General features: G+C 44.6%; 1 protein-coding gene across 1 annotated transcript; it reads left to right on the forward strand.

Moving 5' to 3' along the window:
• Positions 1–11974: 11974 nt before the first annotated feature.
• Sh3bgrl2 (SH3 domain binding glutamate rich protein like 2) lies at positions 11975–52373 on the forward strand. The gene is made up of 4 exons (XM_051139967.1): positions 11975–12058; positions 34062–34247; positions 48418–48498; positions 52208–52373. The coding sequence occupies exons 1-4, from the start codon at positions 11975–11977 to the stop codon at positions 52217–52219; spliced, it is 363 nt and encodes a 120-aa protein (XP_050995924.1). The 3' UTR covers positions 52220–52373.
• The last annotated feature ends 19395 nt before the right edge of the window (positions 52374–71768 follow it).

Consider the following 71768-nt stretch of genomic DNA (forward strand, 5'->3'; position numbering starts at 1 on the left):
GAGCATTAGCCAAGCAAAAAACAACCTGCTAAAGAACTATTCGTAACCTCTTAGCCACGACATGAAAGCTTTCTCTTTAATGGTATCCTCCAGGGATACCACACTGGAATGCACAGTGATTTAAAAAAAAAAAAAAAAAGGCACAGATTTGGCTCAACTGTAAATATCAGTAGGTGCACAGAGGCAAAGCCATTGTGCAGAGTAGGGGGTGAGGTGGGTGGGTTCTGATTTCAGTGTTGATAAGAGGATTTTCATTTCTCTCAGCACTTATTTTGTTTTTTCACTCCTAAAATTACCGTCTTGCAAAGAAAAATAAAATATCGGTCTTGTTCTCATCTGGGTTTCCAATTTTCAATGTCTTTAGAATAAAGGTGAAAGCCCTTTTTCATTTACCTAAGAGATTCCCTTTACAAACTGGGGTGGTGATGCATGTTTGAAGGAGGAAAGTGAGTTCGAGGCCAGCCTGGGCTACACAATAAAACCACTTCCAGGGGGAAAAAAGAAAAGAAAAAAGGGAAAGAAAAAGAAAAACTCTTTCTACAGTTTTCAGGGCTGCAGAAAACAAAACAAAACAAAGCAAGCAAACAAAAAACCCAGATCAACCTACTGTCACATGTCTGAACCCCTGAGCTGCCCAGACTCTGGGGCGTGCCTGCGCAGGGCAGCTCTGATGCAGTACAGTAGGTCTCAGCAGCCCAATAGCTGCTTCTAGTGGAGGATGCTCCACCCGTCTCCACCACATACAAAGCCCAAGCTTGGACTCTGCACCCAGCCCTTTGTCTAGTTTGTTTTTGCTTTTGCAAGCTGGATCCCCAGCACGTAGCTTATCCCACTTAAGGGTCCTTCCTGAGTCACCTGGGTGTACGATTAATTCATTAATTCACGGGAAGCAGGAGGCAGGTTGCAGGGAGCCCAGTAGCTAGTCATGCTGGGCGCAACGGAAACTACAACTCCCGTCAGGCCCCGCGGCCGTCTGGCCCCACCCTCGCCTCCCGCTCAGCCCGCGGCGGAGGCGCTGGGCTTTCATCCGCGGAGCGGCGGGAGCAAGACGCGTCTCGGCAGTCCTCTCCGACGGTCGCGCGTGAGTCGGCAGCAGCCTCAGCCGCATTTAGTCTCCGCGTCCGTGTCAGCGGCTGTCCCCGGCGCAGCGAGAGGATGGTGGTCCGCGTGTTCGTCGCCTCGTCCTCGGGCTTCGTGGCGGTGAGTGGGGCGGGCGGGATCGCGGGAGACGCGCGGCGCGTGCGCTCGTGGGAGACGCGCGGGCAGGTAACCGTCAGGCTCGGACCCGGTGGACGCGCCGGGCTCGCACGCCCCGCGCTGGCAGCTAGCGAGGGGAGCCAGGGGAGCAAGTCCCCTGCCGCAGCTGTAAGCTCCGCGGCGTCCCTTTGCTGACTTTAGAGATTCCCGACTTGGGACAGTCGTCGGCTTATGTTTTCTATGGGAGTTGAGACTACTTTGATTTGCTGATCTGGCGTCTGAAGGAAACACGTTTAAAAAAAAAAAATTGCTCTTGACTTTCTCGTCCACAGCAAGTCCACTTTTTTTTTTTTTTTTTTTTTTTAAGTTTTACACCTGAGCAAACCACCCTTGTTCTGTTGGACTGGAGTTATTTGTTTTAATTATCGCTTTTTAGCCTAGGCTGTTACAAGTACTTTTACATTTGTAAGTAAACCACTGTGCATTTATTTGTCCGTTCCCCCGGTGCTGTGGTACATTCATTTTAAGAATGTATAAATTGTGTTTTCTGTTTTTAGCTGTTCTGTTAGTAGAGTGTTAAAATCTTTTAGGAATATTCTTTAAAAGAAGTTAAATAGCCAGAGACATCATACTTTAAGGAATAATGCATAGGTATGCGAGATACCCCACTGACAAGACACATGTAGTGCGTATGTTTTATGTGATTATTAAGACTTGATTTCCTTGGTTAAAAGTTAAACTACATCTCCAAACGTCTGATTATGAGATACAGAAGAAAGGACAAGAATGATTGTTTCAAAGTTTAGTCTGCCGGGTTGCCTGCCCAGTAGGCAGATTGTGCTAGCATTTAAGTGGATGGTGAAATAAAATACTGCTTGAAAAATCCCTGCAAACCACTGAAACTTTTAACCCAAATTTTTACTACAAGGACCCCCACTTTTCACTAGGGACAAGAGTCGGAGAAATGCTAGCGTGTCTGCATGTGCAGGGGTGCTGTGGTTCTCAGACTCTTAACGTTTCCAATTTTTCCCATTGCTTAGTCATAGGTGACTTATACAGGCTTTTCTTGGTTAGAGCTGAGCTTCATGGAACGTGATATTTCCCAGATAGATTTAAATGTATTCCGTACAGTAGAGCTTTTGGTCTTACCATGAACTTAGCGGCTTCAGCAATTATTTCAGGAGCAGTTTATTGACTGTGGAAGGGACGTGCTATGGTGTTGATCAGCAGTTGTGTTTGGAGAGTCAAAGGTAATTTCCCTGTTGTATCTACCGCGCCCTGTATCTCATTTTCATCAATTCCACTAACACATAGACATTAATTGCCTGCCTACTGTGTGGTTTGGGTTTAATGCTAGGCACATGGAACTAAACTGTGGAAACAAGTGACCAGTGTAGTGGGGGCAGTAGTGCCTCAGCTCCGCCCTAGTTTCTCTTCTATACCATGAAGGATTTTTGAGGCACCCACAATTGTGCTGCCTTTTAAAAATGCTTTGCCTGTCAGTTGAGTAAATGTGGGTGAATGCTCATAACAGCTTATTTCGTTTGAACAGTATAGTGGTTAACTTCAAAGTGGCGTTTTTCCACTTTGGGTTTTTTTTTTTTACTGAGACTCAGATCCTCATGGTCTGATGTGGTTTCGTTTGATTGGGAGGTTACACTCAGTCACCACATAGACACAGCTGGTAAACACTAATTATTCATTTCTCTCTGCTGTTTGAAAACTTACTCTTTTCAGGTCCTACAAGTAGTCACTGAGTCTCCCCATTTTGTAACATTATCTCCTGTTTCATGTACGGTTTGTCTTTAATATTGATATCTTAGGTTGTATACGGTTTATGCTTATCTGCAAGAATATTGATTCCTTATCCATAGGAAGGTGTGCAGGTGAACTCATGGCTGGGGAGGGAATGGTACTTACAACTTCAGGCGATATTAAGGTTTTATGGGAATGCTGTGTGTTCCTTCTAGCAGTGTTGACTGGTGGCACAGGTTATTTTCTTCCCACCTGTGACCGGCAAGAACAGTGTTATTCCCAAGGCAAATTGGTTTTAGCTAAAGTGTGTTAAACCACAAGGTGAGAATATGACGGGAATTAAACCTAGTTAAGTCCAGTCGGCAGGACATTTAAGCACACTGTTTAGAGCAAATCCTCCTTTTTGTGGTTCCCTGAGCTCTGCGGCGTTAGCAGTAGGAGTGTCTAAGATGAAGGGGTGAGGGCCTATTCATCCTCCTCAGCTCCAGGAAAAGCCTGCTGTTACTAGGAAATAAAAAAATATACCGCATTATACCATGGACATGTAACTGCCACAGTGAGGATATTTTATTCAGTTCTAAGAAAATAGAGCCATGAAAGGTCATTTAAGATATTAATTTATTCTGTATGTGTACCCAACAGGGAGGCATTGGCAACTTTGTCCAGGAACTATGTTAATGTGACTTTAATTTTAAAAGGTTGTTTTCATGGATTTGCTTTGGTCTGCTGTTGACTTTGTTGTTGTTGCTGTTATAGTTTTTGTCTATTTTATTTGGGTTCTTATGTCTACCACCTTTCTCCAACTCAGTCCCTTCCAACACCCCATCACCAGGTAGGAGAAACAGAAAGTTAGATTATTTCCTGCTGAGCAGGGGCATTGGGTTCCTTGAGGTAAGTCCACTTTTCATCTTGTCAGGATAGCTGCGATTTTTCCTTGTCTCCTCTGTTGACCACTTGACAAGCCAGCAACCGTAAAGGAGCAGGAGCAGTAACCAGCAGGAGGAACAACCACACCCCTCTTTTGGGGCTCTGGTCTTTTTGTAACCTCTTTAGACTCCCCAGAATTAAACTACCTTCAGCTGGCAGAAGCTCAGGCACTAGGCAAATAGTCTGTTGCTGTGGACAGTCTGAAGCAGCCTCATATCCCACACCTGGATTAAAACAAGCATGTTGACATAACATAATTATGTATGTATGTATGTATGTATGTATGTATGTATGTATTGTTTTTCAAGACAGGGTTTCTGTGTAACCACCCTGGCTGTCCTGGACTTGCTTTGTAGATCAGACAGGCCTTAAACTCACAGAGGCCTCTGCCTCTTGACTGTTGGCATTAAAGGCCTGCGTCATCACTTCTGGCCCATAATTAGGTTTGGTTTGGTTTTGTTTTGGAGACAGCATTTCTCTGTGTACCCTGGGTGAACTGGACTCACTTTTGTAGATCACGTTGGCCTCGAACTTACAGTGATTTGCCTGCCTCTGCCTTCCAAGTGCTGGGTTAAATGTGTGCTCCACCATGCCCAGCTCCATAACTAGGTTTTTAAAGAAACCAAAACTCACTACAATCCTGCCCCTACCTGCCCAGCTCTGTCCTTGGTCTTGCATCGAAGCTTAGGAGAGTAAAAGGTATGGTCTCTGTTCTTGAGGAATCCGCAGACCATGTGAGCACATCAGCCCGGAAAGGTGAAACCTTCAGGAGTAGCCTGCAGATCAAGGACACACCTCTTGGGAACATTCTTGCTAGGCAGAATGTCACAGTCAGCGGAGGGATGCATTGCTGGATGTAAGATACGGCGGGAATATGCTAGAATCATAAAATATGCATGTGGAGGCAGCCAGCCAGGGAGAGGAGTGTGAGAGAGGGCTCCCGAGCCCGTTTTCTTAGGCTGGATATGGAGGTGGTTGGGGAGGAGGGGTGAGCAGCTGATGACCCTGTGGACATCTTTCGATGACAAGTTGGACTCTCTCAAGTCCCCAGAGGAAGCCTGTCAAGTCATACCCCACAATGTTCAGCATCTTGGAGATGGTTTTAGTATCTGCAGCCTGTCTGCTGCTTGGAGCCTTTCATCCTTCAGCTAGCAGATTACTGCCCTTCAAGGGTGGACTTCAGGGATGAGATTTCTAGAAGACTCCCTTCCTACTTGTCATAGGCTGAACTTCACCAAAAACCAAATAGAGTCGTGGTTGAGGCGAGAGCTGTGCTTTTGCATCCGCTAAAGTACCGTGGCTCAGCTGCGTTTTGGAAGGGACCCCAGATGCACACAAATGAAATCCAACCACACAGGTTTACACAGAAGGAGACCTGGGCAGGGTGGTGAAGTGATTTGCACTCATGTTATTAATTCAGTTAGTGCACAGTCAGATGTAACTGGAAGCCAGATTCCTGCATTTGATTGATTGATGCACTTGCTTATTTTAAACACTGAAAACTAAGTCTTGCTCTGTGTATGTGCGCACATGTGTGCCGCTGTATGTGCTGGCCTGCAGAGGCCAGAGGAGGAGGACATAGGCATCCTGCTTTATTATTCTCCTCCCTATTTCTTTGGGACAGGGACTTCCGTTGAACCTGGAGCTAGGCTGGTGGCCAGCAACCCTCCTATCTCCGCTGCCCATAGCACTGGGGTCACAGGTGTGTGCAAGGGCTCCCCTGGCTCTTTAGGAAGGTGTTGAAATCCAAACCCAGGTCCTCATGCTTTGCAGCAAACACTCTTACCCACTGAGCCCTAGCCTGGTACCAAGTCTGGTGGCCCTATAGACGAGGATGGTCAGGAGACTAGACGTGGCCCAGATCATCAAACTCAGACTTGGCATGCAAGCTGTGCAGTCAGGGAGGAATGCCAGTGGCTCGAGGGGATGCTTTGGTGAGACAGGAAAGGGGCTACGTGGCAGTACATCCTGCATCTATGAATGATGGAGAGTCAGCACTTGGGGACAGAAGAGGTGAAGACACTGGAAGGAAAGCTTGGAGACGGAGAGCTTTCTGTGACCAGCACATTGTTTTAAAGTGAGGGTGGGTGTGAAGGGGGAGGACAGACAAAGTTGCCTCGCTCTTTGCAGCTGTGCAACGTGTCCTCGCTGCTATGAATGATTATTATCTTAAGCGTGCAATTACGAGTTCAAGCTGTTGCTTCCCGACAGAGTGTGTTCAGTGAAGCTCTTCTCTGAGAAAGCCTCCGGAAAGAGGTCAAAAGTGGTAAAGTCAGGACATGATTGTGTGCAGTAACTGGACTCTGCTAAGATGCTTGATTCTCACAGGAGCTGGCTCTTGAGGACCTTTACTTTCTTGGATCGTCACTGTCCTATAGCAAGATAGTTATTGTCACGTCACAGAGGAAGAGGCTGAAGAGCACTGACTGAAACCAGATTGTGTTCAGTGGGTTCCCTGACCTGGAGACAAGCCCTGGTTGGACAGCTTTCAGAGCAAAAATTCTCTCTGTAGTCTCTTTTGCCCTGAGGGCGGTGTGTGTGTGTGTGTGTGTGTGTGTGTGTGTGTGTGTGTGTGTGTGTGTGTGTGTTGGGGAGGCTGACATCCTGTGGTTTGTAGGTATATCTGTACAAAGAGCTATCCTATGAGTCGGTGGCTCCCTGACCAAAAATAGTGCTGCAGGACACTGGAGGAGGAGTGATGAGCAGGCTTCAGAATGAGATTGTGCAAGAAGCGATGAAAAGCAGCAGGAATAACCTGAGGGCCCAAGGGCGTGGTGGAGACCAGGAGAGGCTGCATTTGTTTCCCAGGGCTGTGGGGCTTGATTTGATCAATATAGTTCTCAGTCTTCTTGCTGATGGAGGCTGGAGTTCCCACGGTTGGCTGCCTCCCCCACCCCCGACCCCCAGACAGGGTTTCTCTGTGTAGCCTTGGCTGTCCTGGACTCACTTTGTACACCAGGCTGGCCTCGAACTCACAGAGATCCACCTGCCTCTGCTTCCCGAGTGCTGGGATTAAAGGTGAGGGCCACCACGCCCCCATGCCCGGCATCCATGTTTGGCCTTCTGAGACTCCTGGGGTCTGCTGGCAGCTGTTGGCTTGTAGATAAGCCGCTGTGACAGCCTGCGTGTTTGTACATGCCTGTGTCTGTCTTGGTGTTCAAAGTGCCCATTTTTTTGAGTTAGGCATCTTGCAGTAGGGCCTAATTTAATGACCTCATCCTAAGGAGCATCTGATGCAAAGGTCCTGCTTCCAAATAAAGTCACGTTCGCTGGTACTAGGAGTCGGCACTTCAGTATCTTTGAGGTTCACTTAATGCAGTCTAGAGCCTGTCCAGTCTGAGGGCTGACCTATAGACTGATAGAATGTTTTCATTAATCGGAGAGATCTAGGCAGGTTTCTTACACTTTAAAGTTAGCAGCTAGATAGCAAGTTGTATGGACATGTCTGTGTGTGAGGCTTGCTGTTCTGAATGGGGAGTTATTGTCGTCGAAAGGGACGTCCTGGCCTTAGGTGTCCTAGTACATTTTAGTGTATCCCAATTTTGACATTTCTTTCCATTCTACCAGGACGTTTAATTTTGTCCGTCTGAGTGTAATCAAGGCATGGATTCTTTTGTGAAATTAGGGACTTTTTTAATCCATTTGTGCTTAGAGACTTAGAGTCAGTATTTCAAACTGTCTGGTTAGGCTACATCTTGACAAGTATTTGTGATAGGAAGTTCAGGGTGGTTTCTACACTCCAGGTGGAATGTAAGACTACATGAATCTTGTTTTGTTTTTCAGTAAAAAAAAAAAAGACAAAAAAAAAAAAAAAAAAAAAAAGAGAGAGAGAGAGCTACTATTGTGAAAAAGACTCCCAAGTTCAGTGGGAAGCAGAGTGAGCTAAGTAGATGGGATTTCTTCTTGTGTATGGTGTGTGTGTGCGTGTGTGTGTGTGCACGCGCGAGCGCCGTGTGTGCATGCGTAGCAGTTCACATATGGGAATGTGGAGGCCCCGGGTCAATCTTGGGTAACTGCCTTTATCACGCTCCACCATACTTTTTGTGAGAGAATCGCTAGCCTGGCCAGGGAAGGTCAGAGATCCTCCTGGCTCCTCTTGTCTCTCCCTATGCTAGGATTACAGGAGTAGTCAACATGCCTGGCTTTTTTGGTTTTGTTTTTAAACACAAGTGCTGGAGATGCAAACACTAGGTCCTTAGATGTTTGCAAGGAGTACTTTGTCACTAAGTAATCTCTCCAGCACATTTAAGTTTTTTAATACGTAGTTTTACAAAAAGTTTTTAAATGAATTACACTTTTCTCAGATTAGAATAGCATGACAGAATAGAAAGTCTGTATTTATCAAGAGATTTTGCTGCTTAAAATAAAAGTTATCCTGATTTACTGATCATTACATATATAGAAATGTTAAATATTATATTTTAAAATCCAGATTTTAAAAATGAGATCAAGAAATCATTCTCTTGCCAAAAGTCAGTTTATAAAAACTCAGCAGACTGTTAGAGGAGAGGGAGGCATTTTCTTCAGGGGTGTAGCAGCTGGCTGGAGGCCCGTGCTTCAGTGAACAGTCTCCCATTTGCACCTTCATTAAACCCATTGGGACGGACACACACACACACACACAGACACACAGACACACACAGACACACAGACACACACAGCAATACACCATGAGACAACGCATGCGCGCACACGTGCATGCACACATGAACATATGACTTGAAAGCAGGAGGAGAACTCATTGGAAAGAAGAAAGGGTTCAGCGAGAGAGAGAGGGAGGGAGATGAGTGAGGGTAATAGAGAGTGCATGTGACCAAAATATATTCTATACGTGTATCAAACAATACACTAAAATATTTCAAAACAAATGACTATCTGACCACACTCGGAGCACGTAGGTTCATTACAGCTCTGTAGGCTTAGGAACAAGAACTGTGTCCCGTCTCACACTCACTCTCCTGCAGCCATACCCTGTCCCGTGTGTGTATTTGGCCTTTCTGTTCAATTTATCAAATTCTGTCAGCTTCTCTGCCCCCAAATCCTCCTTCATCTCTTACTTGTCTTTCAATTAGTGACCCCATCTTTCAAATCCAAATTTTAAAATGATCTTTAGAACACATAGGGGGTTAAAAAAAAAAAGAACTGAAAATGGTCAGTTTGCAATTCTGAGCTGGAAGGTGACCCTCCTAGGCCTTGGCAGTCCTTTGGTGAGAACTGATTTCCTGGGGTTAGGGCTATGCAGCTGCAGAGTGAGACACTGACATTCTGACTTAAGTCACATTGTGTGGTCATTACTTTTCTAAGGTTATCTTATATTGCTTATCCATTATACAAAAAGAGAATTTCAACTTCCCAAATTACAGATTTAGTGAAAATCTGCTTTTTGTGTGTTGCTATGGCTTGGAAGGCGATTTGTCCCCTAATGGCTGCCAGAGGGCATGGGGCTTAGTGGGAAGGGGTCAAACAGTCATTTGGAGCCCGCCCTAGGAACAGATGAACGTGGTTTCCATGTGACCCTAGTTTGTTTATGAGCTGTGGTTTCCTATCTTTGCCATATGTATGTTCTCCCTCTTCTGCTGTGATGTGTCAAAGTAAAGCACCTTGTTAAATGCTGAACTGTTGGGACAGCCTGAAGTGGACTTCAAACCTCTAAGCAAATAAATAAAATAAAATATATACACACATATATAATTATATATAATAAAATATATAAATGTTATAGATATATACACACATATCTGTTTGTTTTGTTTTTTGAGACAAGGTCTCTCTGTGTAGCCTTGGCTGTCCTGGACTCACTTTGTAGACCAGGCTGTCCTGAACTCACAGTGATCCGCCTGCCCCTGCTTCCTGAGTGCTAGGATTAAAGGCGTGCGCCACCATGCCTGGCTAAAAGTTACACACACACACACACACACACACACACACACACACACACACACGCATGCGCGCGCACACACGCATGCGCGCGCACACACACACACACACACACATCAGTGGTAAATGGACTGATACATTTAAGGGAAATTTCCTGCTTCTGACCCTGCGTTGGGGGAGGGGGTCTTCTTCCTAGTTGTAGCTTAAGCATGTGCCATTGAGCTGTATGGTCAGTGGGTTTTGGACTGATCAGCAGGTGACATGGCCTAGGTTTTGGGGATGACTGGCATTTGGAAGGTGGGAGAGGAGACTGGAAGGCTGAGTCAGCTGTCTACTGAATAATCTGTGTTCCAGCAGCCTCCCTCTGTCTCCTCCCTTAATAGGCTTATCTGTGTCCCCCTGCCTGCCCCCTCCAGCTGCTGCTGACTCAGGAGCTGCTTGTCAAAACTTAGAGTTAGAAGTGTTATATCTCTTGTAGAGTAGTTTGCTTTTCTCCCTCTCTCCCCCTCTAATCTTTAAAAAAAGAAATCAAACTCAGAAAAGTTTTTAATTGAATGTTTCCTTTGTGGACCCTGACAACTTTGCCGTGGAATTGAAAGCTGAATCACAGGCCTGTCTACCTACAGAGGCACTTTGGGGTCTGTGATATAGTCACATGTTCACGTGCTGCCTGTTCCCCCAAACCTGACAGTTTCGTTGGTCCTTCTGTCACCATGACAGCTTATTCCTGAGGGACTCTGACTGTTCAGGACTGGCTCAGTGCCTGGCAGAACTTAAGGAGGGGTTTCCTGTTGGTCAGGCACAGGGTGAGGTGTGCATCAGGGTGTGTCTGCATTGTTGTGGACCCTGGTGGCCCCTGGCCAGCACCACTCTGGACCTCCCATAGCAGCAGCACAGTGCTGGCTGTGACTGAAGTAGCTGATTCTGATTAAGGGCAGTTCCTACTTCCCAGTGGGTGGTGGCCCAATGCCTGGAAGTGGCATTTTGCCATCTTAGATCTGGTGTGCTGAGTGAAGGGTTGAGAATAAAAGACCCAGTTAAGTAACTTGCTTGACAGGTAAGATCAGTGGCGTTTGGTAAATGTCATATGTAAGGCAGCAGCCACTGCTGCATTCCACTCTGAAATAAAAAACCAAAGAAAACAGTAGCAGCCAGCATAGCTACATAGCCCAACACAGGGATGGGATGGGGCTGCTTAGTTCATGGCATTCTCAGGACCATCAATCTCCATTTTATTTTTTGTTGTGTTTTGTTTTGTTTGTTTTCTGTGGCTGGTCTCTCACTGAGCAGACTTGGCAGATTGATTGGCCAGCCCCAGGGATCTGCCTTTCTCTGCCATACTAGGGCCAAGGTTCACAAGTACAAACCACCACTTAGACTTCTCAGATGGGTTCTAGAGATTGAACCCCAACACTGCGCAGACTTGAGAGTTTGGACAATGAGCATTTTGCCAACTGCGCTAACTTTGCAGCACTACATTTTACTGGTACTTTACTGTATATAAAAAAATAAAGAATAAGCACTGTGTTGAGTATGTGTCAACATACTTAAATTTAGATTGGTTTTGTGTTCAGCCCCTACACTCGTGTATTTACCTGTGGGATAGGCTGTGCACAGCATGGGTAAGGCAGTGGCTCTTAGCATCAGAGGTGCCACTGGTGAAGGGTGAATGTGCTGCCTCATCTTGTCAACTGGATGCAAACTAGAGTCACCTGGGAAGAGGGAACCTCAATGGAGGAAGGGCTCTGGAGTGTTTTCTCAACTGCTAATTGAAGTAGGACCCAGCCCACTCAGGCAGGTGGTCCTGAGCTGTGTAAAAGAAGCTGAGCCAGTCCAAGGAAGCAAGCTGGTAAGCAGCATCCCTGAGGGTTTCTGCTTCAGCTCCTGTCTTGAGTGATGGGTTGTGGTTTTCTATTTAATCCTTGTAAGCATCCTCTAAACTGATTTGTTCTGCCCATTCTGTAGGTGAGCATATGAAGGCACAGGGTGGTCACATATGCTGAGAGCAGTCAGCTCATTGTCCTTTAGTTTTGTGTCCTATGCTTTCTTCATTGCCATGCTGCCCCCAGAAGAGCCCCTGACTGGATACTGGGAGAACGTGTGTTGTGCTGAACCATCAAGCTGACCAGAATAATTGCAGTGTGCAGGCTTGATCTTTACAATGGGATGGGGCAGCCGGAGTCCCCACTTGGCTGCTCAGCAGGTAGTTATAGGCACCATGTCCGTAGGGCAGGAGAAAGCAGTGGCTCTTCTTCGGGTGAAACTGGCAAATGCTGAAAGGGATGTGGTTGGAAACGGGAAGGTAAGGCTTCATAACAGTAATAGTGACTGCCACGTGGAGGAAGTACCACAGGGCCTTGTGCTTATTATTTGTAGTCCCTGAAGTGCAGAGATGCAATAGTCATTCCCGTTTCCTGTCTCTGTCCCAGTGGAGGAAGGGAGAATAGCTGAGCGGACAATTTAGTGTTTGTTGAGTGACAAGAAACTTAAATGTGTGATTTGCCTAAAATATGATTGTATTGCTGTGTGTGACAAAGCCAGGTAGAACTGACTTCGTGTGTCAAATTGGGAAGGGTGGGATGGGATGGAGGGGAGTGAGGTAAAGAGGGAGAAGAGAGATTGATAGGATCTCTGGAGCCCAGAGATGAGGTGAAGGGCAGAGATAATTTGATATACTGGGGCCTTTGAGCACTAGGTGATCTTCTGGGCTGGGTGGTGGTGGAGAGGGGCGCCCTCCTCTTTTCTACCTGGACCTTCAGTTCTGAGAGAATGAGTTTCCATGGCCTGATCACTACAACATCTGATGCCCTCTTCTGGCCTGCAGGTGTACATGCAGGCAGAGCACTGTGTACATAATAATAAATAAATCTAAAACAAACAACCAAACAAGAAACAGTAGTCAAGGGGCAGCCTGCAGTGGGAGTTCAATGCACGAGAGGAGGTAGAAAGTGGAGGCAGTCCAGGCTGTTGGTGAAGAAGGCCTGCAGGCATATGGGCAGCCTTGTAGTACAACAGGAAAGATGTGACCAACGTACCCGAGAAGGCAGGAGGAGGAGGGCAGGAATGATTACCGAAGAGCCTCCTCTGCTCCATTAACCGTTCAAGACTCTATTTATTTATTATATTTTATTAATTTATTCATATTACATCTCAATTGTTATCCCATCCCATGTATCCTCCCTTTCCTCCCTCCCTTCTGCTTTCCCCCTACTCCCCTCCCCTATGACTGTAACTGAGGGGGACCTCCTCCCCCTGTATATGATCATAGGGTATCAAGTCTCTTCTTGGTAGCCTGCTATCCTTGCTGAGTGCCACCAGGCCTCTCCATCCAGGGGATGTGGTCAAATACAGGGCACCAGAGTTTGTGTGAAAGTCAGACCCCACTCTCTACTCAACTGTGGAGAATGTCCTGTCCATTGGCTAGATCTGGGTAGGGGTTTGAAGTTTACTGCACATAATGTCCTTGGCTAGTGTCATAGTTTGAGCCGGACCCCTGGGCCCAGATCTGCCCATCACAATGTTCTTGTAGGTTTCTAGGACCCTCTGGATCCTTCTATTTCCCCATTCTCCCATGCTTCTCTCACCTAGTGTCCCAATAGGATGTCTTCCCCTCTGTCCCACTTTCCTGATAAGTGAAGACTTTGATGGGACATGCCCCTTCAGCTAGTGTGCAGATGTAAGTGAGTAACCGTTCAAGACTCTTGCGCTCTTATGTTCACCCATCTCTCTCTGTGGTCAAGTTTTTTACATGTAGTTTACTCTCAGAACTCGTTAAGCTTGAGAGAAGAAATTCATGTGATGCAAGTAAGCTGATGTCTGGAAATGGAACAGAAAGACCTGGCTTTGCGTCTTGGCTCTTGTGTCCCAACAGGCAAGGAGGCTGAGGGGGTCTTTCTCTCCCTGTATCTCACAGCTCCCAGTTCTAAAGCTGGTGGAGCTTGTTGAGGTCACAGCCACTGTTACTAGTAGGGATGCCATTTAAGTTCTGTGCAGTCATCGTTCTCTTGTCTTTGTGATTCCTCAACTTTAAATGAGCTGTTAGGGGTTAGCTGAGGGAAGAATCACTGTCACAGTCAGATAGCAGATACTGAATTAGGTTGGCCCCAGCCGTAGGAAGACCTGCCACTGACAGTGCTCATTAAAGCTAATTTGGACTGGATTCCATGATTGGATTATGGTCTGAAACCCTCTTTGTTGAGTTAACAGAGGTTTGGAGATTTTGAGCAAGTGTATTTTACATGCTGTGAGATGTCTGTGTCACAAAAACATAATATGATGGCCTCTCTTCCTGAGGCAAGGGAAGAAGTCCTGGTGTCCTGGCACCTCCTCTCATCACAGCAGCATTGTCGAGCAAGTCTCCTGGAGCTATGTGGGTGCTTCCTTCATCAGCGATTTTACCCTTGAAGTGTCCACAGCCCCCTGCTAGTCCCAGGTTTTCCCAGCTGTGAACTATTTGCCATCGACCTCGTGTTTGTTTGTTTGTTTTTCTCTCAAAGTAGATGTCAGCATGCATGTCTGTCAAAGACGACAGTGACAGCTGCGCATGCTTTCTGACGATGGGAGCCAGTTTCGTGAAGGAAGGAAATGATATAGTCTCAAATGCTGGATCGTTGCTGGCCTTGATGGCTCTGTGTTAGCTGCCTCACACCCGTGGGCACTTAAACAGAAGCAGTGTGTTCAGTCTGTGGGGGTTGTTGTGGCAACAAGTGAGTGCCCTCGGCATGGTGCTAGTTGGGTGCTGATCTTGAAGTCACACCAGCCACTGAACTGCTGCTCTGACATGGTTGTACTCAAGGACTGATGCTTTGATCAGACTTTCCATCTTGGTACTCACCGCGGCAGTACTGATATTTTGGGCTGGGTGGCTTTCCTGTGTGACAAGTATCCTGTGCATTCTAGACATAGAGCTATGTGTGTGTATTCTATCTGCTGGGTTTCCCAGTGCCAGAAAGCTAGCATATTTCCAGACTTACTGAAATGACCTCTGTAAGGTAAACCACCCCCTTCCTGTTGAGAAGTGCCCCTCCACCTGTAGGAACAGAGGACAAATAATAGTGCAATGGAAGAGGACTCAGGTTGTCTTAGAGTGAGCAAGCTGGGCTCAGTGATGCACCCATTACCATATTCCCAGTACCCCAGAGGCAGAGGCAGGAGGATCTTGAAGTTGAAAACATCTCGCTCAGCTTTCCAGCTCATAACATTGTCCTGGCTCTTGTAGAGGCTGCTGCTGTGGGCTGCAGGGGTGTAGATCCAGTGATTTCTTTTAGTTAGCTCTAATCTTGATTGAATGTGATCCTGAGCTTAGATTTACGTATGTTTTATTTTGTTTTGTTTTTAGTTGAGGTGTAATACACATACTGCAAAATTCACCTTTTAAAATTGGATATTTACATGGTTGGTAATGTGTTCACTGTGTTGTGCAACTATTTAATTCCAGAACATTTTCTCACCTCAGAGCGACAGACAGCTAGTGTTTTTACCAGTCACTCTCCTTTCCCTCCCTCCTCTTGCTCCTGGCAAATGCTGTCCTGCTTTCTGGCTCCCTGGCTGTCTTTTTCTGATATTTGGTTTGGGTACAGTCAGGCAGTGTGGGCCCTCTGTGTCTGGCTTCGTTCACTTAGCAGTGTGTTCAGGGTTCACCATGTTATAGAATATGCCAGCGTTCTTTCTGTGGCCAAATATATTAACATTATGTATGTCCATCCACCAGTTGATGAATATTTTGGGCTGTTTTCACTTGTGTGTGAGTCCTTGTGTGCACTTGTTTGTGGTATACTGACAAGTAGAGCTGTGGTTCCTAGGATGAGTCTGTGTTTTATGTTTTTCAGGCACTGCCAAATTGTTTTCAAAATCACTGTACTTTATAGTTGCATTGGCAGGGTGGGGGTCCCCCTTCTCTGTGCTTCTGTGTCTTTGCCAATTCCAGTTCTCAGTTGTATGTTTGTCCTTTCTTTTTCATGAGACAAGGTCCCATGTAGCTTAAGCTGGCCTTCAACTACCAGTCATGTCCTCCCTTTTAATACTTTGTGAGGTGAGTGTGATAACCACTACACTGCAAAAACACCTAGTCTTTTGATATTGTAACATATAGTTGTCCTCCACAGAGTGCACGATCAAGAATCACAAAATCAAGTTTTAAAAAATGCTCATGTTCTAAGTAAACTTAGGATTATGTGTTGGGCATCTTCATGGCTGTTCTTGGGGCATGTGACCTGGGAGTCACAGGTTCAACATGTGTGTAGACCTTATAGATGAAGATAGTCTTGATCTCCTGATGCTCCTGCTTCTGCCTCCCAAATGCTGAGATCACAGGCCTGAGCAACCACACCTGGCCTCGTCTTCCGGATTTTAGCCTGATTTGGGGAGAGGGATGCCAGTGTGACTTTTGAGTTGAATTGGTCTTCCTAATGAGCAATAAAGTTTTTCGTTTTTTAAAGAAGTGCTTTTGCTTGTTATTCTGCATTTATTTATTTATTTATTTATTTATTTATGAAAAGCTCTCTTGTAGTCCCAAGTTTTCAGTTTCTTTCTTTCTTTCTTTCTTTCTTTCTTTCTTTCTTTCTTTCTTTCTTTCTTTTATATAACAAACACAGGGTTCTGCATTATGGGCTCAGAATTTCAGATCACAATCCTTCCTGATGGAACAGGATAGGAGGGTGATCCTGAGCTTCAGGGGCAATGGGCTTATAAAGGGAAGCGGGGGTGTGGGGTGGGGGGTGTGGTTCTTCCATTCACACAAGCCATTGTGAATAGTGGGCCAAACCTGTAAGAGAGCCATGGTTTGAAGTTATTCAAGTTAGTGAGTTCCTATGTGGTTATGGATACTCTTATTTCCTAGTGTTTGTATTTAGTATGCAGAGTGAGTGTGCGGCCATGATCCTTCCTCCTGAACAACTCATGATCTGATTGTGGAAAAAAGAAGGCAAAAATCAAGGGCAGAGTGGGGTCATGTGGAAGCTAAGCATAAACTGAGCTGTCCTCTAGTTAAGTCACTTGAGCCACAGAAAATGTGTCTTTTGAGTTAATATCCCAGCTGTTTTTAAGATCTTAGAAATGTTTAAGCATGTCTGTAATCCCAGCACTCGGGAGGCAGAGGCAGGTGAATCTCTGAGTTTGAGGCCAGCCTGGTTTACAAAGCAAGTCCAGTCCAACCGAGGCTACACAGAGAACCCTGCTTCAAACAACAAAACAAAACAAAAACAAAGAAAAAAAAATGTTTAAACAAAAGGTTCCAGTGGAAAACTTGAAGACGCTCTCCCCACCAAATATTTTATATTAGCTTGTGGATTGGAATGGATGCTGTCTGCTCAGTTCTTCCTGCCACAGAAATGGGTGTGACTTGCCTGCCTTACCATGGCCGTTTCCCTTTTCTGCTTGTATTCTGTGTGTTAAGAGGAGAGAGGACGCATTATGTGTTTAGTCTCACGTTGACCTTTTTCTAGTGAGTTCCTGGTTCTAGGAGATAATTAACAGAGATGCGATGATTAATAATTGACCCTTTGAATCTTGTGTCCATTAAAAAAAAGAAGCCATCCTGTTAATGAGGTGCAGTCTCTGTATTAGGTTCAGAAAGCCTGGCAAGGTCCCATTGACCCTCAGTGCTTAACACCCAAGTGCCTGCATGTTGGCCTGGCATTTGGGCAGTCTGACTGCTTCTGGGCTATCTGTGCGGTTTTCTCTCACCATAAATAGACCAGGCTCCTCTTCCTCCTCCCTGGAGGATGCCATGGCCCTCTCTGCCCTGTCTGTGAGCTCTCTGTGTGGCATCCAGTCCCATTCCCTCCTCTCGTCAAAGCAGAGTGTGGGGCTATTTTCCCATGGCTCCCTCTTCTCCTCTCAGTCCACCTTGCCACCCATGGGGTACCTCTCAGGGCCTGCTACCTGTGATTTATTGGAATTTTAAGTTCTTCTGGGTCAGGGACTGGTCAGTGTCTCTTTTGTTCATGCAACTTTTCTATCAGAGAACTTGCCATTTGAGTGGATACAAGGACATTGTTTCTGAAACATTGTATTATGAATAAAAAGCTAATCAAGAGTTTATGAACACTTCAGAGAACAACAGGAGTGAATTTACAAATACAGTTTGCTTTGAAACGTAAAAGCCTTGGGGACATGAATTGTTTTCTTAAATAAATGGCTTGAAGAATCTGATATGAAGACAATATATTACAGTATTACTTTTATTTGAGTGTCAGTCTTCTAGAACTCCCATGCAGGGTAAAGTTGGAGGTGTGGAAGGGAGGCGGTTGACTTCACTGTCCTCAGGCCTGCCTGCTCAGCTGCCCAGGACGATGCCCTGGCTTACACTGTAATGACAGGGAGAGTGTTCAGAGCTGCTGCTGAGTCAGACAATCACTGAGAACTGGCAGCTGCCTTCTAAGGGCAGACCTGTAGAATTCTAGGCCAGTGTGGATAGTAAAGCAACAGATTTTTACATAATAAATGGTCTCTGAGAAAGTCAGCATGCCCCATCAAAGTATATAAAAAAATCCTGCCTGTTCCAGATTAAATCAGGTTGGGTGTATTTGGGTTCAGCATACTTGGCTCAACAAATAGAGAACATATGTGGTGTATTTTGGAAAGATTTTTTTTCAACTCAGAATGTAAAGTAAAATAGAACAATACTTCTGTGGCTAGATGAGTAAGCATGAGAAAGCCCCAGTCTCTAGTTCCTGGAGAAAGCAGCTAGTTTGTTCTTCTTCTTTTTTTTTTTCCCCCAATTTTTTTACTAAGTATTTTTACATACATATATTATTATTATACATATATACAATAAACTACCTACAGCAAGAAGAGCCACGAAACAATCAGGAATTATATATATGTTACATTCATAGTGTTTTGGCTATTTGTATTTGCAAGCCTCCAAGAAAACATCTTTCCTTTCTGATGAGGTTGAAGACCAGATTGTTTAGTTTTACAATGAAGCTAGTTTGTTCTTGACTCAGCCAAGATGGAGCCTCTTCCTTTCAGCCTTGGGTTGTAATGCCTGTAGACACACTCCCTCTTTGTCTGGAGGCAGTTCGTCTTCAGAACAACTTCCTCTTGTTGTGTTTCTGATGCTGGTTTGTATTCTTTGCTCACTCCTCACTAGGTTCAATGTCCCTCATGTAGTTTCCTCTTCAGGTATATGCCTTTCTGCTGGCTTGGCCTGCTCGGTCAGTGAACCCAGTACTATCAAGTGTTTTTGCACTCGAGCTTTCTTTATTTCCTAGGGGGACAAATGGCACATCCTAGGAGCTCATCAACAGCTGCGAGTCTTGATTCTGAAGACATGGATGTTTTCTTCCCTGCCTTCTCCCCACTGTCTCTCTCTCTCTCTTTTGTTAGTTTTAATTTTTCTCCTCTTTTGAGTCAAAATGGGTTGGAGAACTCTAAGGCTGAAGATGGAGTGAAGTTAAGTCCTTGCAAGTCAAAGGTGCTTACCATGTCCACCTGGGATGCAGAAGTTAAAAGTTGCCTGTGGAGCTGGGCGTGGTGGTGCATGCCTTTAATCCTAGCACTCAGGAGGCAGGCAGATCAATGTGAGTTCGAGGCCAGCCTGGTCTACAAAGTGAGTCCAGGACAGCCAAGGCTAACACAGAGAAACCCTGTCTCAAAAAACCAAAACCAAAACAAACAAAACAAAAACAAAAACACAAAACAAAAGTTGCCTGTGGGTAGAGCAGTTTCCTGCAGAGATTTGAGCTGGGCATCAGAGCTCCTGGAGGAATTTTCCTTATGAATGAAACATCTGGTGCCCAGTTGAGGTGGATGGTTGTCCTTTTCCCTGGAGAAGCAATACTAGCTGGGTATGGTAGTGTCGTCACTGATGCCACCACTCAGAAGACTGAGGCAGGGGAATGGTGTGTCCAAGCCAGACTGGGCTCCCTTAAAGTGCGCGTGCGTGCACACACATACACACACACACACACACACACACACACACACACACACACACACACACACACACAAAGGGGATTAATCACACATACACAAAACCCACCCTAGACCACCCCACCCCACACAGTGACCTGAGGAGGGAGGAAGAAACTGATAAGCTGATGGTGGCCAACCCTGGACATACGCCTGTTCTGTACAGTATGGGTTAGAACATCTACACGTTGGCGTGTTAATTTATGCCTGCTGTGGAAGTGTGAACAGATCATGGCCTGTAATTGCCGTATATATACTATAATCATGAAATGATCAGCTGTCCCCCCCTCCTTACCTTTCCAGTCACTCTTTACACAGTTTCCAGTTGACTGATGGAGACGTGGGGTAGCAAAACCACACCTCAAGTTTTTGAGGCTGTTGCCTTGGGCACTGTAACATGCTGTGGAAAATACCATCGTCGTCAGCAGGATTTCCTCCCAGGGCCAGGGTTTTGACGGTCTTAGCAGATTCTGCTGGAACAGCTTTTCCACACAGTGTCCTCTAATTAACAGGAAGCACATGTATGACTTGTATATAATTTGCAGAGAGAATCTCGCCAAAGAGTGCCATTGTAAATTCATATTTTATGCTTGGCTGACTTTTTTCTTTAGGAAGTAAACATGTAATCTTGACAGAAAATGTAAAAACAGTAAAAGCCAACCCACCCACAGCTTTCTTTTCATGTTTCTGCTAATGTCGCGTCGCCAAATGATCCAGGTTTCAGAGAAAGTGGAGACCAAACACACTGCAGCCAGAGGTGCGAAAGGAGACATACAGATGGGAGGCGTGTGGGGGGCCAGCAACAGTAAGAGCACCCCTCATAGACCCTCAGGGTACACAGGTGACAGTGTTGACCCCTTTTATCCAGAGGAGCTTATGGTTCAATTGGGGGAAGGGGCCAGAGGCAAACCAGTGTTACTCAGCAGTCAGACAGACTGTATGCCATTAAATGCCAGGTCACGGTGACTGTGGTTGTAATAGTCTGTTGAAGAAGGTGATCTAGCTGGTAGAGTCAACGTAAGTAAAGTTTTCACCCTCACTGTTCAACTTCAGACTAGGGAGTTCTTTCAGGGACTAGCCTGCGCATGGTAACAATTGCAGTATGACAACCAAAACTTCCGTTGGACATGGCCACATATCTCGTGGAGAATAAGGTCACCAGGGACCATGCACTAGGGCCGCCTGAGGGACCCAGTGCTTTTGGGACTGAGCCATGAGGAATAAAAGAGAAGAAAGAATGGGTGATAAAGGAGGGGGTGTAGTTGGAGGAACCATCCAAGGGAAGACACAGAGGAATGCCCGACCAGTCGTCCCTAGGAGGTGAGGGTGAAGATGATAAGTGTGGCAGCTGAGGAGAATCTCTTGGAAACGTTCGTAGCAACTCTACAGGGTAATTTTATGTTTCTCAACTGGAGTGATGGAAACTGGCAGCTTCTATTGGGTTTCCTTTGTTACTTCATGTTTCTAGGCTTCCTTTTTCTTGTTTTAGAAAAGTATGGTTGTGTGGCATATGGGAGTATTCTAACATAAACACCAGCAAGCTGGTCCTCTGTCACTGAGACTCCCGAGTCTATGCTGGCCTGGATCTTACTTAGGTGCTCAGGAAGGAAGGAAGGGAGGGGAGGAGGAAAGAAGGAAGATAGATGGGAAGGAAGAAGGAAGGAAGGAAGGAAGGAAGGAAAATAAATGGGAAGGAAGGAAGATGAGTAAGGTCCAGTCTGAATGGAGCCAGGAGCTGGAGAGGTGTCAGGTTGTTCATGGGCTTGGTACATTTTGTGCCACAATTTTAGTAAGTGTTTTCAGGATGAGTAAATGCCTGGGGAACCTCCAAGCAGAGGAGAATGGACCTAGAGCAAAGGAAGGGTCCTTTCTTGGGTGACATTTTGACAATGGGAATTACTTTGCTAATAATGCCAATTAGTCACTCTGGTTTTAGTTTTTTGGTCATCTTGATATATCCACATAAAACCCCTTTCTCTTTATTCTTTTTATGTGCTTCCAGTCCTGAGTGCTGGAACTTGATTCCAGGGTTTTGTGCATGCTAGCCAAGTGCCTTACCACTCATCTGTGTCTTCAGGCCTTGGGGTAGGTTTTGTGTGTGTGTGTGTGTGTGTGTGTGTGTGTGTGTGTGTGTGTGCGCGCGCGTGCGTGTGTGTTTGTGTTTCATACATGCGTGTACATTTATACACACAGGTCCATTCACTGAGATTGAAGGAGGACCTTGAGAGGGCTCTGTCTGTCTCAGTCCTATTCCCTGGAGAAGGGTGTCTCATTGGTCCTGGAGCTTGCTGTTCAGGGCTAGTCTGGTGGCCAACAAGCTCCAATGACCCTTCTTTCTTTCCTTATTGCTGCACTGGTGTTTTAGGCATATGCAGCCATGCCTGGCTTTTTATGAACCCATTGGGCCTTCTCCCTAGAAACACTTTCTAGTTGCTTTCTCTTGAACTGTAAGTTTGGACTTTGAATAATTGCCCATTTGAAACTGTGATTTATTCATTTTAGCGCATAGGTGTTACTTTGTGTCATGTATCCTTGCACCTTGAGGCTGCAAACACTTTTTATGTGGTGCACAGTAACTTTGGTGATGCCTGTAGCAAAAAAGGAGAGCATTTTGTTCGTTTCTGTTCTCTGTGAGGAGGTAAAATATGATCTTAATTTTTCTTCAGTACTAGCTGTGCAGTAGTGTCAGATTGATTGGCCGATGGACATAGACCTGAACTAGCCTGTGACTTGTTTTTTCCCTTTCTTCCCTCTAGACTCTGTCCTCTGCTACTTTTTCTTCTGGAACAAAATGTAGTGCTGTTCAGAAAAAAGATACCAGAGCTTTGTACTGAAACCAAATCAGAGATGAGTAAGATGGAATGATTCAGTAATAAATGCAAGACAGTAATGATGACATTTTCGTGTAATGGCAGAACTGAGGAGTTTGGAGTTTTTGAGTTTGAGAGAGCCTAGGCTACAAAGCCAGACCTTTAACAAAACTGCAAACCAAATAACTAAGTATAGTAGATAATAGATTTTCATTTCAATGGAATTAAAAGTGAAGACAGCAGTGTCTTCAAACACTGTAGAATGCAGCAGTTGCCTTTTAAAACATACAACACGAACTTCTAGACGTAAGGGAGAAAATGTGACTGATGGTCAAGGTCAAACCGTGGGTCTGGAGCTCAGTGATAGAGCTCTTGTCCGGCCACGCTCCAGGCCCTGGGCTTGCTGTCCAGCACACAGATAGGGAGAGAGTAAGAGTGGGCAAGAAGGGGGAAAGGAGGGGTGTGAAGAGTAACATCACCCAGATGATGAAATTGAAGGGGCTTACCTCTAGTTTGGGGAGCCATGCGATCTTCCAGGACTGTGCACCCTGGGTACAATTCAGGGAAAACCTATGTCCCCTGACACCATGATTATCTTAAGGTGGGCACTGTCACTGTCTCTAGTTGTCATCATGCAGTAGGATGGCAGCACTTACATCTCCTTTCCAACTAGGCTTTATAAGGTACCTGTTGCCCAGCCTGTCCATCCCTCTCACACCATCCCCCCCAGTTCTGACGGCTACTTTTCTGCTCTCAGCTTGTGTGCAGTCAGTTTTTTTAGAGTCTGTATTGAGAGAGACCATGAGGTACTTGTTTTCGTGCCTCACTTATTTCACTCAGCATAATGACCTCCACTGAGGCATGCTATTGAAATGACAGGATCCCATCTCTTTCTGTGGCACAGTTGTATTCTAGTGTGTGTATAAATCACATTTTCATTCATTCAGTCACCCGCCAATGTGTACTTCATTAGAAATCAGAGTGGCATGTTTGAGAAAGGAGCTGACATGAAGTTACAGTTCACAGTAAGCTTTATTCTGATTGGAAAAAAAACAAGCCTCCTGATCACGGGGACTATGATGTGGACTTGAGGTGGAAGCACAGTTAGGAGGGATGGAGGACCGGATCAGAGCCAGGTGATGTGATAGGGCTTAAAAGGAAGGAGAGGGTTTTCTTAACACATGGAAAGGAGCTTAAGAGAGACAGTGTGAAGTAAGAGAGTAAGCCACACAGGCGCCATAGACAGGGTGGAGGGAGGGGGGTTGGGAGGTGGGGGGTGCTAAAGGGGAAAAAGAACACTCAGAAAACCCGTGAACAGAGGGGATGTTCTGGCATTTATAGGTTTTGGCAGAGTTTTGGTGGGAAGTTTCACACTACATGATTTAGTCTGACACAGCCTGTGGAACACACAAGAGCCAGGACAGTCCATTTACCTTGCAGTTTCAAGGGTGAGGCGCTGCAAGGCCACAGCACAGCACAGGCTTTGAACTGTCCAGAGAGACTTACCTTGTATTCTGTGTCTGGTGAGTTCAGTCTTACATGCTTGTAAGATCACCCCATCCCCATTCCTCCTATTGTTTTCATGACGTCTGGTTAATGATGCCTTGTGTGTTTCCTGGTCAAATTTGCATACGCTTTGAGTATTCACTTATTCCTTGCTACCATCTCAAAAGTAATTTCTTGAAGTGATACACAGTGCTTTAGGCTTTGTATCTTCACGTGACATTAACTCACACACTGAGTTTTTCTGGTAAGTTACATCGGTAGCCATTCTGTCTTTTTTCTTGTCAGATGAGAGAGGTGATAGGCGACTGAGTCCTTACAGGTATAAGGTGGATGGCTGACTTCAGGGCTGTGGTCCAGGCCTTGACAATGTCACATCCATTCTTTCTGCAGTACCTCACATGCAGAAGTGTAGCCTTGGCTGTCCTGGACTCACTTTTGTAGACCAGGCTGGCCTTGAACTCACAAAGATCCGCCTGACTTTGCCTCCCAGAGTGCTTGGATTATAGGTGTGCAGCACTGTACCTGGTGAGAAGCTTTATTCTTTTGTCCACTTCTGTTTCAGTTTTTTGCTAGTCAACTTAAGAACATCCTGTGTTCTGGAACTAGGAACGCTCCCTCATCCCCCACCTAACCTTCAATCCCTCACATCCATTGTAGTTAGCTAGTGTGCATGCATGCTCGCGCTCCCTGCCCCCCCCCCCCACTCAAAGGCAGCCTTTTGTGCCCTTCCTTTTCCAATAAAGCTCTAGAGTGAGATCCATTTCATGGTGTGATTTTGTGGCAGTCCCTGGGCCTCTAATCTCCAGAATACCCTTTTGCAACAAAACCCTTCCAGTTTCTGTCATGTGCTTCTTTTCCTTGTGACTCTGCACTGTTACAAACAACGCCAGTGGGGGTAACCCCAGATATGGCCTACTATCCTTATTCCTACTTGAGATACATAAAAAGGCCTTAGTTAGTCAAGCATCCATTCTAGATTAAAGGAAAGGAGACTGTGTGTTTGACCTGTGGGAGTAGGTGAAATAAAGACCTATTACATCAAACACCTACAGCCTTTTAAACCATCTAGTGAAGAACCAGCCTGCCTCCATCTTAGTCTTAAAAGCCATCTTATAGAAAAGACAAACTAGGTCCATCCCTGTTTATGACTAAACCTCTGTTTCTCAAGGATAGGGCTATGCCCCACCCATAACCTTAATACAAATGGTTCTGTTCTGCCTGTTCCAGGAATGACAACCTCATCTTTGTTTCAGAAAGTTGTTCGTAGCCATCTTACTACCCTACCTTTGTTTCAAGAGGTCACATGACCACCTATGACTATCTTACCATGACTGCCTTGTTACACACTCTTTATAACCATGTCTTTGTCTCAAGAGGTCCACAGGACTAAGACTAACATGTAGGCTTATGCTCTGTTCCTGTAACCCCACCGATTTTGCCTGTCAAATCGCCCACTTGGAAACCCCTTACCCCTGAGCTATAAAAAGTCTTGTCTTTCTCAATCCGATGCTGAACTCTCAAACCCTGCCTTAGGAAGAGGCAACCCATGTACATGAGTAAACAAGTTTGCTTTAGTTAATTGTGTGTTTTAATTAATTTGGCCATGATGATTTGGGTCAGTGGTCTTTCAACTCCCATCTTTGGGATTAACGCCAGAAGTCACTGGATGGTTCTACACAAGATCACATCTTGGGCAAAGAAAGAAAAGCAAGCATTCTTGAATGAAACAAACAGTCCAGTGGAATCTTTACTGTCACCTTTCTTTTTATTTTATTTTATTTTTTTAATTAATTTATTCTTGTTACATCTCAATGGTTATCCCATCCCTTGTATCCTCCCATTCTTCCCTCCCTCCCATTTTCCCCTTACTCCCCTCCCCTATGACTGTTCCTGAGGGGGATTACCTCCCCCTGTATATGCTCATAGGGTATCAAGTCTCTTCTTGGTAACCTGCTGTCCTTCCTCTGAGCGCCACCAGGTCTCCCCCTCCAGGGGACATGGTCAAATGTGAGGCACCAGAGTACGTGAGAAAGTCATATCCCACTCTCCACTCAACTGTGGAGAATGTTCTGACCGTTGGCTAGATCTGGGTAGGGGTTTAAAGTTTACCGCCTCTTCTGTCCTTGGCTGGTGCCTTAGTTTGAGCGGGACCCCTGGGCCCAAATCTGCCTCTCATAATGTTCTACTTGTAGATTTCTAGGACCCTCTGGATTCTTCTACTTTGCTATTCTCCCATGCTTCTCTCATGTAGAGTCCCAATAGGATGTCTTCCCCTCTGTCCCAGTTTCCTGGTAAGTGAAGGCTTTCGTGGGACATGCCCCTTGGGCTAGTATGCAGATATAAGTGAGTATATACCATTTGAGTCTTTCTGCTTCTGGGTTAACTCACTCATTATGATCATTTCTAGCTCAATCCATTTATCCACAATTTTCGGGAATTCCTTATTTTTAATAGCTGAGTAGTATTCCATAGTGTATATGTACCACAGTTTCTTTATCCACTCTTCTACTGAGGGACACTTAGGCTGTTTCCATGTTCTGGCTATTATGAATAAGGCTGCTATGAACATGGTTGAGCAAATTTTCTTGTTGTGTGCTGGAGCATCTTCTGGGTATATTCCAAGGAGTGGAATAGCGAGGATGTGGGGAGAGAGGAACACTCCTTCATTGCTGGTGAGAATGTAAACTAGTACAGCCACTTTGGAAATCTATCTGGTGCTCTCTCAGAAAAATGGGACTAGGGCTTCCTCAAGGCCCGGATATTCTACTGTCACCTTTCTATCATTGACAGTGAGAAGGTCCGGGGCTCATCTCACACTTTCGGCCACTGAGGCTGGGAGAGAAGCTAAGTAATTTTCCTAACACTCCTACCCGGCAGGACTCTGATTACAACCAGGCCAGTCTGTTCCTGCCCTGCCCCCCCACCTCAGCCCCCAGGTCTTCCTTGTCCTCTGTGTGTGCTTAATTTGTCTGTAATTAAACTTGCTTGCCCACAATTGTATACATTAAATCTCAATTTAAAAAACAAAACCAAACCACATGTCACTCAAATTGATTATGCCTTCCTATTTACAAGTGAGTCCCATGGAGGCACATCAGCTCACACACTTGGAATTTAAACAAGAGGTGACATGTTGGAAGCCTGTGGACAGGGCTGCTTAGTCATACAAATTAACTAGCATCCTCCCGGGAAAGAACTAATCCTACAAGAGAGTGGCGGCATGAAAGTTTATTTGGAGGCCACTGCCACAGACTAGGGTGTAAGCCTGGGTCAGGGGCAGTGTGATTTATTTAGCCTGTCTTCTGATTCACTCCCTAGAGGTTGTCAGGGCCTGTAAAAGCCACAAGCATCTTTACTTAGATTTCCATGGGTCACTGAGTGACCATGCCATGTCAGCAAAGACTGCAGCACAAGTCCAGACAGCTCACTGCTGAGACACTTGGGGTGTACCATTAACACTGAGGTGCAGGCATTGGGGTCCTCTGCAGATCTAGGGGTGTATAACCAAAGGGAAAGTTTTGCCACGAGTGGCCAGGAAGGTTGTCATCAGTCATGTCTGAGGACTTTGCTTCAGAGTCTGGAAGTGTTTGGGGAAGTGGCCAAGCGTGACAGAGTCCCAGACTAGGAGTGAGAAGCAGACACAACAAAGCAACATCCTTGCCTGATTTTCACTTAGCATCAGTTTGTAAATCTAGCAGCAACTAGTGAAAACAAAGCACTAAGTTATGTTTTTTGTTGTTGTTGTTAGCACAGAAAAAGAATGTAATAATTCTACAGTCCCCTCATATCCACAGGGGGTTGGTGCCAGGACACATACACAGGAATATCAAAATACTCAAATACAGGCTGGACTTGATAGCATATACCTTTAATCCCAGCACTTGGGAGACAGAGACAGGCAGATCTCTGTGAGTTCAAGGCTAACCTGGTCTACATAGTAAGCTCCAGGACAACCCGAGCTAAATAATAGACCCTGACTCAAAAAAGAAAACAAAATCAAACAAACAACAATAACAAAACCCCAATTAGAATTAGAAACTAGAAATACTCAAGCTCTTTACATAAAGGTCTTCAGTATTTGTATAGAACCCACATGCAACCTACTGTATCTTTTAAGTTTTTTAAATTGATTCTTTGTGATTTTCACATCATGCACCCCCAACCACACTCATTTCCCAGTCCTTCCATATCTGCCCTCCACCTTTGTAATCTACCCTTCAAAAGAAAACAAACAAACAAACCTCACTGTGGAAGCCGTTATGTGTCCTGGTGTGTCACACGGTACACCTTTTTGTCCACACATTTCACTTGCAAATATTCACTGCCTCGAACCAGACCAGTGACTCACAGTAAGTTGTCATGGGACAGCTCATGGCCAGCATCTGGGCCTGCGTGGTAGCTGAGTTAGTCAGCCCGCCAGCTCTCATGTGTCCCCGCCAATGGGGCCAGCTCTCCTGTACTGCCCAGACTTGAGGGGCCAGGCCAGCTCAGCAAAGTGCTTGGACATCTGCATGGCCTTTGGTGGTAGTGTGGGCCTTAGACTTCAACAGACCCTGGCTGCTGTAGGACCACAGACCCAGACATGGTCCTTTGAGCCTAGACATCTCTATGGTCTCAGGTGGTTGTACAGGCTCCTCATATCCGCCTGCTTTTCACCGAAGCCTCCAGTTATATCTCTTCCCACAGCGGAAGAACCACTCGGCTTAGCTTTCTCTCTCATCTCTCCACTGTGTACTCCATCTTTCCCTCACGTATTTGCTCATGGTAGTGGTGCCTGCCACGAGGCCAGGGGTGGGTACTGGGTATCTCTAAATTGTGTTCTTGTTTAAAACAAATTAATAGTAGAATTTAAACTAGAAATGTGTAAACAGGAGTGTTATGTAGTTAAACCTGACTTCTTCAGTAACTGTCAGTTCGAAGCAGTGTGTTCTCTCACACTTAGGGCCCAGATAGCTTTGAATCACGGCAGTTGATTACAATTAGGTAGAAGAGCCTAGGTACACTGCCTTTAAATTCATATAGCTTTAACGTTGAGAAATCAGAGTATTTGAACCACATTTTTATTGGGTTGACTTTCAGTTAAGTTAGGTTGAGGTTTAGTTTGGATAGCTTCTCCACTGCAGGGCTTGAGTGGGACTGGGGATCTGCAGTCTTTCTCTCAGGAATTCTCACCGAGGACCACCTGTGTGGCCAGTTTAGGTTTGCAGAATTTGTACTGTGGAGAGAGGTGACAACAGCAGTAAGGAAACACCAGGTAAGGGGTTAGAGCATGCAGGCTTTGAAATGCCTGTAGTGTGGTTAGAGAGGGTTGACGTACAAGGAGGTGCTACTGTGAGGTGTTTGCTCCTAGCTGCAGATGAAAACTGCGTTCATTAACAAATATGCATTGTATATCTGCTGTGCGACATGCTGTGCACAGAACAGGCAAAACTGCCTGTCCTTGCGGAATTTATATTCCATGTGAGGAGACAAATGTTCAGATATAAAACAAGTGCTGGCTGTGGAGAAAAATAGAGAACTTGAAAGGGAGTAGAAAGTTCTAGAATGGCTGGCTGGTTTAACACTCCAGTAAGTGAGGAGGGCTCACTGGGAAAATGAACCAGAAATTTTATTTATTTTTTGATACACATACACACACACACACACACACACACACACACACACACACACACACAAATTTTTTTTGAGACAGAGTCTCATTATGTAGTCTTGGCTAGCCTAGAATTATAGCCCAAACTAGCCTCATACTTTGCTGCAGTCTTCTTCCCTCTGTCACTCAAATGCTGAATGGCTTCCCTTATTAGGAGTTTCTTTGTCTAATAAAGAACGTTCAGGGTAAGGAAAAGGTTGGGGTGGCAGCTGTAAGATGTCAGCAGGGACTGAGGCTCCTGCAGATGATGTTTGTTTCCACATTCGTGAAGGGTTTTCTGTCTCTCCAGGTCACCCCAACTGCTATTGGGCAAGAAAGAAGGAGTGGAGAGGGTATGCCATTGTGCAGCCCAGACTGGTCTTGAATGCTCACTCAATCCTCTGTTCTCAGCCCCTGCCTGCTGGGCCAGCAGACACAGCCACACCTAGCTGGAATTTGTCTCTAGCTCATGGGGTTCGCTTCCGTACATCTCACCAGCCACACTGTGTTGGGGATCACTTCCTACTCCAAAGACTGGGGAAAACTGGTTTCTGTAGCAGAGTAAGGGCTGTTTGGGAACAGACTTCTGTTATTAAAAGGGTGGGGCTAGTTATGGGTAAATAGCCATTGTTTGCAGTGGCTTCTATTGTATTTGAGTAAAAACAAGTGTGAGCTGCGCGTACCTTCCACCTGTGGATCAATTGGCTCAGATGGAGTCATGGACTGTGGTCATACAATTTACTTTTCTTCTATCTGCCCAGCAATGGAAAGAAAAAAGAAGAAAAAAAAAGGACTCGTAAAATTTGAAACTTGGAGAGAACAAATGTTTCCTGTGAAGGAGCTGGTCATGAGTGCTGTTTGTATTTCTACTCCAGTGTCCTCTCCAGCACTTCCTGCTGTCACCTGGGGCCCACCCATGAGGCTGGGTGTTCTCTATGGCCCTACCCCCCTCGCAAGCCCCAGCTCCACAGTTCCAGGCCACCTCTGTAGCTTCTAAACAGCTGGTGTGGTGTTACTCATCTTCCTTCCGGACAGCCAGTGTCACAGACATCCTCTGGGATACTTGGTTCTTTGGTTAGACTTCCCCTACTCTGTATATGTGGTGGATTCACTGAGGAGGATTAGCTAATCCTCTAAGGTTCCCCGCCCCCCAAGCCCTATTTCTTCTTTCTCATTACTGAAGGTAACCTGGAGGTTGATGAGAAAATGCTTTGAGCTGTCTTCCTGTTAGTTGGGCAATTAGTTCTCTGTAAGCCTCTATCTAATCTGCCCCTCTGTTTCTTGAAATACATTTCTTCTTAACATTTTGAATAGTCACACATTCATAATGTCCAAAAAGATTTTAGAGTAAAGCCCTGGCTCCCACTGTCCTCTTACTCAGTCTTAACTTTCCTCCAGTCCCTCCAGTCTCCCACTTTGTCCCTGCCTCCCAGCACCTCCTAATAGTTTCTTACAGGACCTTCAAGAGTTCTTCTTCTTCTTCTTTTTTTTTTAAATTTATTCAGATTACATCCAGATTGTTATCCCCTCACTTGTATATTCCCAGTCCCACCCGCCCTCCCTCTTCTGCCCTATTCCCCTCCCCTAGACCTCTGACAGAAGGGTAATCTCTTCCCCCACTATCTGACCACAGCCTATCAGGTCTCATCCAGTTAACCTGCTTCCCCTTCCTCTACATGCTCAGGGCCTCTCCACCAAGGGGAAGTGATCAAATTGGGGGGGAGGGCACCAGAGTTCATGTCAGAGGCAGTCCCCACTTTCCCCCTCAACCATGGAGAATGAGCTGTCCATTGGCTAGATCTGAACAGGGGGTCTAGGTTTACTACATGCACTGTCCTTGGTGCAACAGTTTGTGCAGCGCCCCTAATCCAGATCTGCCAGCCTTGATGGTCTCTTTGTGGGGCTCCTGAACCCTCCAGGTCCTTTTATCCCCACCCCTGCCCCATTCTTCTTTTCAATCTGACAAATATGTTCCCAGATTTTTTCATTGTTTTTCTTTACAAACAAAACAAAACTTAGCCTGGCCTATACTATTTGAAACCTATTGATCCGTCTTATAGATCTTTCCAGAACAGTGCTAACAGTTCACAGCAGGGCTGCTTCTCCTTCTTTTTTGTTCTTAAGCTGTACATACAGCAAAAAACCAAAAACAAAACCTATCCCTTTGAAGCACAGACCTGGCTGTGCCTCTTTTAAAAATATAGATCATCTCTGTGCTAACTGGTTGTATGTCAACTTGACACAAGCTAGAGTCATCTGAGAGGAATGCGCCTCAGTTGAGGAAATGCTGTACGCCCCCCCCCCCCCCCGCCCCTGCCGTAAGATCAGGGTCAAGGCGAGCCCATAAGGCATTTTTTAAATTAGTGATTGATGGGGAAGGGCCTCGTCCATTGCGAGTGGACCCCTCCATGGCCTCTGCATCAGCTCCTGCCCTGAGTGAGTTCCCCTCAGATGTATGTGTCTAGATCTGATGTCTAAAGCGATGGAACTAGGAGAAAGCTGCTGGGAGGTGAGGGATGAGATTAGTGCTGCAGCTCACAACACACGGTAGTCTCCAGCCACGGTGCTTTAGGCAGCGTTTGTTGGCATTGAGTTTTGTGAGGGCCTTCACAGAACATACCGCAAGTACTGTGTGTTCAGAACCTAGGATGCAGTGATGTCGTGCATCAGTGACCCTCATGGGGTCATTGTTGCCACAAACACCTCAGGTTCATTATATGTTGGGTTTTAAATTAATATGTGGCCTGCTGAGAGTTCAAAACCTCCTACCCCACCCCGACAACCTGTCATGGGACCCTCTATGAGGGTTAGGGGAGTTTTAAGAAGCTGGGCTCTAGGCTGGGCATGGTGACGTACGCCTTTAATCTCAGCACTTGGGAGGCAGAGGCAGGTGGATCACTACGAGTTCGAGGCCAGCCTGGTCCACAAAGCTAGCTCAGGACAGCCAAGGCTACACAGAGAAACTCTGTCTCAAAAAACAAAACAAAGCAACAACAACAAAGCTGGGCTCTAGTCCCACTCCTGGATTTTGGTATGTGTTGTGTGGCTTAGTATTAATAGGACTATAGGCCACTGTTATGATCTCAAAATTCGGAGGCTTTTTAGAGTCAAGAAGCTGGATCATGGAAGAAAGTGCCTGCCTAGAAGTATGCCTGGTCCCTCAGAGCAGACGGGGGTTAGAAAGGAAGGCTGTAAGGTGGGAGGATGCACTGAGTGTTTTAAGAGCACACCAGCTGTCAGACGTTAATCAAACACTGGGGAACCACTCTTGACCTTGGTTTTCTTAACTGTAGAGACAATAAACTGTAGGAGCAATAAAATCAGTTTTCAAGCTGACTGAGTAATTTCCCCCCTCAGGTTAAAGTTTCTAAACAATGCAAGAGCATTTCTGAAATTATATATCTGATGTGAGGGTAAACAGTCACCTTTTCAGAAATGAAAGATGGCTTCATTATCTATTTGGATAATTCCCAGATCCACGTACCTGCGCGAGGTGCTGTTTTGCTGGCATTTTATCTGCGTCTGTATAACCGCACCGTCGTGTTAGTCGTTCATGGACCCAGTGATCAGGGAGAGCTGTTTGCTTATAGTATATTGCAGATTTCCAACCTTAAGAGTCACATACTGCTGGTGATTTCTCAGGGCTTTCTGGGAATGGAGGTAGAGCAAATCTGTGTGAGAGTTTGTTCTTCAAGCTCTGGGTGTTGATTCATCACAGTTTTAAAACGGCGTCTTCTCCAATCACTTAGAAAAGGCAGCCATGCTTTACGTTCAACACGCTGTGTTTAAGACACTGAATATTAGCACCCCAGGTAAATTAGTGGATGCATACCATTACATTGGGAAGGCCACTGAAGTGGCTGAGACATGCTGACCCCTAGTGACTGGAAAGGGAATCGTGGAGGGTCGGAGGGTTAAGACAGTTCTCTGAGAGGTGTTTGTGGTTTTGTGTTACCTAGAAGTGAGGAGCAGTGTTTCCTCTCTTGAACTGGTGAACGCATCATTCTCTGGTCATGATTATACCTGCGGAGTATCTGAGAGGGGTAACAGTGTTGGTGCTCTCGCTGGTCACCGAAGTGTCCACCTCAGATGGGATATGCATAGCATACAAATGGTCCTAAACAGCGGGAGCCTGCTTGTGTCAGTTTCTAGCAGGCGGGAGATAGGGAGTGGCATGGCCTGCCGAGAACTAAGGCAGTGAGTGTCTCATCTCAACTGCCACCTCATCCTCTGTCCTTGTAGGCAGTCAGAGTTGAGCACTAGCCTTCCGGGATGTCTGGGTGTAAGACTCACTGCATCAGAGCTGGCTCAGTCCTGGCCTACGTAGACCGTGAGGGCCGCAGTGCACATCTCCTTGGACCATGGGGGAGTCTGGACTAGTTGAATCTGCAAACACACACTTACTGCATCAGGTAAGCGTTTCTCTTTGTTTATCTTCTCTCTAGATCAAGAAGAAGCAGCAGGATGTGGTTAGATTTCTGGAAGCCAACAAGATAGAGTTTGAGGAGGTGGACATCACCATGTCAGAAGAACAGAGGCAGTGGATGTACAAAAACGTCCCTCCTGAGAAGAAGCCTGCGCAGGGCAACCCGCTGCCACCTCAGATATTTAATGGGGACCGATACTGTGGGGTAAGTGGCTGAACTGTTTCCCTTTGTTACCCATTGCGTGATACCTCCAGTGCATTTAGATCCTCTTCAGTAAAGGCAGTAGCTTCGTGCAGCCCCTCTTCAGGGTCACTGGCCTAGCAGAGTAGAGCTCAGAGCAGTTACCGGTTCAGCATCACAGATAGGGGGTTGTCAGAGAATTGTGTGGTCTGTAATGGAGTTCAAGGGTACCTGTCAGTCATCTGTCCTGTCCTTCCCTGCTTCGGAAAGCAGGTGGAGAGCGCGTCTATTGTATTCTGACTTTTCAAGCACGTCTCTTCATTAAAGCATTTGGGGGCCAGTTTGACGAGCTAATTATTCTTGAATCATTATTCCCCAGTGAGAGCTGATTAGAAAACAGAGCTCATATTCAAAAAAAGATTATCAACAGAGGGATTGCTGCGAATAGCTAAAGTCTGTTTGGGTGCCTTCCTGCTGGGCAGTGTATGAGAAAATTTGGTCAGTTTTGTCGAGTAGCCCACCTGGCTTATTTCTTAGGTTAAGAAACAAATCTGAGGAGCTTGTTCCAACTAAGTAGGTTGGGATTTGACTTTAGCCACAGCTACAAATTCCATACACATGTGTTTATTTTGGGATTGCAATCCTTTTTGAAGGAGCTACAATGCGGGGCGTCACAGATGCTGCCAGTGGCTGGGTTGTCATTAGGGTGGAGAAATGGGTGATAGTACACTTGGTGGCTGTAGAGGCAGAGAAGAGAGTGGGACATGAGAACATAAAGCTGAGAAGCGCCTGCACGCAGTCATCACGGTCCTGTGATGAGCAAGTCCTGCACCCGTGTCACCTGTCTGCCGTGTGTTGTCCATAGCACATGGGGAAAGTTTCTTATTGCCTTAAGCCCCAGTTTTCTGGTCTTTAAACTCACCATGTACTGAACTCCTGATCTTGTCTACCTCCCAGGTGGTAGGATCGCAGGCATGTGTGCCAGGCTCAGCTTTTAGTCGTACCCTCTCTGCAGGCGCAACGCCTGCGAGCCACACGTCAGCTATAGTTTTCTGCTCTTTGAGCAAGGATTGGGACTGTTTCCAAAGCTATTCTCATATAAATTATCACGTGAAGATAAAGGCTAGGATGTTACACCATCTTGAGTTTGTCCTTTATTGGAGAAGTGTAGAAACAAAAGGTGCACACTATTCACGATGGCCAATGCCTTCTGTTTGGCTCGATGACTGAAGTGAGGAACTAGTTGAAATGCGGATAAACTGCAGCTCAGAAGAAAGCTACCAGGATTGGGTTGGCCCAAAAGGAATTGCAGGTTAGGGCATGAATTGTAAATCATCGTGTCTAGGCTCCACTGTATCTTTATTAATCAAAAATAAAACCACCGTAATTGACTTGTCATTTTTTTGCCAGTAAGAAATGTTTGCTTCTTCCTGTAGTGTAAAAATCTGTGCCTTAGGATTTAATGAATTTACAGAAAACTTTCCTTATTGTGCTGCCCCTAGAAGTGTTTTTTCCATAGAAAATTGTCAAGATTCTTGAAGCATTGAGCGTCGAGTTACTATGATGGATGAGGCAAAACTTCATAGCCCAGGTGGTTCAGCGTCTGAAGCGTTGGCTGTGTGACAGGTGGCTCGACACTGATACTGAGAGTTGGGTCCTTTCTCGAGGACAGTGTGCGAAGCTCGCTATCTGTCTCATCCCTTTGTGGAGCCATCTTTCAGGTGACAGGGCCTCCTCCATGTTCTCTGTAGTGATAAGTCTGGCAGAGACAACTGTGACTGTGCCCTTTTCTTCTGTGTAAACTTGATTTGGGGACATGCTTTGGAGCTCCTCAGTCTAAATGCTAAGCTGGCCAGCACTACTTTTCATCACATATCACAAAGACAGGACAGTGGTTCAAAATGACAAGTCTCTCCCCCACCCCCGTAGTCTCTTGTCTTTCTCTCTGTGTCTGTGTCTGTCTCTGTGTCTCTGTTTCTCTGTGTCTCTGTCTCTGTCTCTCTTTCTCTCTCTCCCTGTTAGTTCATGAGGCACCCTCTTAGCAAGCCTTTTCACCTTTCAAGTTAGTTTCAGTGCCAGATGGCCACCAAATGGTCCACACTGACCTTCTGTCTGTGATAAGAGGATTGGCTTTAGCAGTCGCTCTCAACTGGTCATTGTCAACTCCCGTAGCCACCGTTATGCCCCTCATCTTCAAAGCTCGGTCTCCTTTGCAAAGCTTATTGAAACATTGCCTAACTGTATGTTCATTAGCAGTCCCCCGACAAATGTTTTGTTATGTTCAGCGTTGTCTCTACTCCTTAACCATCCACTTTGAATTCAAGTAAGAAATCACCTGAATTTGCTATTTGTATAACATGTTTCTGTTCTATAATGTAACACAGACTCCTAATAATAAATCACTAGCAAAATAAAGGAAGATAGAAATAGGTGTAAAAGTTATGTATAATATAGCTATATTTATTTAAGAATGTATTCCAATATCAAATGATGAATTGCAGCAATGCAAAAACTATATTGCTTTTTGCATTAGCCTAATAAAGTAGTAACATAAAAGCCAGTGGCTGTTTCTCCCTGGGAGGTTACTGCTATGAAAAGGCCTTTGTTTTGTTTGTTTGTGGAGTCATTTCTAGGCATAGAACTCTAGGCAGGGAAGAGGGGGCATGGGAGGGGGAGGAATCTGTGACTGTTCCTTCATTATCATCTGGTTTCCAGGGATGTTGCTCAGATGCCAAATGTAGTTCCCGTGGTCCTGCCGGTGTTTGTCAGTGTCTGCTATGCAGAACTGGAAGGGTTGTTGCACACTTGCGTATTCCAGAGTTGCTTGGTGAATCTCCAGTAAATGAAGTATTTTCTAAAGTTCATTGTTGAGTGCTCAAATTATAAGCACAACTTATTACGTACTTTTCTAGTATTTCCTTTGAAAATATCCTTCTTGTCTCTGTTTTCTTGTGTGCCCATTCATTGGATCTTGGACTTTTAAGAGTGATTTTGTGGTGCTTTTATCTTTTCCTCCTGTACCTGTCTCTTTCACTTTATTTTCTGGGGAAGTTTCTTCAGTTTGTGTCTTAATTTTTGTAGGGTATGTCACACACACCCCCTTTCCTGTTCTGTTTCTTTCCCTTTTAAATATTATGTTCTGTGGTATGACACAAGGTCAGAGTTCAACGAGGATACTCAGTAATTTCTTTGAAGTTTTCTTCTATAGCAGCTCTTCTCTTCATCCACACTGACCTCTTCCTCCTCTGCCTCTTGCCACTACACATCCTTCCTCTTTCCCATTTTTCTTCCAGTTTCCCTTTTCTCCTCCTTTTCCCGTTTCCCTTTTCCTTTTTCTCTTCTTTCTCATTCTCTTCCCCTCTTTTATCTTGGTGCTCAGATTGGGCTAAGGGCCTTATACCTCCTGGGTCTGTAACTGAGGTACCCTCCCTCCCACCCCCTAGATGATTGGTTGTTTTTTCCCCAATGTTTATTAGTTCTTATACACACTTTTCTGTCCGGGTGTAGAAATCTGCACATGTGTCTGTGTGTGAATGCAGGTTGTTTCGGGGCAGGCAGCGATGTAGAATGAGTGAGCCCCCTCTTAGCCTGCTTCCTGTGGGCTCTGCTGCCGCATCTGTAGGTCTTTTCTCAGATGACACTTGAATTCATCAGAGAATGGGCCCTCTGTCTCTTGTTTTGGGAACACACAATGGTTTAGCACTGGCAGAGTGACGGAGTGGGAAGATCTCTGTCATGTGTTTATGTACCATCTCTTTCCAGTCCCTTTCTTCAATGTCCACATTTGTAAAGCTTTCGCTTCCAGGAGACATGTCTGTTCATTATTCCTTTTCACTCCTTAGAGGAGAGTGAGGCATCTTGGGAACAGAACTGCCATTTATGTAGTCTTTCCATCTCTGCTGCCCAGGCCTTCACAGTAGCCGGGTTATCCACTGACTGTGCCCTGGATGCTGTGACTCGCTTCCGCCGTTGCTGCCATTGCATACTGAGGCCTGGCTATTCTCTGTTCACTAACATTTACCACCATCTCCGCATTCACTGCCTGCCTGTGTGAGGTTTAGGATGTTGATGCTTTGAGCTATGTCAAAAATGAGCTTCTGTTTCTGGTTTTCAACTCCGCATTTTGTTGACCTTTTGAGAGAAAGGTGCTAGAGACACCATTACCCCTGTCTTGGTAAGCAGCCTGCTGAGGGTTTAGAACAGGAGTTTGTATCCGGTGAATAAAGGACTATAATGCTATAAAATAAGATTAACTTGATTCTTCTTTTTACCTCTTTCTGACATCTAAGCTTTTCTGTTCCTTTGCTCCGCAGCAGGTATGGCACTTCTTCAGGTAGACTGTGTGGGAATTGGCTTTTCATATTGATTAAACTGTGCCAGATCAATGGCTGCGCCTCTGCCTCAGCAGCAAAAGTCCCAGGTGGAAGTAGGAGCAGCTACTGCTAGTGTCCTGTCATCTGTCTGCTAGGGCAGGACCTCTTTCCAAGGTCAAATACTTATGACCTTCACAGAGCATCAGAGGGACATGTAACAGTAGACTTATGTCTCTACCTACTTTTGTGCACCTTGTTTCCCAGTGGTGACTTCTAGGGGGGGTCTCATCTTGTGGACACTGTCATGTTGCAAGTGACAGGAACCAAACACTCTGTTGTACCCAGGAGTCCCTGGGAATGTTTTACTTTGCTTAAGTGGATGAGACCTAGAGTAAGCACCTCCTTGGTGACAGTGTGGACATGTGACTCCTATGTTTAGGATGTGGATGTCTTGTCCCCTGAGAAGTCTCTGCTGCTTGAACAAGCTTCTATAATTGTCAGTTCTGCATTCCCTGGAACCAAGGGAGTGATGGAGAAACACAGGGTACTGTTGAAGGCTCATTGCAATAGGACCTGTGTAGGAGGGATGGGGACCTGGCTTAGCTGGGGCTTTTATAGCTAACCCTGATGCGTGGCCTGAAAATGTTCTTGCCAACTGATGCAACAAGAGTTCCTCCTGTTTTTAAAACTATTTTTCCAGCTGTGGTAGGTTTTTTTTTTTTTTCTTCCCAAGCTGGTGTTATACCTCCATAAATTTCTTCCAGCAGCCAGTATCCTTGTCGAGTATTTGCAATCAAGACTCCACCTGGTGCAGTTCTGCTAGCTGGCCCAGTGCTCCTGATTCACTGCAGCATCTCACTGTGACGCAGGAGTCAGGTGATGGGACTGACTCCTCCTGAACCTCCCAAGACAGAAGCGTTTGATATGTTTTAATGTCTAATTTGGAGTCTGGAAAGCTTAGCCCTCACGTTTGAGGTTTTAAGCCTTTTTCTCTCTCTGAATTGATGCGTGTAATGCACTAAAAATGAGCATTCCTCTCCACAGGAGGAAAACATCCCCTCTTCCACTCATCTCCTTCCTCCCTGTTAGCACACAGATGGTTTGGATCATCACATATGTTTATTTCTTGTTAAAAACTTTTCTGTGTTATGAAACACATGAAATTTACTGCTTCAGACATTTTAAGGTGTGCAGTTCATTGTTGAATTTATTCATGTTGTTGTGACATAGTCCCTGGGGCACTGTGCTACAGGATAAAACTCTAAATCCCTTAGGCAGCAGCTCCTCTTTGTACTCTCCCAGGCCCTGGTAACTACCTTCTTTCTGTTAGAAAATTCACATACGTGGGGTTATGCAGTATTTTTCTTTATGCGACTGTCTTCTTTCACTTAGCATAATGTCCTCAAAGTTCATCCATGTTTTGCTGATCAGTCTGAAGGCCTTGTAGCCTTCCATTACGTTATGTTTATTCACTCATCTATCAGTAGTGTCTGGGTTGCTTCTCTTCCTGTGCCGCTTTGAGTAGTGCTGCTGTGAGCACAGGTACTCAAGATAGTCTTTTGAGGTTCTGCTTTCAGCTGTTTTGTAACCAGAAGTTATGACCAGAAGTAGGGTTTCTAGATTACATGGTAGTTTTAGATTGTCTGTCTGTCTGTCTCTCTGTCTATCTATTTTAGGGGATAGCCAAAGAACCCATTTCCATTCCATTACACCAACAGAGCCAGGAAGTTCCAGCTTTTCCATATTCTTATCAACATATCTTATTTTTAGTGTGTGTGTGTGTGTGTGTGTGTGTTTGTAGTGAACACTCTCATAGGTATGAGATGATTACCTCACTGTGGATATGGTTTACATAACTGGTGATTGATTTGTTGACTGGTGATGTCGCTTCTCTCTATTGCAGACTCTCTTTTGAGGAATGTCTGGTCGGTGCATTTTCCTCCCTTTCAGTCATTAGTAGGTTTTGTTGTTGAGTTGGGGCTGTTCTTTATATATTCTGCATCATGAGCCTTCAGCAGTATCTGATCTGTTGGTGTTTTGACTTTTCACATGGTTGATTGTATCTTTCAATGAATGAAAGTTTTCCAGTTTAATGTACCAATTAACTGTTTCTTTGCATCTGTCACCTGTACATATCCATAGCTCCTCTCTGGGCTTTCTTACAGGAGCTATAAAATTTTGGGCCATAGATTTAATTAGGCATCTAATGTTCTGAGCTAATTTTTGTCTGAGGACTAACTTTATTTTTGTTGCACAAGGACATCCAGTCTTTCCAGTACTGTTAATTTGGGAGAGCATCCTTTCCTCTCATTAGAACATATATTTATGGTTTCTTTTGGGCTTCCCTATTTTGTGCCACAAGCTAATATATTTTCTTTCCACAAATGTCATACTGTTTTGATGATCATAGCGTTGCAAAATAGTTGGTTCAGGAAGTTTCTTTTTCTAAATGTGTTGACTGGGCTCCTTTCACATTCCTTAGGAATTTGGGGGCTTTTTATTTTTATTTTTTCTGTTTCTAGGGAAAAAACCCTGCTCTTTGGATTTTAGTAGGGATTTTGCTCCATTGGTAGTTTGTACCTTGGTATTCACATCTTAACAAAATTAAGTGTTCAGTCTGTGAACATAGGATTTACAGTTACTGTATCTCTGGTTGCTTTCATCACATGTCATTTTTAGTGTACAAGTCTTTATCTTCCAGACGAAATGCATCAGGAAACACTGTATTTTTATGAAGCTGTTCTTGCTTTCTTTCTCTTCCAGCCCTCCATTTTTTTTCCCTGTGTGGAAATGCAGCTAACTCCTGCGTACAAACGCAGTTGACTGTTCTTATGTAGAAATGCAGCTGACTGTTCCGCTGTACAAATGCAGCTGACTGTTCCTGTACACAAATGCAGCTGACTGTTCCTGTGTATAAATGCAGCTGACTGACTGTTCCTGTGCACAAATGCAGCTGGCTGACTGTTCCTGTGCACAAATGCAGCTGACTGTTCCTGTGCACAAATGCAACTGACTGACTGTTCCTGTGCACAAATGCAGCTGACTGTTCCTGTACACAAATGCAGCTGACTGTTCCTGTACACAAATGCAGCTGACTGACTGTTCCTGTATACAAATGCAGCCGACTGTTCCTGTGCACAAATGCAGCTGACTGTTCCTGTGCACAAATGCAGCTGACTGTTCCTGTGCACAAATGCAGCTGACTGTTCTTGTGCACAAATGTAGCTGACTGTTCCTGTGCACAAATGCAGCTGACTGTTCCTATGCACAAATGTAGCTGACATTTTTGTGCTGATTTTGTCATGTGACTTTGTTGAATTCCTTAATTCCCTTCTCCTCGCCCCCCCTTTAAAAAGCTTGCACTTAGAAATTCATTCAGGATTAAAATCACAGTAATCAGTTTGTGGCTTAACCACCAAAGAAGACATGATAGCATTCAGTAGTCCCAGCATATTCGTGTGGGTTGTGTAGTGGGTGTAAAATACCACCAGTTACTCAAGAGTGAAGTCCTTTATTCGTGTTGGGTCCTGATGACGAAGGAAGGACAGCCTGTCTGAAATACAGACAAACTGACTTTTCCGGTTAGACAGTTTAAAGGTTATTAATGCTTAAAAATTGCTAACTTTTTTTTTTATCCTGTTAGATGGCATTTATACTGTTAAATGTGTGCTAAGCATTGGGTGCACTGCTTGCTAACCAATGAGGGATGATAAGCCATTACCCAGTTTACGTAGTAGTGACTTGGAGCTCACTGTGGCCTGCTTTCTATGTACTGCCTTGGCTATTGAGGCCAGGTGCATGTTACCTGAGGTTGGTTGAACCTGACTAGGCTACTTTGGAGGAGGAGCAGAGAGGGTAACTGTCAAGCAGTATTATCTATCGCCTCCCTTCTTCCTGTAAAAGGAGGTGAGCCTGCGCTGACCACAGCGGAGCATACCTATGTCTGTAGCTACAGTGGTTCTCAAGTACAGGGTCTCTGCAAGACCTGGATGCATTTCCATTTTATAAAGCTCAGAGCCAGATGCATTAGAAGCAAGCCAACTGAACCTACTTGTAAACTCTTACAGGGAAATCCATTAAAATCGCCTCTATTAGAAGTTTACGGATCTCACACATAGTTTCCTGGGGAAGCTTCATGTTAATTTAAAATCATGTTGTATTTCAGCACCGTCTGTGTGAAAGCCCAGTTATCTAGTCAAGGAGAGCCTTCTCCATCAGCTGCGTGGCTGCAAATGTTCTTTCATGGCACCCTTCCACATTCAGTGGGGGACACAGGGGGTGCAGGGCATGTGACTCGTTCTCCGGGTCGCTGCCGCTCAGCAGCAGGCATTGGCATTCTTTGCAGCTTTCTCTTTTCTAACCTTACTTCTGCTGCTGCTGCCGTCTATAAATGTTTAATCTCCCATTTTCACCTCACTGAGATGTTTGCCTCAAAACCGTACAGTGATGAGTCCCTGGGACGTGACTGACATGAAGATGATAGATCATGCCGTGAATGCCGAGAGCCTTCATCCTGCAGGTTTGAGGCCACCCTTGTTGCAGTGGCCTGAACTCATGTCCAGATAGGTGCTTTTCTTTCTGTTCACGTTACTCTTCTAAGCCATTTATTTGTAACTAAAGGCAATGAAGAAAATAAAACTGTGCCAAAAATAAGGCCAATTAATAGCAATGTTGAGACATCAGAGCCTTTTTATGAGAGGATCAGAAATGGAAGGTCCTTCCCTGCCCCTCTCCCTTTATGGGCTGCCCCAGGGCTGAGCCCAGATGCCACCTTCTCGCAGCTTTGCCTCCTTGTTGTCTGCTTTTTCCAACTCCCTTTCTTCTTCTATATTATTTGGTTATAAGATGTGATGGTATTTACCTTTTTCTTTGAAAGATAGTAGGAAACTGGCTTTCTTACAGTTTCTCATTTCTTCTCCATTTTGATAAATACACATTTGTACATGATGCGCTTCTGTAGATATAACTGCTGCATAAATGTGTCCTGTATTGATGTAATTCTGTAAATACTGTTCTACAAAGCTGTTTAGCGATGTGAGCAGCCAGAGAGAGGGACATATAATCCTACCTTCCTAAGTCCCTGAGGCTTAAAGAGAGTGATGCAAATGTCAGTATTAGGATTCTCCTAAGAAAGCCCAACACTTTCACTCAATCTCACGTCGGGGAAGATGCAAGGAATGTACTCTTTCTTATATTTCTTTTTATTTGCTTAGACTTCTGACTGAAAAAAAATATTTCGATAGCATTATATTGTGTACCTATCTTGTAAAACATTCTGATTGTTTTATTTTTTTTTCATGTTTATTCTTACTGGATAATTCATTTGCCACAGAATTCTAGATTTAAAATTATATTCTGTTCAGACAGGTGACTTCATTTCCAGTAATTCCTTTTTGGTTGGAAGCAGTCACGTGTGCCGCAGTAGCTGCTCAGGCTGGGCTGTCTCTCTGGGGCCCTTGAGAGTGTGGTTTTGCTGGTTTTCTTTCTCTCTTGACCTCTGAGATGCTCATGTCTGGGTTCTGTTCCTTGGGTTGGTTTGCTCCGCCTGCAAGTTTTGTGCTTTAGTTTTTTTGTTTGTTTGTCTGCTTCCTGAATTCTGGAATCTGCCACCTGAGAGCGCTGCGCAGCAGCGGTCGGTAGGACTGTTTGGCCTGACAGTCCCTCCTTTGGGAGAGTTTCTGTCCGTCTTTGATTCTTTGCATTCTTCCCATTGGCCTGCAGAATTTAGTGGTCTTAGCTTAAAAAAAAAAAAAAAAAAAAAAGCCCTGCAACTATTCATTGCAGCTGTTACCCTTGATGCTGTTCTACGCAGGTGAATAGCCTTTTTGAGTTTATTGTCACTAGCTGGATAAACATTTTTTTTCTAGCTCTACACCATTCTTTTTCCACATTTTAAAACATTTAGCCATCCCAATTTAATTTGTGTTGTTTTATTTCTCCTTTTAAAGTAATGTCTTGTTCTTGTTTTATGGGTACAGCATTTTTACTCTTGCCAAGGACATTGATCCAGTGTACATGGTACAGCGTTTTTGCCCTGTGGCCCTGTATTTTTCTGGTGTCCCCCCCCCCCCCGCACCATGGACTTGCACAGGGTGGGAGAGCAAAGAGACTGTGTAAGGGGGTTGGACTGTCTGGACTGCTAAACAAAAGAGAGAGAGAGTTACAGACATGAAGGCCAGTGTTGCTCTTCCACAGTGACCACCTGGCCTTTCTGGCTTCTGGAGCCTCAGGAGGAACTGTACCAGGATAGATGGCTGACTCCGCCTTTGCTGGTGCATCACTTCCTGCTCTGGTCTTTGCCATTACCTCTTTGCTGGCATGCTGCTCATCCTCTGAGGCCCACAGCTTCTGCAGAAGGCCTCCTTGCTCATCTGTCTTTGGGATCCAGTTTCCCCTCGATCTTTTCTCTACCAGTCCAGTTGTAATGCTGTGCATTCTTGGTGATGATTACATTTTATTGCTGGTTGCTTTGCCTAAGCGCAGCTGTCCTGTTGCCCCTGCCGGCCTCTTTTCAGATGGCATCCAGACAAGACAGTTGGTGACTGCCGTGCTGCACGGTATCCTCAGCCAGTTTGGTCAGAAATACAAACATGATTTCAGAACTGGACATCGTTAGTGTCTGGCATAAGAACAGCTGACCGGAGCTGGTTTGAGGTAGCTGCACCTTATCTGTCTACCCTGCCAGGGCTGGGTCTGCCAACTATTTTTTTTTTTTCTTTCTAAATCAAGGTTTCATAAGATAGAATATGCCATTAACAACCCTTAGCCCCCGAATCTGGAGATTCTGCTTGGAGGCTACTCAGGCTGGAGAGAGAATTTCAGCAGGAACCTCCATCTGTGTTATACAGCAGCAGTTCCAATAGCCTTCAAAAGTTGAGTTTAAAAAATAAAAAATTTCGGGGCTGGGTGTGGCGGCACACTCCTTTAATCCCAGCACTCAGGAGGCAGAGGCAGGCAGATACTTTGTGAGTTCAAGGCCAGTCTGGTCTACGAAATTGAGTCTAGAACAGCCAAGGCTACACAGAGAAATCCTAATCTCGAAAAAAAATTTCCATTTGGATAAACCAGCTTTTCCTTTGACTCATATAGACTGATTGCGTTCTCCTTTCCTAGCTGTTGTAGCGATAACTTTTCTTCCATCTTTTGTCTTAATTGTAATGAAAATGTATCAGCTGTTAACCCAGGCACTTTAACCTTGAATATGCTTTCTGGGTTTGTGTCCTTTGCAGAGTCAGTATTAGCTGGTCTTTATAGTCTGAAGTCACCGAGCGGATTACTCAGTAGACATCATTTACAGATAGACCTTCAAAGGCTGCCTCGAGCTGTAGGGAATTCAGTGGGCCGCCTTTAAAGCCTTGTGGGTATTTGTAATACTTTTCACCTTCAGGAGGCATTCCGGTGTGTACACACACACGCACACACACTCTCTCTCTCTCTCTCTCTCTCTCTCTCTCTCACTCTCTCTCTCTCTCTCTCTCTCTCTCTCTCTCTCTCTCTCTCTCACACACACACACACACACACACACACACACACACACAAATATATTTAAAAGTTTGACAAATGAAACACATTTCATGAGAAAGCATTAACTATTTTTCTCTTATGGCCTAAGGTTATAATATAAGAAGCTATATTTTAAGAGGAAATCATTTTTAAAATTCTATGACTGTGTTAACTCTAACAATTTCAGATCATACAGTTTCTGAAAGGAATATTAAATAATTAAAATGTTCTAGAGTTTTACATTTTCAATAATTCACTTTGTCCAAACATGACCAAAAACCATATTTATTTTTGCATACTTTAAGATTCAGCAGGGTTCACAAAAGCCTTTGAATGTCAGAAAGCAAATGTTTTTAGAGCTGGTAAAATGCTGACACGTGACAAACTAGTCAGTACTTATACACAATTGATCTGCCCAGCTGACACAGGTTTTATGGGTAAGCTGAAGTGTATCAGGTACTAGCTAAATACTGACTTGAAGAATTCCTTTCTGGGCTGGCTAGATGGCTCAGCAGGTCTGGCAAGCCTAGTGGCTGTGCAGGCCTGACCACCAGAGTTTGTCCCTGGAAGTTGGGCCTCACAGAGTCATTCTGTCTCTGACTTTCCTCAGGTGCTCTGGCGTGGCCACGCCTCCCCCACATCCACTTATACCATACACACAGTTTCTGCCGTTGGGACATGTCTCCTGCCTCTGATCCTGGCTGCCACCATTGCTGGTCTAAATTATCACGTACCCCCTTAGCGTTCTCTCCACTTTTCTCAGCGTTCCTGTTTCCTGAGACATTTTTCACATGCCTACTGAGTGTTGTCATAGAAGTGAGATCATTTTGTTCCCTTGTACAAAACCGTTACAGTTTCCTTTGTACTTAAGGTAAAAATCCGTACAGAACCCAGCATAGTGGTGCCAGGCAGCCTGCCAGCTTCCTGCTGTCCCATGCTTTTCTTTTACCCAGTGTCCCTATCTCAACCATTTGCATGGCGAACTCTATTTATCTATGAGACTTCTGCTTAACATGTGGAGCCTTTCCCTTCAGACATACTACTCCTCACTTTGGTCCACAAACGACGAAAGAAGTAGCTACTGTGAAACTCGGGGCCAAGGTGACTGCAGGTTAGACTCAGAGCTACTTTTAAGGCTGTGAGACTCAACTTGGCTGGTAGGGGCTGTCCACAGAACCAAGTAGGATAATTCAAACATGTTTAGGCAAAGGAGGCTTTATGAGATCGAGGCATCTACAAGGACATAGATTTCGGATGTACTTAAAAGCCCCATAATAACATTAGCTCAGCTCGGCCACACGCCCCTTCATTGTGCTCAGTGACCAGGACAGTGCTCAGTGATGCTGGACACAGTGCAGAGAGCGTGTGATGTTCAAGGGCGTTGCAGCATAGACAGATGCCAGTTCTCCCACTCACTGGCTGTCACACGTAGGCACTGTTCTTCTTTCCTCTGACCCAGTCCACAGACACCTGAAAAACAGAGTAGAAACTCTCACATTAAGGCAGACACCTGCAGGCTCCTGTGACTTTTCTGTTTACCAGTGACTTTTTTTTTTTTTTTTTTTTTAAAGTCTTGGATATCAAAGTATCAAGCATGGCTTTGGAATGTGGCTCTCCATATTAGCAACTAGGGTATAATCTAAGGGCAGGGTGAGTGTGTTCAGATAAATTCTAGTTTCATAGTTTGTGCAGGCCTCCCTGGCACCAACCAAGGACAATGCATGAAGTCCACTTAGACCCCCTGTTCAGATCTAGCCAACGGACCACTGATTCTCCATGGCTGTGGGGAGAGTGGGGACTGCCTCTGACATGAATTCTGGTGTGCTCCCTCCCCCCATTTGATAACTTCCCCTTGGTGGGGACAACTGCCCAGTGGCACACAGAGAAAGGGAAGCAGATTATCCAAATGAGACCTGATAGGCTGTGGTCATATGGTGGGGGAGGAGGTCCCCTTCTGTCAGAGGTCTAGGGGAGGGGACTAGGGTGAATGAGGAAGGGAGGGTGGGAATGGGAAGATAACAATTGGGATGTAATCTGAATAAATTAGAATAAATGAAAATTTTTAAAAATTCTAGTTTGACACATGAAGAAAAAGGAGTGTGTTTGCTCCTTTATTTCTGCTGCCAAATTTTAATCCTCTCCTAGTTTTGGATAAACAAAACAAAACAAAAACTTTTGGTTACATCTGTGTTCTTACTCAAAGGTGCTCTGGTGTACTGACCCCACTGCATGAATGTAGTTCTTCCTTGGCCTTGGCAGAGCAGCAGTACACTGCTTTCTACTTCCACACAGGATTTTTTTTTTTTTAAAGCATCAACTATAAGGATAATTGCTTGCCGTTACTCACTGGTTTTATTTTCCCTTCCTTTTTTCCTAGGACTATGACAGTTTTTTTGAGTCGAAGGAAAGCAACACAGTCTTTTCATTCTTAGGCCTGAAGCCACGACCCGCATCCACGGTAGGTTAACCTTCTGTACTCAAGCTGGTATCCCACTGCACTCTGCTTCAGCATCCGTGGTAGCTGACCCCTCTGTACTCTGCTTCAGCATCCGTGGTAGCTGACCCCTCTGCAATCTGCTTCAGCATCCGTGGTAGCTGACCCTCTGCAATCTGCTTCAGCATCCGTGGTAGCTGACCCCTCTGTACTCTGCTTCAGCATCTGTGGTAGCTGACCCCTCTGTACTCTCGCCTCAGAGTTTATCCTGCTGCAGAGAACCCTAGGGACTGAGGCTGAATGGGTGAGAGGGTTACAGCTACTCTCTTAAACATTCCATCCTGCGGGGGAGTACAGACTGCAGTGTTCAACACACAGTCTTTAACTCCCTTAAACTCCCTCTGGTCTTTAACCTCTTTAAATCAGAATATTATTTTACTTTTAATTTATACCACTATTCTTTGAATAGGAGTTTAAAGTAGCAAAATCAGTACCTAGTTTGTATTTAAATTAAAATTTCACATTACAGCTTATCCCTGTGTCTATCTTTAAAATTTATGATTTGTTTGGTCATAGGTTGAAAATATTTGGGGAAAACATAACATCTATACTGAATATGTGCAGCTTTTCCTGTCCTTCTTTCTGTTTGTCTGCTTGTTTGTTTTGAGACAGTGTCTGTTGGAACTCATCATGTTGATCAGGCTAGCCTTGAACTTATGGAGATCCTCCTAGCTCTGCCTCCCAAACACTCGGCCTTCCTGTCCTTATTTCTTAACTGATGAATAGAGCATAACAGCTGTTTGCATAGATGATCATTGTTCGAAGCCTCTCAGTCACAGGTGACATGCAGGTGCTGAGCCTTGGGGAGACTAGAGAATCTGCGCTCCCAGCAAGGACTTAGGATGGACACCACAGAAGCCAAGAGGCATGCTGCCTGCAGCTCCTAACCCCATCTGGGTGTTTTTAAAGGCTCTGTATTGAGCCATGTCGTTTGGAAAACATGAAGAACCCAAGTTGGTCTTGTGCAAAGACTTAGAAATAATGGATATTTTCACAGCTACAAAAAACACAAGATTTACTTTAAAAATAAAAGTATATTTATCAAGTAAGTTAATAGTTTGCTTATTTCATTTAAAGATAGTGGTTTGTAGCTAGAAAGGTAACTTAGGCATTTTTTAAATCAGAAAGATGTAAATATGTGTAAAATAGATATTAAACTCACTACCCAGAGCCAACTACACTGACACTTCCCAGGTTTGCCTTACAGTCTTTATATACATAGTAACCGAGGCTTGGCTATAGCTCAAGTAGGGGCTGAATTCTATAGGGTCTATTTTTAGCACAGCTGAACCTGCAGTGCATTCTGGAAACTTAGTGTCTAAGTCATCTGTCCTTTGACGCTGCCTGGGCTAGGTGCTGTTTCTGGAGCACCTGTGGGAGGAAGCGGAGGCCTTCGATAATAGGCGCCCTCCGGCAGCACCTGCAGAACAGAGCCAAAAAACGCGCTTTGTTTTTACATCAGCAAGCCAGCAGATGGGTGGTGGGTGGTTCCTATGCACAAGTTTTTACCAGAGGCACGCCCACACAGAAAGCATTTACAGGTTCTTAGTACTATTTTTATACAAGTCAGACATTTGAGTATTTGTTAGGAAATTAGTATTTGTATAAAATATTTCACTCAAAGATACTAAACAATACAGATTTATCTTCAAAGTACCAGGGTGGGGTACTATGTGTGCATGGGTTGAGGGCAGCCTGGGGCAGGGATTACCAGCTGGCAGCAGGAACCAGTAGGCACCATTGTCTGTGTTAAAACATTGTAGAAAATACTGTCTGCACACCATCTTTGCTCTCATTTTTTTCCAAAGGTATAGATTCTTTAGAGATTCAGTAGGCTAATGTTTCTATTCTTTAGACCAGTGGTTCTCAACCTGTGGGCCATGACCCCTTTGGGAGGGTTGAATGACCTTTTCACAGGGGTCACATATCAGATATTTACATGGTAACTCATAACTGTAGACAGATTACAGCTATTAAGTAGCAACAAAAATAACTTTGTGCTTGGGGGGGTCACCACAGCAGGTGGAACTGTGTTAAAGGCAGATTGAGAGCCACTGGTTTAGACAGTGAGGCCGGGGGCTGTCGTTGAGTCAGTACAGTGCTTGTTTAGCATGCATGACATGCTGTGTTCAGTCCCCAGCACTGACTAAGCTGAGCAAAGCATGACCATCCCTGTAACCCTAACACTGTGGATGTGGAGCAAAGATCAGAGGTGAAAGGTCCTCCTCAGTTCTTTAGCAATGTCCTGGCCAGACTAGGCTGCTTGAAACCCTGGCTCAAAACAACAGTAGCAAAATTGCACAATCCTCAGCGCTTGTAAAGAAGTTATGGTCTAGGCAGGGTCCATTCTCACATGGTGGTTGATCAGTGTGATAGTTAGTCTTAGTCCCTTTGAAGGGCCTGGGAACAGAGCCCTGAGGACAGAGCACACAACCCTGGCATAGTACCAGAGCCACTTGGACACTTGAACCATCAGAGCTATGGAGTAAGCAGCGCACACTTGATCTCCAACTGAGACAAGTGGAAATGTAAGAGCTAGTAAGCACACCCCCCTTTTAGTTGCTTATTTTTCACATTGGTTATAATTAATTACAAAATGTGAAATTTAAGGATTGGACAGAATGGCCATAGATGTGATATAGCAAAAGTGACCTTGTCTTCCCTCCTACTACCTGCAGCACGCACACGTAAAAGACAGAGCCAGGGAGCCAGCCAGGAAACACAGCAGCTGACCGTTAGCATCTGCCATTGCCTCGCACAGTAGGTAGGAGAGTGTGTTGATGATGACCCGAAGGCAGGTGTGTATTGGCTCTGACTGGGCTGCTTTCCAAAGCACACAGTGGAAGAAGGGCAAAGGTCACTAAACAGTGGCCTAACACATGGGCTCAGAACATATTGTTTGTCTTGCATAGGACTTTTTAAAGTAAAAAGCAAATGGATGGCTAGCATGTAAATTTGAGGTTTTCCACCCATCAAAGCTGGGAGAGATGGAAGGGACCGGAAGGAAACACCAAGAGACAGGGGTCAGCAGTGGCTGGCTTCCATGGCATCTCCCTAGCTGAGGAAAGGGAGTTCACTCACTAGCACTTTTCAGGTAAAAAGCCATGAAGTTCATTATTCTACTAGTAGACTCCAAGCAGATCCTGGTAGGGACGTTTCTGCTTTCAGGTCTCCACAATTAGGTGATGGTTTTCAGAATACGTAACAGCTGATTGTACTGCACACCCTTTGCCCATATCTGGAGCAAGTTGCAGTGGCATCTTGGTGACATTTGTTTAATTGGGTCCTGGAGACAGACAGAGTGGCACTTGGACAGTTGCGGTGGTGATGCTTTATAATGATTTGGCCATTCACCCAGGATCACCCTGAACCAGTGCCTCTCTGCGGCCCCAGAGGTCACAGCCACCTGCTGTGAGCTCCTAGCGCAGCAATGTTCAAAGGAAAGAGATTTGGTGGCTGCTGGAAAATGGAGCTTTTCCTTGCATGTTTGCAGGTTGAATGGGTACGAGTGAAATCCAGGCTCTGGCTTAAAAGCCAGGTCTTGTTCCTGTCACTCACAGAGGGTGATTCATATCTTTGTTCCTGACATAAACAACAACAACAAACCACTGCCAAAGGCCGGTTTTCTTATCAATGCAGCTTAGTAACTGTCTCTCCCTCTTCTGTTTTCTAGACTGAACCCTAGAGATGAACGAACAGTCGAAGGTGTTGGAGTTGCATTTTGGAGCACCCCTGGTACTCAACACACACCTGCTTACCTGATGCATCCATCACTGTGACGAAGCCACGCGCACAATCAGTAACTTTGCCTGACCCGGGAAGGGTGTTTTTGGAGGACATGGGGACTGCGTGAATTTGTTGTTGTAAGCCAATCAGGACTGTGGTGCTGGACTCTCTTATTTTCTGATTTGTCTGCAGTTGCCTTGCTCACCTGAAAGTACTGTCACCTGTGATAGGTCTGCTTTCTTAATGACTGACCGATAATTGGACAGCTCCATCAGGGATAAAACGTTGGACCCACCCTGAGTCTTATTAGATACTGGTATTGCATAAGTCCATTCCTCCCTAAGCTGCCTGCCCCGCGTCCTTGAAGCCAGTTTGCCAGGATGGTTATGTCTTTGAAAGCAGTGCTGGCCGACAAAGGACACTGGGGGTTCTTGCAGCAGCAGCACACGTGCATGATTATTACAGAGTACTACTCTGGTCCTTTGTCATGACTCCTGCTGGAGAAGTTAGATGCTCTCAGCTCCTTTCTGTCACGGACACCCTCACCCATGCACATTCTCCAGGTCTCTACAGGTGCTTCCAAAACCACCATCGCAATATCGAATGACCACAACCAATTTACAGGGCAGGAAAGAATTGCTGTTATGGAAAATGTCCCCTCCTTTATCTCTTGCACAGGCGAGGTCTCACTATATGCATAAGACTACTTGAGAGATGTAAGAAGTGCACTACTTAGATAGTAAGCTAATGGCATGTTCGCTGTGTCTGGATGCAAAGGCATTTTCAGCTCTTGTACTTTACCTACACACACATGCACATATATTTTTTAATGCAGCTACCCAAAGTGATAGCTGTTTGTTCTATTTTGTGAATGGGATTATATTTTTGAAGAAAGGAAATGCTTGGTTAGATATATTTTCTGAACCCTTGATGCCAGCACTCTGGGGCTGGGACCGGATGGTAGGACATTTGCATAGCACACACAGGGTTCCACCGTCTGCTCCAGCACCACTGGAAAGGAAAAAGAGATGGAGATTGCTGTTCTGTGTGAGTTCCCACGTTACTTACTGTTGTCTCTTTACTCTCTAGGTCCATATTTCAGACCAGTTCAGTCTCAGGTTTTCAGACATGTATTCTTGCTGGTGTTTGAGCACAACAGATTTCAGAGCAGCACAGACCAGAAGGGGGCTCTCCAGAGTATGGTCCTGAATGGTTCTTAGAAGCAAAGTCCCTGCTGCCTTTGGGTGGACATTGGTGAATACTCAACAGTTTTATTTCATCAGAGCAGAGATAGCTTTTCTATATCCTGGCATATTTTCAAGTTAATTGCCAGACATATGGATGGCTTTGAATAGGATGGCTTTGAATACGATAAACTTGGGCTGACTGAAGTCTCTACCTGTCTCTAGCAGCATGGTGCTGGGCCTTTCACTCGGATTCTGAGATGGGAAATGTTTGAGAAATTGAAAGAGTAAACATGTGGCTCTCTCCGCCACCCCTACCCCAAGCTTCACTAAATGTGGCCTGTTCTGCAGCGTTTTTTGAATGCAAAAGCTGAGATCTCAGCCTGAGATTTGCAGACCTGTTATAACCAGAAGAAAGGAAAACACCTTTCTTCATGAATGGACCAAATGATTGACTTTTCCCTGGGGAAAGCTCGTCAAGTCATGGATGTTAGTGGTTAGTTGGTATTAAACAAGATCCAGGTCAAATTCCATTTGATGAATCCCAGGGACTTCCCAGTTTTGTTTTTTTTTCTCTCTCTCTTCTAACTGGATATTGTTCTTGAGTTTGTGAGTCTTCTGACCAGATGTATTTCTATTTAACAGAGCAATTTTAAAAACTGTCTTCATTAAATCATCCAAGCTTACACTGATCAAGGCTACTCTTGCCAATGAGTGCCAAGAACCAATTTGGCAAAGTGAAATCTTGGCATGTTTTTGATTGTAGGCGCAACAATCCTACAATGCTGAAAAGACAGAGAAAGCCATCATGATTTGGCATGTAAGTCTTTAGCTGGCCATACTATGCCTACTGTGACCATGTTAAACACACCGAATAGACGGTGTTGTTAGAGTTACTGTCACAGTTGCATACCATTTTCTTGCCATGATTCTTCTGGGAGCATTGGGTAGTCAACAGAGAAAAATGAGATTAATGGTAGTGACTTGTGTCAGGGGCTAGAAGCACAGTATATACAGTCAACCACAGTTCCCAGGCAGTGGTGGGTGCAGAGCATGTTGGGTCTTGTATGATTACCAATCTGACTGACTTCTTCCTTTCCCTCTTTCTGTTTGTTGTTTGAGATAGTCTTGCTCTGTAGACGCCTGCTTCTGCTGAAGTAGTGCTCTGTGTATTCCCTTGGATTAGCTTGCCTTTAGATTTGGTCGCCACCATCTTCAAAGCCCAGGAAAGAAGTGCAGGTATGGCTGTAATGTCAGTGGATTTCAAGACAGAATGTTGACATCTTGCAGGCTTGTGGGCCAAAGAAATGTGTTGCTGATGACCAAATGGTGCCATTTAACATTAGGTGCACATGAAACGCCATGCTTCTAGGTGTTTGCAAACCAGAAGAAAGTTTAGTTCAGAAAATGCTTTGCCAAATTCTGGGGGGTTATTAAAATCAAAGAGAAGAAAGAGAAAGTATTTTGCCCTTAGTTGCTAATATATTTTAGTCAGTTTTTTTTTCTGTTTATAACGTTAATCCAATATTTACATCTTTATATTTAGTGAATTTAACCATCTAAATATTTTGTTTGTTTGTTATTGAAAGGTACCAAAGCCTTTTTATGTTTTGTTTGGTTTATTTGATTTTATTTTGTTTGGTTTGTGGGTTTTGTTTTTCTAGAAAATACCTTTTATATAGAATTGTCCCTGACTGTCTGGGTCACTTCAGTCTCTGTCATTGTGTTGCTCTCAGTTTGTGTTTGTCTCTCAAGGCATTGGTGAAATCTCAGATTTTATATTCTGCATTAAAGGAGAAAAAATTCCAGAAAACATGCATTATGAAACTGGACTTCTTTTTTCCCCAGTCTCTCCTGTTTTCCAACTTTACTTCTGGAGTTCGGTGGATCCTTCCTGTTGCGCTAGGACGCTGAGTTTCTGCTCCCATCCATGAAAGGGTCAGACTGTAGCCAGTACAGAGCTCATGTGGCCATTCGCTTTAGAAGTAGGCCTCACTTGAGAGGTTCTGCTTCCTCGACACACTGGGAGGAACACAGAGCCCTTTCTGCAGTCCAGGACTAAGGTGGGACTTACTCAGCCATGGGTCTCCATGTATCCTGTGGGCACATTGAAGCCACTCTAATGCTTTATCCCATAGTGGCTGCAGAAAACACCAGAGGTGACCATGACTTCTCTCACTTGGCCTTTCTTTGAGCAGAAGAAAACATTTCTGAAGGTGGAGGCTAAGGGTGAACTCACCAAGAAACAGTTGCAGAACTTAAACACCAGCATGGATGGAGAGAGGGGGAGGGGTCAAAAGCAATAGTCTGTAATCTGGCAGAAATGTGTCAACTCATAAAACCAAATCAGCAAATAACTCTGCCTGTCCTGTCCTAGATTCCAAAGGGTGGGGTTCCCAGGTCTCAGCCTGGGCAGACTAGCGTGGCTGCTGCTTCTGCCTGCAGGTATTAACGCCCGCAGAACGAGACGGGTGCTGTCTGAGCAGTACAGTAGGGTGAGGAGAGCAGGCTACAAAAGCAGCAGATGCAGGTGAGTTGTCAGCACTCCTACAGCTCTTTATCAGAAATGTTAATGTTTGTTTCTTTATTAAAACCACCCTAATTTTTTAGATTTTAAACATGGCAATGGACTATATGCTACAAACACACATATTTACTGCAGTATAAAGAGTAATAATAAGAACCCCTGTATGCCTCCTGCCTGCCTTATTGCCTTCCCCCTAGGCACCCCATGTGCCTTTCCCTCGCCATCTCGTCCCTGTTGAATATAGAAAGCCTCATCCTGTGTTTGTGTGGATCAAAGCCTTCCTACCTGTCTGTCACCATGTATGTATCCTTCAAGAAAAATAAACAGAATTAAACCAGATACGATTTTTTCTTCTTCTTCCTTTTAATGTCCAAAGGCAATGTTAGCTTTCCTTGTTAAACATTATTCCACTATGAATATATAGTGTTTCCTCTCCAATTGTTGACCATTGAACCTTGCTGTGAATATTCTTTCATTTGACTTCTGTTTCAAGTAAGAGACTTCTTACACAAGATGGAGCCATACCTTAAGTACTGTTGCTGGCACACAGAAAGAGCACACATTAGCTTTAAGGGCAGAGTCAGTTGGCTTTCTTGAGCTATGGTACCAGGGTATAACTCCCATGGGAAAGCTAACATTTTTAGGACTGCTGATCCAGAACAGTCTTTGTGGGTTTTAGACAACTTTGTGCCAGTCGTGTAGTGCAATATGGTATCTTGTGGTTTCACTTGGCTTTTTTAATTTTTTTAATCATTAGTAAATTGAATGTTTAACATGGGATTCCAGTGTTAAACTTCTCTGCTATTTGGATATTTGGCTATGTTTTTAGTTACTAGGTATTCTGTTTGTATTGCAGGGGATGGAACCCAGGGCCTTGCACATACTGAGTAGGCATTCTACCACTGAGACATACTTCTAACCCATGCATTAGCTCTTAAAGTAAGAGAAACCAGGAACAAACAGTCTTGGGAGGCTTTTTCTGGAAATGTGAAATGCACACGCATATTTATTCTGTTCAGGAAATAAAGGTAAGTGTGCTGGTTTACATCCTGTCTGGCAGCCATGAGATGTGCTTGGGGACGTCTGCTCTCCGAGGCTCTCATCTCCAGAGGTGTCTTGAGGCTTATCAGTTTATTATTTGACAGGAAATCAATGTCATTAATGCTATGATTCAGTTTGCCTTACTGGATTTCTCCAGGAGGAAATTTTTATGCAGACTTTATGCTCATGTGTACATGTTTGCTTAGATGTCAACATACAGCGGGCCTGCCTGTAGTGATGAGGCCAAACATGGCCTGACACTTAACAGCTCAGTCACAGGGGGTTGTATTGAACTTGAGCTCTGACTTGGATAGTCCCCAGGCTGAGTAAGGAAGATCCGTGCGCTGCGGAGCATAAGTCGGTGATGGCAGGGCCAGCAGTTTGCACCTGAGTGGAACTACAAGGAACTAGAATGCAGTCTTCTCCTCTACTTGGGGACGTTTTCATTAGACGGTGGACAGTGCCACTTATAAGTGTATTAGCAAAAACTTGTAGTGAATACAACAGAAATTGAGAAGAACTTATAAAACAGACCTCTACACTGTTATACATAATATGGGTCACTATCACAATAAAAATCATTGTCCTCAAACCTTCCCCCTGAAGAAGCTATAGAGCAAGTGTCTGGGTCCCCCGCTGTTACACTGAGTCCTTGAAAGGTTCCCACTTGGGTTTGTGGCATGATTTGAGTATAAGATATCTCAGATTTTATATTTGTTGTAAACATTTAAGTGAGCTCATAGGTAATTTTTGTATTGGTTATACATTTAAATAATATTCCAAATATATTAAGTCATGTATTAAGATGATCACTTGCACCCTTACGTGTGGCCACTGGGATATTTTAGGTTTCATATGTGGTTTTCATTGTTTTCCTGCTGGACAGCACTGCTCTGTGTCACTCTGCTTGAACTGACAATAGAGAAGGAAGTACGTTTGAAATGTTTTTAGGTCTTGGTTAAATTTTTCCTTCACTTATAATACTGTAAGAAACTATGAACATCTTTGGGAATGTAATTTTCTGACACAGCTGCCAAAATGACTCTCATTCTGTATTTGTTTGTTTGTTTGTTTTTTGCCCCTGTAGCTTGAAGTGCCTTTTCTTTTCTTTTCTTTTTTTTTTTTTTTTGTTTTGGTTTGGTTTTTTTGTTTTGTTTTGTTTTTTATAGTAAAGAAAATGTCTCCTCTCCTGGACGTTGGCAGTGCCATCGGTCGTCAGAGGACATGACCTCTCTCCCTCCAGCCTCCTGTTTCCCATCATCTAACAGAGCTCATGTCTGGAGTTGCCCTGTGTCTGAACTAGGTCACAGTGGCATTTTGTATTTCCTGTTTTCAAAGGGGGCTCTAGTGACTCACGCAGATGCCAGCTATACTCTGCAGAACTGTGCTGAGTGTTCCTGGGACTCAGCCCTCTGATCCTTGATTATCTGCAAAGCTCACAAAAGTTTGTGGATGTGGATAATCTGCCTTTGGGAGATTGTTTTCAGGTCATCATGCCAAAGATGAAAACACACTGCCAAGGGTTTTAAAGAACCATTCTCTTAGAATATTATTTTTGAGGTAAACCTATAGTATTGCCATTAAGAGAATTAAATGGAAGGTTTTCTCTTTTTAAATTAAATTCAATTAAAAAATTTTTTTTTTTACTTTGGGAATCTTTCTATAATGAATAGTTCTTGCAAGCCTGAGAGACACCAGCCATCTGCATTCCATTTGGCTGCTAGTCCTGTTGCTTTGGGGCCCATAATCTGCTGTGTTAATGAACTTCATACCTGGGTAGGATTTCGCTTTCTTGGGTGGACAGAGCAACATATTCAGAATAAACATTCTTTTTGTTAATCAGGTTTATGTTATTAGTGTTTTTATCCCACTCCTTTCATCTGCTTAACTTCTCTGATTTTTTTCCCTGCCAATCCGTTTCATGTCATGTGCTACTAAAGTCACTAGGTAGATATAAATATCTGGGGTCTGGAGACGTCTAAAGCTTGGCAAATGCCAAGGATAACAGTCATGTCCGAAGGTCAGCAGTTTGACAGCAAAAGACCTTACCCTCTCTCTTCTCTCTTCCCATCTTTGTGATGAACCACCTGATGTTCCCAGAGGTGTGGACACCAGCTAGCTAGGGTGACAGGGTGTGACAGGAGCAGCATCCCTGTCTCCAGCCTGGGAACCTGAGTAACCGTGCCTGCAGATTCCTCCACTGGATGTCCTAGTAAGTGTTCATTAGCATCGCCTAGCATTCTATAGTCATGCATGAGGAAATGAGTGTCAGCGGGTTAGCCTGCCTGCCCAAAAGGTGGCTCTGCAGACAGGATTATAGCTGCTAAAATGACTATAGCATTCACACCTGTGAACCACTTCTGAACAACAGCAAGAAACTGTCCCCAGTCATGACTCACCCAGGGCACCATGCTACCTCTCAATGAAGAAGAGGCCGGTGTGACGAGCTCTCCTGCTGCAGCCTTATTGGAACTCCAGAATGCAAACAGTTACATCTCCAGTAAGCGCAAATAAAAACTGCTAGAACTTCAACAGCTCCAAGAGTTCTGCCGAGGCCAGACAGTAACACGGAAGAGGTGTCTACCTCAGGAGATGGCCTTTCAGCCAAGTGCGGAGGGTAGATGTTGGTCAAGGTCTGTATTTTCCCGATTAATAACAGTGGCATATTAGTGACTCTTAGCAAGTGCCTCTTTCGATGTTATAATTTACATTCTGGTGGTTTGCTTGGGGCAATTGTTATCATATGGAAATTTTCATGACATGACAGGAAAAAAGTCCTTCATATAAGCTGTCCAGCCAAGGCCTGAGCATCTGTGCTAAGTCAGTCCGTCTCTCTCTCTCCCCTTTCCCCATCCTGTTGGGCTAGGGTTGAGCCGGGACATCATACATGCTAAGCAGGTACCCTACCATGCCACTATATCCCTAGCCTTTACTTTTTTTTTCTTTGTATATTGGCTTCTGCCTTTAGGGTGGTGAACTTCTGAGAAAGGAGGAGGGGAAACACAAACCTTTCCTCCTTCAGTGAGGGCATAATCGCCAGTTCATGGCTGGGCCCTGCTCTTGTCTTCTAGGGCTGTCTTGTGGAGTTTGCTGGTGGCGAGTTTAATGCTTACGTTTGCGTGCCGCTGTTAGAGAAAGCGTAGTGCTTTTGCTATGCCACCTGTGAGTGTAACTGTCCAAAGTATAGTCTCTCAGACATTGCTTCTCTGGTGGATTTAGTTGTCTTTAGTTTGCCCTGCTTTTGTACTAAGAGAGCTATTGCTTGTGTGTCTTTGTTCTACTTGTGGGCCATATATTTGTCACCAAGCTGGCTGTCAGATGAAAGATGTGCAGTCTTAGAGTATGCGACGGTCGATTTGATAATTCACTATATGGCTGTGTGCTAGGAAGTCCCGAGCTTTTCTTGCTTTATCACTGGACCTTTGATTCTTTTTTTTTTTTTTTCCTCCTGCTGACAGCTATAAGTTTGAAATACATTAAGTTAGTCTAAGACCAATTAGGAGATAAGAATCACACAGTGATTTAAACAAGGGAGGTGATTATAAGGAATTTCTGAACTCTGATTTAAAAAAAAAAAAAAAAAAGGCCTGTCAGATATAAGAAACCCTTGGGGACTGATAGGGAATATTCAAGAAGAGGAAACGTGAAGGGAGCTGCCCTTCAGAAGTCTTTGGAGGAGATCTGAGTGCAGTCCCTGGATGGCAGAAAACAACCCATGGTGTGTGTGCTAGGGCCTGCTGAGTAAGTGGGTAGCCATGCTTATAGAAGGAGCAGGTGGCAGTGTGGAAAGAAGGCCTGGAGCAAGTTATCACACTGGTCAGGCCAAAGGTGCAAGGTCACTAAAGATAGGGGCTACCCACACTGCTGACCTACTGTGCATCAGTCAGACACAGTAGGAGAGGCACTTCTCACCTTAGTATCAGCCAGTATCAGCCTAGTATCCTGAGAATGCTACTGCTAGAAGGCTAGCATCTGACCTTTCAAGAAAACAGTTCTTAATGGAATTCTTGCTTACCACAGAGCAGCCATTGAAAAGTGAATTTGCAGCTAAAACAAATCAGTGCCTAAGGCATGTCAAAGAGGTTCTCTAAAAGGACTCTGTCAGTGGCATTTGGAGTCAGTCGTGTTTCTGAAGAGCTAAAGGATGAATTTGCCAGTGTTTTGTAAAACCTCCATAATCGAAGTAAAAACGCCTTGCAGGAAATCCACATACCTTTCCTGGATTGGCCTCACTGGAGAGCTAGTGATGCAGTAATTAAGCTGAGGAATGGGCTTGTCAGAATACAAGTGCATCTGGAAGATGCAGGGTTCAGGCTTGATTTTTATTTTGATCATGTACCTGATTTCAGTAAGCTGTTGAATTTTAGTTTCAAGCTGTGTGTGATCCCAGAACTTGGGAGGCTGAGGCAGGAGGGTTGAAAGTTTGTGGTCAAGCAGGGCTACATAACAAAACCTACCCCTGTATTTGCTTTAAGTAAGAAAAAAGAAATACTGTGGTGCTGAAGGATGTATGTAAGGCTTATAATGTAATTTCTTGTGATCAGATATTCATGGTAAGAACTAACATGTTTGAAGAGCATTGGCCTTAGCCTAGGTCCTTGAATTCTAAAACTGTAAAGATGAAGAATCCAATAATTCTGTAATGTCTAAAGGATCTGGCTGTCAGAGCATGCGCTTGGGCTCACACTTAACTCCCCCACGTACTCCCGCAGTAAGTAAAACAAACAAAAACCTTCTCTGTAGCATCTGACTTGTTTGCCCTAAAAGGTCACACCTGAAGTGAAAGAACCAAGCAATTCTCCTTAGGAAATGGCTGGTGCCAACTCTGATTGCATGTGCCCTGCCTCTTAGTTCAAGGTCAAGGTATCCAGCGAGTCAGTGGGTAGGTAGATGCTTAGATTGGTGATCCTGCCACAGACCCTCCTTTCACTAACTCTGAGGAAGTGCAAAGTCAAAGGAAAAAAAAAAAAAACATTTTACTGACAAAGTAATTGGCTCTGAGTGATGCCTGGTCCAGATGCCTGGTCCAGGATGTGTTTCTTCTTCCTGACTGATGTGTGCTCATGTCTGCACTTGAGCCTTGGAGTATGCCTGGGTTACGTTTTGATTTTTCTCACCCATACCTTGTGGATTTTTGTGCCATCGAGACATGTTGACTAAGCCAAGAGTAGCAGATCAGAGTAGTTAGTATTCAGAGTGCAGTGCCAGTCTGTACCTCGGTAGGCACATGAAAGGCACTCCCAGCATGGCTTGTGACGGTGCTGTCACCATTGCACAGGCCAGTCTGCGTGGGGAAGGTGCTGTAGGGGAGGAGGCTACACTGGGTCCTCGGCACCCGTAGGCTCTGTTGTGTGGATTATGTGGACGTCCACAAGGCAGTGTTCAGTACTGCTGTTGGTTCTGGAAGCTGACAACCTTCATCCAAATGCCCAGAATTTGTCAGACATTGACTGCAGTGTCAGCCACATAGGGAGATTTAAGACTTTTATTTTAACAAAGCATTACTTGACTGAACAGCCTGATTTTTTTTTTCAATAGCTGAGAAAGGCTTGCTGGTTCTATTGTAATAGGTGAATAAATCCAAACCTGATATTTTCATGTACTGTCTACTTTTTTAATATGATCAAAATTCATTTAATTTCATGCATATTTTGTATCCCTTAACTAGCCAATCAGTTTAGACACTGACAGTTTTGAGTTGTTGCTCTGACTCCAAACAAAACAAAACAAAACAAAACAAAAAACCTCTAGCCTTTCTGGGTTTCTTACTAACCTTAGTTCTAAAGTCAGAAATAAATATAAATTGCTTGTAGAAGGATGACAGAAATCTGGCAGTTTAGCAGTTACTAGATGTAGCCCTTAATATATGAAGTAACTGCTGTTCAGTGTTTTTCTTAGGTAGAACAAGTGGGCGGATGGTAAAAACAGCGTGTTCTCTTGTCTTACAATAGCTGTGATTATAGTCAAAGTGGAGTTCTTTGCCTAATAATAACTTTGGTTACATTGAAAGGTGGTGGGAAATGACTGCATATATATTAAATGTAAGATCAAGGAAATTCGTATTTTGATTGATATGTATATGTTATATAATACAATAGGTAATGCATAGGTATAATATATGTGTTATATACATGCATGTATGTATGTATGTATTATATATCTTAGTGGATATTTGTCTCAAGTTTTAGTTCTACTAAGATGCAGAGAGAAGAGCAAGGAGTATCCTACACAAGGATGTTCTTAGGATTTCTGTCAACCTTTAGTCTGGGCCTAGGCTATGGAGAATCCCCTTCAGCAACAGTGAGCTATAAAGTCAGCATAAGTGAAAGGAGGGACACCCATGAGACAGTGCTGTAAAGCTAGAGAGATGGCATACCGTTCATACATTCCTTTCTCTACATCTGCGGTTCACACTCTCCAGCTCCAGGAGAGCGAATGCCTCCAGCCTTCCTGGAGACCTGCACTCATGTGCAAATACCCACACATGCACAGTTGAAAAAGCACACTTTTAAAGCGAGCAATGCTAAAGACAAAAGGAGTGGCTCAGCCGACAGCTTTGGAGGAAATGGACACATTGTAAAATCAAGACAAACTCCCTGCACCTGGTCATAAAGGAAAAGAGATCCAAAGTCATATGGGACAGGATGGTTCTTGATGGTAGCCCTGTCACCTCCCTCTAAGGCTGTGCCAGTTAGTTTTTTGTTTTTTTGTTTTTTTTTTTTGTTTTTTTTTTTTGTTTTTTTTTTTTTATTCTTGTTACAACTCAATGGTTATCCCATCCCTTGTATCCTCCCATTCCTCCCTCCCTCCCCTTTTCCCCTTACTCACCTCTCCTATGACTGTGCCTGAGGGGCATTTCCTCCCCCTGTATATGCTCATAGGGTATCAAGTCTCTTCTTGGTAACCTGCTGTCCTTCCTCTGAGTGCCACCAGGTCTCCCCATCCAGGGGACATGGTCAAATATGAGGCACCAGAGTACTTGTAAAGGTCATACGCCACTCTCCACTCAACTGTGGAGAATGTCCTGTCCATTGGCTAGTTTTTGACAGCTTGATACAAACTAGTCACGTGGGAAGAGGAAACCTCAGTTGAGACACTATTGCCTCCATCAGAGTGGCTGGTGCCACATCAGGGGGCATTTTCTTGATTGGTGATCGATGTGGGAGGTCCCAGCCCACTGGGGTCAGTGTCACTCCTGGGCAGGGTGAGTGGGCTGTGGGGAGCAAGCCCGTGTGCAGCACTCCTCCAGTTCCTGCCTTGCGTTCCTCCGTGGAAGACTGTAAGCTGTGGGATAAAATACTACCTTTTCTTGCCAGGTAGATTTGACTGTGGTGTTTGTCACAGAAACCAAAGTAGAACAAGGGCGTTCTGTGTTCTTTTCTGTAGCATTCTTATTTCAAAATAATTGGTAATGAGCAAAAATCTTCGATTGGGAAGGCACCAGGTTTTAGTGAATCCTGGTTGGTCATGGTGTTTTCAGATCTCTAATGCACTCTTTGATGCCTGCTGTTTTCCACTGCCTTGAAACACAAAGTGACTCACAGTTGATTCTAAAACTGCAGATAAATCTAGTGGAAGGAACAATACTGCAGAATGTGGTAAATGGAAAATAATTTCTGTATGCATATGGAGATGGGTATACTTTTAATGAAGAGGCAGTTAGATCGTATATCCAGTGCCGTGTGGTGACACACACCCGCGGCCTCAGCTATTTGAGAGATTGAGGCAGGAACATTGCAAACCTGAGGCCACGTGAGAAGATGAACAAGACCCATGTAACAAAAGGAGCCCGGGTATTCTAGTGCTAACGAGGAAAATAGAACAAAGGAATGGGATTTGTGGGTGACCAGGGACATTATTTAGTCTTTTCAATTTTACACAGAAAGGGAGAAGAGTGATAATGATCTGTAATTCAAACACACACACACACACACACACACACACACACACACACACACACACACACACACTCCTTTGCTAGATAATCTTGAGAAAGCAGTAAAAGCTCAGCCAGTGTGTAGGAGTGTAAGGGCTTGCTGTCTTTTGGTAACAGGGCTTGGGCAGTGGCGACACCTAGAGGCCTGGTGTCTGGATACAAGTAGAGGGCTTCCTGTTCATTGTAACCATCACTAGAACAACAGCAATAACCTGAAGATGGCAGCGACAGTGACAGCTGCCTTTTAAGAAGCCCTTTGCAGAATGCAAATCTTTACAGTCTTTTAGATTACCAAAGGGGGTCAGGAAACTTTCTTCTAAAGGGAGGAGAGGGAGGCTGTGCCCTTGTGGAAGGGAGAGGTGAGCCTGGGTAGGAGCAGGCCTGCCTCAGTTTACCTCACAGCAGAGTTCACTGTCAGAAGATCTTTAAAGTACATCATAGAACAAATCTGATTTGCCACATCATCAGCCACAGGATCTTGTTCCACTTTGCAATATAGAAAAATCTTTAACTGTGATGTAAGCTCTCGGCGAAGCTGCCCAGTGCCCAGTGTAGTGCTTGACCAGCCCTTCATTGCTGCTAACAAAGAGGAGAAGACGGGAGCACAGGTGCCTCTATGTTACACTTTGCACAGCAACATTAATTAAACACTGCAGTGGTTCCCTGCTGCTGATAAACCATCTGGATGTGGTGATGTAACACAGATTCATGTAGGATTTAGATCGGAGGTCTTACACAGCGATGCCAAGTATTAAGTGGGGTGACTTCATTGGTTCCAGAAGAAAATCAGCTGCCTCGTCTTCCCAGCCCCTTGAGGCTGCCTGGTTGGCAGTCACATCACACACACCAGTGTGCTACTTCCCGTCTCTTCCTCTAGCTCAGACACTCCTCCTCATTCCTGAAAGGACCCCTGTGACTACCTTGGGTCACCACACATGATAATCCATGTAACTTCTTCATCTCCAGAAGTTTCCATCAGCAAACCTGCTGCTGCCAGGGTAAAGTCATGCATTCACAGATCATCTTTAGCAGAGGACATTATCTCAACTATGGAGAACATTGCATGCATGCGCTAACCCCATGATCCCGGCTAAGGATATTTAAAGTCCCTGGCACTAAGGAGGGAGAGTGTAAGTCATGCAAATAAATCAGATTTCCAGCGAGGAAAGCCAGGAGGAGGTTAGTTCAGATGAGGCAATCTGGTGCAGTGTCTGACTAATAAAGAAGAGTTGGACAAGTGAATGGCTTTTAAACAGAGCAACTATCAACATGCAAAGGTGCAGAGATGTATAGATAGTCCATTAGTTTCTATGATTGATGAGATATTGGATGGTGTCACTAGGAGAGTGGGAAATGAAGTTTAGTTATGTTATGAGAGATTTTTCTCCCTGTGATAATATCTCTCCTGAGGGCAGGGGGAGGGAAGAAGTGAGAAGAAGGGAGGGAGGGAAGGACAGATGGAGGGAGGGAGATTCTTAAAAAATCATTACTTCCCAGTGGTATAGAAGATTGTGAGATCTGGCCAAACAGTCAAATATTTCAAATTTATTTTAATCTACCTATTAGCCACATCTAATGATAAAAAGAAACTATAAAGCTAGAATGGACATAAACAATTGATGACCCAATGAAAATATTAAAAGGACAGTTCTAGAGGAAGATGTGTAGTGTGTGTGTGTGTGTGTGTGTGTGCGCGCGCGCGCGCGTGCGCAAGGCTGTTAACACGGTTATGCTCTCGTACCACTAGCCTCATGAAAAATTTAGTGAGATCTTCATTAAGTTAAAAGAAAAATCTCCACACTAAGGACCAGAATGTGTGTTGTTAAGGAATGTTTAACAAATGTGATGTTACCGAACCATCTTATACTGAAGAGCTCCTGGAATGTCTGTGCCCTGCCAGTGTGGAAATTGTATTTGATTTTTATCCCCTGAATGCGGCCTAATCTGCAGCTGGGGCAGGCATCACAGGCTAGCTATCAAAAGGGATGCACACCGTGGCTGGACAGCTGCGGGGACCGCAGGATGGCCCTGTGGATCTAGCAGCACTTCTGCTACAAGGCCCGGGAAGGTGGCGTCCTTAAAGCAGGATGGGCGATAACTGCAAACTCACTTGGCACAAAGCCTTCAAGAAATAGTTTCCTGGGATGGCTGCTCTCGGTTGTCTAGAGTCAAGTGAAACCCAAGCATCCGGGCGTGCCTGTGAAGGATTTTCTTGACTGGGTCATTTGAGGTGGCACGATCCACCCTACATCTGGGCCTCGCTTTTTGGTGGCAGCCCACATATAAGGACATGGAAGAGAGAAGACTTTGCTGGCAGCTGTGCTGAGGGACTCCTCTGCTGCCTTTAGAACCTGCTTCTCTGGGATTCCAGCATAGGTTGATGACCAGCTGCTCTCGAGGACTCCAGTACTAGATCAAGACTGCTGAGACATCCTGTCGCATGGGCTGAATAACTACCAAATTCTTGGGTTTTACATGACATTAATTATTGGCCTGTATATTAATTTTGCCTGTTCTGTTTCTTGAGAGAACACTGACAAATTCAGTTCCCCTGAGAGAACCATGGACCAGCTACATGGTAAAGATGGGGGACAAATGTGCGTAAAATGTTCTGTTACTTTATATATTAAGTGATCACACTGAAAGTGTCCACTAACATGCACAGTGGTTTGACCCCTAGCACTGAAAAAAAAAAAACAAAAAGTACCCAGAGTAAAAGTGCTATTAAAACGCAAGAGGAAGCCTTTTAAACCCAATTCTGTCATGGACAGACTGCCAGAAATAACTTGTTAGAGGAGGTTATTTGAAAGCTAAAATCATGATCAATAGAAAGGAATTTCCCAGGACAAAGGCATCCATTAGCAGCAGCAGTGTGTGTACAGGCCTGGGATGGAGTAAAGCTTTGGAACAGGCAACCGTGTGTCCTGAGCAATGGCCTGGTCTTAAGGGGCCTGGGATTTCATTACTGTGAAATTCGAATCTCTAAACACTAGATACTTCAAGTGTGGCCCAAGGACCAGAGCATCTTATGGATGCCATGCCAGTCAAAATTCCATTTTAGCAAGATCCTCGGGTGATTTCAGGCCATGTTGACATGTGAGAATTGCTGTTATAGACTCAGGGAAACACTGAAGGCTTGTCAGTAAGTGTGTCAAATAATTATGTCTGTTTTAAGGTGGCAGTGGCGGGGAAAGTTGGAGTGGGGAAGATATGAGGACAAACAGATCAGTTGACTAGTCAGAAAGTTAGCTCAGCAATAAAGGCTTGAACTGTGGTTACAGACATGGAGACGCCCCGTTTCCCCTTGAGGGGAAGGAGAAAGGCAGATGGAATTGATCCAAGTAGGGAAATAGGCTGTTTTTAGACTGCCTTGTTTTGAGGTGCAGGTGAGATGCCCAGCATAAGCAGGCAGGTTCACCCCCTCGACATCCTAGTGTCTGTAATGAATTAGCCATGAAGTCCCAGAGGGCAGAAAAGGAGCTACCAGCCATCCTGAGAAACCAACATTCGCCATTAGAGGAGAAGAAGTCAGGCTAAGCAAACACAAGGACACAACCTTTGGATTGGACTTTCTAGACGTTTTGGGTGAAAGCCTCCAGTTTTCCTGAAGTCCAGAAATAGTAAAAAGAAATGAAATAGATCTAGCAATGCCTGAAGAGAATTACTAAAGGCAAAAAAAAAGGGGGGGGGGGCGGTTAAGTTTGGGTAGGTAGAATTCTAGTAGCAGGCATGCTGGTACCCTGTTTTAAAAAAAAAAAAATGAAGGGAACCCAGGAATAAGATAGTGAAAAAGAACATGGAAGGCAGAGTAGCTAGCAGCCCATGGAGGTCTACAGAGGGAAAGTGAAGAAGCCTGGTGAGCAGCTGACGGGCACTGACTGCATCCTTGAGAGCACTTTCAGCTTCATCCCGGCTCACTGATGGCGGATGTGCACCATTGAGCCTTCCTGTTGGCTTAGATGGCTAATAGCATCTCAGCTGGTCAGGCTGTGCGGTGGGATGGAGGCTCTCTGTAAGGGCCTGCTCCTCTTTGCATTCCATTCCTAAGGATGCTCCCTTGGTGCACTAGGGCCTGGAAGGGCATCAAGATCTTAACTGAATATAAACTTATCATATTTTCTGCGCTCTTTGGTATTTTTTTTTATCTTGAGGGGAACCCCCACCCTTTTCCTTCTGGGGATCATTTCTACACAGCAGGCAAAGCTGGGGGAAACTTTAACACAGGCAAGTGGCGAAACCTCCGGACACCTGAGTGACCCACCTGTGTCTAAAGCTACTGTCTGCTAGGATAATGCAAAGAACCTGGATTTGAAGATGCCCTCTTATTTCCACAATTTTTGCTGCCCTAAGTTTTTCTTAGTTAAAGTTAAAATGAGAGAGTAGCTGTTATGTTTGTAGGAGTCCTTACGTTTGACTCTTGTCATCATTACAATGACTCCTCCTCTAAACCAGTAATATATTTGAAAGATAATTGATTTAGTTCAGTTGTTGGCCCTAGAGGGAGGCTTCCCATGTGTGACGGTGTTTAAAGTTATCAGTTCTAGTGCCTAGCCTTCTTTCTCTCATTCACCTGGTGCTGAGTCCAGCTTCTAGCCTCTTAAGCCCACCCACTGAGGCATGGCCTGAAGGCCAGCCCATTTACAGTTCATGGGACCATCACTTGCCAGACAACGCCCAAGGATAACTGAGCCTTGTGCCACAGAGAGGACCCACAGAAGGAAAACTGGCCCCAAGGTCCCCCAGTAGTTAAAACAAAGGATCACACATTAAGGATCAAGGAAGACCTTCACTGGCCGGTGTCATATGCCTGGGACAGATGACCAGAACTGGTTTCCTAAAAGAAAGTGGAAGGCCTTTGCCTGGTGATGGAAGCCACACTATTTAGATAAAAATAGCAGGCATGTACTGCATCTCAGCCAGTGACCAAATTCACCATTTGTAGATATTCTGAGCATGGCTACCAATCAAAGCAAACTGAAGCCTGAGCTTGGGCATAAGAGATGGTAGCTTCAGATTAAAAGCAGTGACAGTAGATGGACAGAAGAGCAATAAAGAGTAGAAATTGGTCCACAATCCCAGTAGGGACCCTGGTAGGATAATGCAGGTACTCTCAGTAAATACACTGAGCAAATACTTAGCAAATACTCTGTTCTAAGCCAGGGGCTGTCCAGGGTTTGTTTGTTTGTTTGTTTTTCATGAACCATATGAAAGATGTATATCACACATTAAAACCAAATAAACACATATTCTGTATAATTAAATGTTATTAACATTCTTCCACTATACAGAGCTCATAGACATTTTCTATGCAGTTTATCATATTTGTAAGAGTTGTGCACATTAATGTTCTGAAAATCCTAAGGTCAATGTGTCAACAGAGTTGGTTTCTTCCAACACCTCTTTCCTTGATTTGCAGATGGCACCTTCTCTCAGGATCTTCACATGGTCTTCCCTTCGGGGTGACTATATCCAAATTTCTACTCTTGTCATGCTGGATGAAGGCCCACTGAGTAACTTTATCTAATTGTAACCTGAAGCTCCATAAATCATAATGAGACTCGATCAGACTTCGTAAAAAGCAGCGCTTTAGTCAGCAGTGTCAGGCACAGGTCACTGTATAATGCTCTATCTTCAAATACAGACATTCCAAGGCACTGAAGGTCACGGTTTCATTGTATAAATTTTGCTTGCGATAATGGTGTTGAACCGTCTTGATTTCCACCAGCAAGTTAATGTCACAGCCTGCTATCAGTGGTGATATGCAGTTTATAAACATTGTTCAAGAAAAAAATTGAGCACTCTCCCTCATACAATTTATTGTTGATTCAAGGCTTAGGACACTTTTTTTGCAATGGGCCAGATAATAAATATTTTAAGCTTTGTGGGCCACGTGTGGCCTCTTCTTGTATCCTCTTTATTTTCCTAACCCTTGGACAATATACAGTCTTACCTTACAGTTTCTGCACAGTGGGGTTGATACAGTGTGTGGACTTTAGTCTGGCTGCTTGCCTCCTTAGCAGGCACTTTCTTCAGGCATTGCAGCAGAGGACACATCTCTCTAATTCCTCCAATCTGATTCTAGGTATGAGCAACCCTAGAAATAACCTGCCTGCCTGAGCAGCCTGCACAATTTCTAACAAAGGAGTGCTAACTAGAAAGCACAACTATTCCACATTAGTATCCTCATTCAAATTTTGAACCAGTAAGTGTTTCACAACGAGTGAAGAGCAAGGTGTTTGTTTAGTCAGATTAATTTAGTTTTAGTTCTGAGGCTGATCCTACTAAAGACTGGATACTGCTACATGGCTGTGGCACTTTGCTCCACCCTGAATAGGCCAGTGTAGGAGTGCAAGAGCTGCTCTTTCTCAGCATCATCAGTGCTCTCCATGCATGAGCAAATGAATAGGGAAGAAGAGAGGGTAGTTGTAGTGGAAGCTCTTGTTTCTTTAAAAAACTTAGTTATGTTATATAAATACGTTTCTGTTTTAATCCCAAGTGTGGGATATGGGACTACCTTAGTTTGTCCATAGCTGATAACAAACTCATGCAGCTCAGAGAGGGGCTTGGTTTTTGCCAGCTGCAGTTAGTTTAATTCTGAGGACTCGGAAAGGGTATAAATATCAGATCCCAGAGAGAGGAAGGGGGTTTGGAGGAGAGAGAGAGAGAGAAGAGAGAGAGGGAGGGGGAGGGTGCTTCGAGGGATGCTCTGAGAGAGGAAGAAGGCTTTGAGGACATGGATGAGGAAAGAAGACACTTTCTGGTGCTGCTGGGCTGCTGGATATCCTGACAACTGAGATTACTATTTTCCTAAAGAACCAAA

This window comes from Acomys russatus, chromosome 32 (genome assembly GCF_903995435.1).
Source record: "Acomys russatus chromosome 32, mAcoRus1.1, whole genome shotgun sequence".
NCBI classification, from domain to species: domain Eukaryota; kingdom Metazoa; phylum Chordata; class Mammalia; order Rodentia; family Muridae; genus Acomys; species Acomys russatus.

Excerpts from the sequence above, each read along its gene's own strand:
- Sh3bgrl2 (XM_051139967.1), top strand. The coding sequence starts at position 11,975 with ATGTCCGTAGGGCAGGAGAAAGCAGTGGCTCTTCTTCGGGTGAAACTG. Across the intron at positions 12,059-34,061 it reads ATGTGGTTGGAAACGGGAAG|ATCAAGAAGAAGCAGCAGGA; the intron begins GTAAGGCTTCAT and ends TCTTCTCTCTAG. Across the intron at positions 34,248-48,417 it reads ATGGGGACCGATACTGTGGG|GACTATGACAGTTTTTTTGA; the intron begins GTAAGTGGCTGA and ends CTTTTTTCCTAG.